Genomic DNA, 71,252 nt, shown 5'->3' with positions numbered 1-71,252 from the left:
GTTAAAATTGGTGTTTGTGCATATGTGTCCCTTCCCGAATTTATTCTTTTGTGCATTAACGAAGAATTCTTTGAAGTTAAAATTATAGATGATGAGGGATTGCGTCCTTCGAAGATGTTTGCGGGTGTATTTTCTATGGGGAGGAACAAGATGGAGATGGATAATATTACTGGTAAAACTAAGATGGAGCTCAGAAAACATACTGGTAAAGCTGAAGCCTGAAATGAATTCCCGTAACCCTTTTTTCGACCAATATGATCGTTTTTCAAATCGAAAGAGTAATAGTAGGATTGGGAAATTCAAATTTCAAAATGGTGTAACCCCCAAGATCACGAGAAGCTGGATTCCAATTGGTAGGTTTCCGAATTCATCGCAAGGGTTTTCTAAACAATTTTGGAAGGAGAAGATTGTTCCTATTGTGAATTCAAATTCTGAGAAAGAGAATTTAAAGGCGCATGGTTCTAGAAACTTGCCGAAGAATGGTGAGCACGTTACGACTCCATTGTACCCTCCCTTAGGAAGTTCGGGAATACCAAAATTTATGGATAAAAGAAAAGGTGGTGTAAAGTTAAATGTGGCAGCATTTACGCTTCCTAAAATTGACTTTCCGATTCTTGATGGAGATTGCACTGCTAACATGGCAATCTTTTATCAAATTCAAGGGGAAAAACTATGTTTCTCTCTATCTTCCCTTTGGAAAGACATAGAGTTCAAAAGGCAGCAGCTTTTTATCTATCATACCTGATGATTTTTTTCTGCCTCACCTTCTTGAAGAAGATTTAGCTGTGGTGCTTTCAGCAGAAGGTCTCAGTTGTTTTTTTTGAAGTGATTCTCAAACAAAAGATGTATCCTCTCTTGTTTTGTCTTGTTGTGGCTAAGGGTTTGGGAAAGAAGTCTAAGTCTCGATTTGACTCACTTTTGATTGATCCGCTTGCCACTGTAACCATTGAAGATGAATCTATGCATGTAAATCTCCCTCTCTTAGCAGAAGAACCCTCTGTGGGTGCAATGGCAGAAGGTAGAGAGGGGGGAATAGTGATGGTTGTTGAGTCGGAGATGCCTGTCCATCTGAATATCATCTAGCAGGAGCAGGTCCCTTTACTGATACATGCACCTTATGAGGGACATGCTTAAATCACAAAGTCTGTGTCCTGTGATGATTCTTCTTTGGTTGGAAAAATGGTGAAAGATATGGGCATGGATGATGTGCCCCTGTGCGTGCTTATGGAATATATCAAGGAACGCCTACAAACAGGGATTGCGGCTCAGGTTGGAAAGGCTGCACCGACTAGTGGCTCACAACCTAAGCCTAAATCAGACTCTGCTGCTAAGACTCCTGCTAAAGCTACTAGGGGTAGTAAGAAGAAGAAGGTTGTTGTTCAGGGAACTCGATCTTCAGATAAGCTTCAAGCTAGAGGAATTACCAAAGCAGGCCCTTCGAGGCAGTCGATTATTATTCGTGAATCTTCGGTGGTGGAAGTGGACTCCACTTCTAACTCTTCTCTGAGTGATGATAACCGAGATGCGACATTGCTGATGGAGGACATGCTATTTGACTTTGGTCCTGATGGACCAGGTTCATCCTCTAACCCTTTTCCTTCCTACTTCTAATGAATTTCATTTCATGGAATGTAAGGGGTTTAGGTCACCCCAACAGGAAAAGGGATGTTTTATTCTTGGTGGCTAAATTTAAACCTGTGGTTTTAGTTTTGCAAGAAACAAACTCCCCAGCCCCAATGTTTCAAGGGTTCGGGAGATTTGGGGATCTGGTGCCGTTGACTTTCACGGTATTGATGCATGTGGTGCTTCTGGTGGATTGTGGGTCCTTTGGGACCCCACGGTTTTCAAGAATTTTGATGTTATTGTAAATGAGCATTTTTTGTTGTTGGGTTTTAGTGGACCTAAAGCTGGTTTTAACTGGGGTTTTGTGAATGTATATGGGCCCACTGTTTTGCATTGGAAGAAGATTTCTTCTGAGTTGAATTCTGTTATTTAATCTTTTTCTTATCATGTGGTGGTTGGTGGGGATTTTAACTTAATTCGCTGGCTAAGTGAATATTTGCCTGGGATCCCTATTAATACCTCGATGAGGTTGTTTAATAGGTTTATTGAGGATAATTCCTTTATGGATCCCCCAATTTTGAGTGCTAAATTGACATGGTCAAATAATAGTCTGGTTAATCTGTCTATGTCTAAATTATATAGATTTCTCATCTTAATGGAATGGTTGGAAAATTTTCCCCTTTCCACAGTCAGGACTTTGACTAAGTTGTCATCTGACCATTGTCCTATAATGCTTAATACAGGACTTTCAAAGGGGGGACCAAAACCTTTCAGGCTAGAAGTAGGTTGGTTGGAGGAGAAGGACATAATGGAATTGATTAGAACTACTTGGGTTAATATTGTGGTGGAAGGTACTCTGGATTTTCAATTGCATAGAAAGTTAGTTAATATCAAGCATAAAGTGATTGCCTGGAAGAGAGAAAACCAGTTTGATATTAAAGCCAAAATTGATGGGGTGTTATCATACTTTGAAGCGTTAGATCTCAGTGTACAAGAGATTGGTGTTATCTCTGAGCAGAAGGCCCTTGAAGGTTCTCTAAAATGTAAAGAGTTAGAGGAGTTACGAAGATTAGAGGAGATTTATTGGAGGTAAAGCTCCAAATCTAAATGGCCCTAAAGAAGGTGACCTGAACACCAAATTTTATCATGCAATTGCCAGTGCACTCAGAAGGCAGAATGATCTTTCTAATCTATCTATACCTGGGGTGGATTCTGAGAATGCGAATGCATTGGAAGGTGCAGTGATAAGTCATTTTAAAAAGGCCTTTACTAAAGAAGTTAAATTCATGTCATCTCTGAATAGAGTGCCTTTCAGAGTTTTGTCATTGGAGATGAAAACTTAATTGGAAATGGAGGTTTCTATTGAGGAGCTACATAAGGCTGTTTTTGCATGACCAAGAGATAAGGCCCTGGGACATGATGGTTTTTCTCTTGTTTTCTTCCATAGAGTTTAGAATGTGTTCAAAGGAGAGTTACTGGAATTTATGAGAAGTTTTATGCATATGGTTCAAATCTTTAAAGGAATTAATTCTACTTTTCTGACTCTAATTCCAAAAAAGGCCACCATTTTGGGCCTCTCAAATATCAGACTAAACAGTTTATTGACTAGTCTTTATAAAATTATTGCAAAAGTTTTGGCAGAAAGACTAAAAGCAGTTCTCCCTCTACTCATCTCTAGTACACAGTCAACTTTTATTCAGGACCGCCAAATCACATATAGTGTACTGGTTGCGCAATAATGTATCCATTCCAAAGTTTTAAGTAAGAAGTCGGGTATCCTTCTAAAACTGGATATGGAGAAAGCCTATGATCGTGTAGAATGGGGAATTCTACTTGAATTTCTGAGGGCAATGGGGTTTGGTGATAAATGGCGGAGTTGGATCATGGGATGTTTGTCTTCTGCGCATTTTTCTGTTTATTTAAGAGCAGTCTTATTGGCTTCTTCAGTGCATCCAGAGGTTTAGGTCAAGGAGACCCTCTGTCTCCATTCTTATTCACTATTTATGCTGAGTGTTTCAGCCTTATGCTTAGCAGTGTGGAAAGTTTGAGATATTTTATAGGTTTCAAGGTTACTAACTCTGGTATCGTTATTTCACATTTACAGTATGCGGATGATACTTAATCTTTTGTGATGCAGAGCCTCTCAGGTTTCTAATATTGCCAGATTTCTAGAAATCTGTGAAGTTACTTTAGACCTTAAAGTCAATTTTTACAAGTCTTCTATAGTTGGGATAAATTGTGTGGAGGGCATGATAACAGAGTTGGCTCATTTGATGGGGAGTAAAGTTGGTTTTTTTCCCATTACGTATCTGGGTCTCCCAATTTCTGATTCGAGGCTTACTATTGCAGCTTTTGAAAGAGTGCAAGGTAAAATTGCTTTTTGAAAATACAAATATTTATCTTTGGGTGGAAGGGTAACATTATTAAAAGCTTGCTTATCTAACCTACCGATTTACCAAATGTCTTTGATTAATATGCCTGCCTTGGTTGTGAAGAAATTGGAAAAAATGATACGTGATTTTTTTTGGGGCTCTACTACTGAGAGAAGAAAGTTTCATTTATTAAAATGGGATAAGGTTTGTACCCCCAAGAAAGAAGGTGGCCTGGGCATCAGAAAGACTAGATTGGTAAACCAGGCTTTAATGCATAAGTGGTAGTGGCGTAGTATTCATTTCAAAGATCATCTTTGGTATAAAGTCCTTTTGGCTAAATATGGGATAGATAGATGTAATGTGTAGAAGAGGTAAAATGGTCTCGCATGTTTGGAAGGTTATTTATAATTGCAGACCTATGGTGTCAGGTTACTTTAGATGAAACTTAAGTGATGGTAGGAAAGTATCTTTTTGGCACCATAAATAGTTGGGAGACTACCCATTGAAGGCAGCCTTTCCTGACTTATTTCGGATAGTAACCCAACCTGATCTGAATGTCAGTGAGGCAGTAGATTGAAGGGGTTATCTGGTTTCATAGAATGTGTCCCTAGCGTATAGTCGTTTGAGTAATGCAGTTTTCTCGCAATAGTGTGCGTTGATGGAGATGTTGGACAAAGTATATATTTCTCCTAATGTTGTGGATGAGATGATCTGGGAGATCGAGAATGAAGGGCTTTTCTCTGTTAAATCATGCTACAATCTGTTCTTCCATGATCGTTGGAGGTGGTCTTGCCCCCAGATTGCTAAGATATAGAAATGACCTATCCCACATAAGGTTCAGGTTTTTATTTGGTTGGCAGTTTTGAACAAGGTTCTGACTATTGATAATTTGATCTAAAGAGAAAAATTTTACCAAACGTCTGTCTTCTTTGTAAAGTGGATGAAGAAATTAGTGCTCACTTGTTTATTCATTGTCCTCTTATGGCAAGAATTTGGGCTTGGCTTTTTGGAGTTCTAAGAATTATCTTGGTATTTCCTTCTTCGGTTGCTCGTATAGTTTCACAACTTTCTATTTCTCATATACCAAAGACTGGGAAAGTTATTTAGAAAATAGCAAAAGGTGTTATCCATTGGGAAGTATGGAAAAAGAGTAATAGAAGGACATTTGAGGAGAAGTCTTTGCCTCTTGATATATTATTAAATAATATCAAACTTTCAATTTTGGCTTGGGTATCTGTTCACATAGATTGATGTGATGACTAATCTTAGTAGTCTTTTTTGCTTGGGAGACCTAGCAATAGACCTAGAAGTATCTGGACGACGCCTCTTTCTGACTGCCTAAAGTTAAATTTTGATAGTAGCTCTTTGGGAAACCCGGGTGTTGCTGGGATTGGTGGTGTTTTGGTGATTCCTTGGGCAATACTATTTTTTCATATGCTGGTCCGATTGGAGTTAAAAAAGCTAATTTTGTAGAGTTAAGTGCTTTATTGTTTGGGGTGAAAATTTTAGTTGATAGAAATCTTGAGAAATTTTGTTGGATTGAAGGGGATTCTTTAAGTGTTATTAAATGGTGTAACAATCAACAAAAGGTCCCCTGGGAGCTCCGTGCCATTTGGTTACAAGTTATGGACTTGGTTGAAACCCTCTCAGTTTCCTTTGTTCATGTGTATCATGAATCTAATTCGTTGGCAAACACTTTGGCTAAGGGTGGTCTTTCATTACCGTTTATTGTATTGCGAATGATGTAATCTCTTTCCCTAGTCAGCAATAAAAATTTTGAAGTTTTATCAAAAAAAAAAAATCAAACCCTAAAAATAGTATAAATTATAACACATTATCTAGGTCATCCATTTCTCCCTAAGAATAGGTGTTCATGGAGCTGCAACTAGTTAGTATTGGAAATTAATTTAGAGCCATAATGGACATTTCTGACACCCAAAGTGCTTTCCAGACAAGGATTTGATGGGGGCTTTACTTTGTTTTCATTAAGCTTAGGCTTTATAGAAACTACGTCCTTATTATAAAGCAAAAGAAAATAAGTTACATTTTGTTTTCTTCATTCATATGGGGCGGCATTTTCTTCATAAATAAGGTTCTAAGTGCACATGTGGTTTGTGTGAAATAGTTTTTGCGTAGTAGATTAATTTCCTAGGAAATAAATTTCTTAGGTTTAGATTTCACATGCTTTTTTTTCTCGTGTTTGGTAATTACTGTCTAGATTTCTTATGAAATTGTTTTCTTTCATTTGGTAAACTATTTGGGAATCTACCATCCTGGAATCTAGAATGTAAGTTATTTTTAACTTTTATTTGTTATTACAAATGTTGTTGAGAAGGCAATGATAATTATCGAATGAATATGATATATTGAAAATTATTCCATATAATACGGCTAACAAATTAGTTAATCATTAGATCCAAGCATATTTTAACTGGTTATTCTTTCTTTCCCTCCCTCTGAGGGCATGAAACGTTGATTAGGTATTGATATCACTATTATATGAATTATCAATCTTAAACTGGTATCACTCTCTCAAGATCTTAGATCTTAAACTAATCTCTTTGCCTCTTTCTAGATCTTCAAATAGTCTCTCTCCCTCCCGCATTAACTTCATATGAACCCCACTTAGCACAAGTCCATTAGATTTTAGTACAATATTAGACTAAGTTTGCATCGTAAAGCATGAGAGGACACATAGAGGGTGAGAGCGCGTTATAATACCAATGAAGCATACCAGACATTTACTCTTTAGGGCAAAACACTTGATGCTTTTTTCTATATGAAATTTCAGGATCCATCTAGAAGATTATTATCAAAGAAAAAAACTTGGATTTTGAGCTTTTGAACATCTAGATCGTTACCTCTAAAAATTGGATGGTGCCAATGCAATGTTAGGTTACCATTCTTTTTAGGCACATAGAGAGTGAGAGTTAATTTTCTTTTTTGCCTTTGCGGTTGATTGCCAGTTCTCAAGATCACATCTCCAAAATTTGGGATATATAAAAGAATTTCTCAATGTAAATTTGGCCTAAGGGAGTAGATAGATAGTATATAAAGATCTCCCTAAAACCCATTCTTTCTCTCTCTAGAAACCTAAATTATCTTTCTCTCTCTCAAAATCCAATCTCTCTCTCTAAAACCCATTCCCTCTCTCTAGAAACCCAATCTCTCTCTCTTTAAAAAATTATTCTCTCTAGAAACTCAATCTCTCATTCTCTTTCTAAACACTCATTCTCTCTTTCCTCTCTAAAAACCATTCTCTCTCTTTCTAAAAACTCTTTCTTTTTCTATCTAGAAACCGAATTTCTCTCTCTTTCTAAAAATCAATTCTCTCTTTCTGTCCATAAAAACCCAACCTCTATTTCTCTATCTAAAAATCCATTCTCTCTAGAATCTCAATCTCTTTCTCTAAAAAACTCATTCTCTCTCTAGAAACTCAAGCTCTCTTTCTCTCTAGAAACCCAATCTCTTTTCCTCTTTCTAAAAATTTATACTCTCTTTACACTCGTTCTCTCTCTAAAAACACAATCTCTTTCTAAAAACCCATTCTCTCTCTAAAAACCCATTCTCTCTCTAAAAACTTATTTTCTCTCTAGAAACCACATCTCTTGATCTCTAAAAACCTATTTTCTCTCTCTAAAAATCCAATCTCTTGCTCTCTAAAAATCCATTCTCCCTCTACAAACGCAATCTATTTTACTCGCTCTAAAAATCCAATATCTCTCATACCTATTCTCTCTCTAGAAACATAATCTCTCTTTCTCTCTCTAAAAACTCATTCTCTCTAAAATCCAATTTCACTTTCTAAAAAGTCAATCTCTCTTTCTCTCTCTAGAAACCGAATCTCTCTTTCTCTCTCTAAAGCCCCCTCACTCTAGAAACCCAATATCTTATTTTCTCTAAAAATCCAATCTCTATCTAGAAACCCAATATCTCTCTCTCTAAAAGCTCAATTTCTTTTTCTCTCTAGAAACCCAATATTTTAAAAAAAAATTCTAAAAAATATTTACCATATTTGTTTTTTTTGGCGAGTGAAAAAAAAACCAAAAAAAAACGCCTTCTTAATGGGCCAAACGGGGTTTTCTTGGTAGATTTTATTGGGCCGGGCCAACGTTTTTTGGGCTCTACAAGACCCGACCCGGCTCGGTTGGCGACCCTACTGCACCCCCACCCCCAATTATTTTGAAAGAAACTAGAATTATTTGGTCATGATTCCAACCAAATATTAGAAATTAGTTATTTTCTAAAAAAATAATTTTTAAGAAATCATTTTTATGCGAACCAAACGTGCCCTACATGTTGACACAAATCCCTACATATAGACACAAATGCCTTGCGGTAAAGCCATGTAATAGTCTATTCAAAGTGGCTCTTATTTATGAATGGTTGGGGTGGGGTGGCGTAGGGGTAGGGAAAAGGGAAAAAGGGAACAAGGGAGTGGTACATAACAAGGAAAGGAAAAAGAAAAAAAAAGGGATATTGAAACCCAAAAAATGGGTGTGAAGTTGGATGTACATGAAGCTTGAAAGGAGAAGAAGGCCGTTGTAATAACCGCGACATGGCATACATAGGTAAATAATTGTAAAAATGAGAGCCCAAAATTGAATATATGTGGCTTCAATTTCAAGCTTTTGATTTTCTTGTTTTGAAAATAAGATGAAGCTTTTGAGTTTCCGGAGGACTGAAGCCTAGGTTGACAAATATATTCCTGCAAAATAAATAGAGGAAAATGTCAATGGTTTTCCTCAAAATTGCAAGGCATTTCTCCCTGGTCCTTGGGGCATGAACTTTTTTCTAACAAAGGGAAATTTAAAACTAAATCAACTGAATTTTTTCCCTTTGTTAGAAATTATAATAGGGTGTGGTTTGTATAAGGTCTAGGCCCTAAACAATCAAAGTAAATAACGTGCACCTTCAAACAATATCGAAAGATGTTGTTTCAGTACTGGAAATCTTTGACCGATGTCCTTAAAATTTGTTTTCATCTCTAATTATAAACTTTAATGCTTAAAAAATATTATAGATCAAGCAGATCTATGAACACTTAAAAATCTTAAAATCAACGGCCCAAAAAATACATTACAAGATGCACTATTTTCAAGACTTGAAATCTATTTTTTATAATGTCCATGCAACTTAAGATCAAGATGGTAGATTTGAGAACTTTTAGGCATCAAAACAACCTCTTCTAGTAAATTTTTTAATATGCTTTAATTTGATTGTTTAGAGCCTCACCCTTATATAAACCTTTTCTATTATAATATGTATGAGGAAAGCAACAAGTGACACAAAGGCTGTAAAGAAGTGCTTGTGGAGTATGGAATGTATCTGTGTGGTAAATCACATAGGGATCCGAATTCTCATTCCCTATTCTGACACTGAAGCTTAGCTGTGCTGAGGTGAATGTCCTTTGTCTTGTTTTTTTCTTTGAGATGGTGACAAAAATACCATGTATCAATAGATAGGGATAGTACATAGCCACAGACAAATAGAATATCGCAAGGAATGGATGGTGTATTTCCCCTCGACATTCGTACACCGAAAATTTAATGGGAAATTTGAGACTTTGGACCTGAATGAACCATGCAACATCTTACTTATTTCTTTTGATTTAATTTCAAAAACCCCTAAAAGACATGTTTATAATAGTTGGTAAGTATATTTGTGACTCGATAAAATGGGCAAAATGTTAAATAGTTGGTATTTCAGGTGTGGTTGGATAAATTTTCAAAAATATAATTTGCAAAACCTCAATTCTGCTCATATATGTATTTGCACTATAAATTTATGAACAAAATAAATTCCGTTTTTTACTGGTTAACGTTTCAATGCAGAATATCCTATTAAAAGAATCCAAGGAAAGTGCCTTGTTGTAAAGCCTTCAATTTATGTTTATTTAATGCATCTCTAAGCTGTAGGTAAGAAAAGCCCATGTTCTGGTTCAGTAGTTTACCATCTGTTGAAACTTTTGGCTTATTTTATGTGAACCAATTGGCTTAGGTTTGTTGACCAAGGGGACAACAAGAGGTATCACATAGAGAGAGAAGGGAGAGAGGCTTGGATGGAAGGATAATGACAAGATGGTAGATGAAATCCAGGGAAATATGCAATGGAAAAGGTTTCTATATTTTCTCTACTGTGTAGAAGTTTTATATTTTTTCTCCATCCGTTCGTCCAATTTAGATCAAATAAGTTATTAATTGTTTGATCTAGATCTAACACTTTGGGGTATTTTATTTTTAATTTTATTTTACAAATTATATGAATATGAAATTTGGTACATGACATCATCTCAATGGGGCACACCTAAAAACAATATAAAAAAATATTTCAATAAAATAAAATAACCTTAATACTCTTGCAACTTTTGGGCGTATTGTTATTATTTTATTTTGTTGAGAATATTTTTTTTATATTTTTTTAGGTGCGAGTTTAAGAGAGGAGTGGATGCCCAAATTTTGGTTTCAAAATGAGTGTAGAGGTGTGACATTATAATTGGATCCATCTTAACTGTTCATTCAAATCTGATGGCTATATAAGGGGAAGCATATAAAGCTTGCCCACATGAAATATGATTCTATGAAACTAAAAGAATATTTAGTGAGATGACAAAATTGAATTTTTATAATATGGATGCAGTTGCTATAAGGTCTAGGCTTTATGGCAACAAAGTAAAGCCCTCACTCTCGAATCGTTGTCCGGAAAGCACTTTGGGCATTAGAAGTCCCTATTATGGCTCTAAAATCAATTTCTAACACCGATTATGAAATTTGAAGCTAAAAAAATAGCACTGATCTCACGGATTAGTGAACACTTATTTTTAGGGCAAAATGAACGACTTAGGTAATATATACAATATATACTAGTTTTAGGGCTTAAAATCGTAATTTTGTTTTTCACAACCACATCAATTTGAAGGCTTTTTAATGTCAATACTGCTATTTTCGATGAGTTTTTTGACGAGGCTTTACTTATTTTGATAGGGTTACAGCCCTAACAAAACATTTTCCTCATAATAATAGCTAAATCATATTAAATAATATCTAAGTCAGAAATTTAACAGTAATTATTTTCTATTTTAAAATTTGGGCAATTTATCAAAATACTCATTAAAGTATTTAACATGTTGCCAATTTACGACTATTCCAATTCAAACAATGTGTTTTTCTATAGGTATTTTGAAAATAAATCAAAATATATGACCAAACTATTAAATTTGGGATTGCATACAATAAAATCATTTACGCTATTATAAGGCGATCATAATCATTCTTAGTTCTTATATATCATATTGAATGCCTTGAGGTTTGTCACAAAGTTTGAGAATTATTTTTAAACTTCGAGTCTAGTCAATGACACACTTACAATCACCTGTTTTAAATTTTGACAGACAATAATATTGTGATTGCCTTATACTAAAAATAATCACTATCTTTCTATACCTTTATTTGAAATTCATCTCCCAGGGTAATTTGATAAATTTCCTCAAACTACACAAAGGCATAATAATGGCACGTAAAGCATTAAGGGTGATTATGGTAATTTGAAAACTTCCAGCGGCGACAACTTGCTCTAGCTTTGACAATTTACGGCTGGATTTTTGGGTCAACTACTTAAAGCACAATAAATATAGACAAAATTACAAAATAAAACCCGAATAGATTTTCTAATGCAAAACTCTTTTGCTCACTTTTTACTTCAAATTCAACTTTTTTAGCAAATACCTACAAGTCCAAAGAGTCATATTTTTTAGCAAATACCCACAAGTCCAAAGAGTCATATTTTTTAACAAAAATGTCCATAATGTCGGATCGCCCTCATTTTGTGCTGGCCACATATGTCCCTAGTGCCGGATTACCCCTATTTTATTTCAGACCGCATACTTTTTCAGAAGCCCAAAGTGCCGGACCGACTCATTTTATGTTGGACCGCATGTTTTTCATAGGGTATTTTGGTCTTCATTTTATTTTTTCCGACTTGGGGATATTTGCTAAGAAAGATAAATTTGAGGTAAAAAGTGAAAAAAAGTTTGGTTGAGGGTAAATTGTATAAAAATCTATTCTTGGGAGTTATTTGCAATTTTGCGATAAATATATTGAAAGACGGGTGAGGTTTGTATAAAGTGTCAACCTTATGCTGTTGACATAAGGTGCCCCTCAAAATTATTGCCAAAAATATAGTTTCGATGTTGCAAAGCCTTGTGTGATGATATGAAAATATATTGTTGCCCCTAATTATGAAATTTAAAATTTCAGAAATGGTGATGATCATGCAAATCTATGCAGATTTGAAAATCTTAAAAATAGACGGTCCATATAATGTGTTAGAAGATGAACTATTTTTAAGACTAGAAATCCTTATTTTTATTATTATTATTATTATTATTATTTTGTCTATGAATCTAGAGGTCGAGATGACCAATTTGAGGGCTTTCCAGCATAAAAACAACATTATCTAATGAGTTTTTTAGATGCATCTTACTCATATAGTATAAAGTTGACAACTTATATAAACTATTTCGTTGAGAGAAACAGGAAAACATCCATCAATTGCATGCACCATCAACCTTCAAAAAGTTGTAATAAAGACTCAACATGCCCAATCCGAAAGATGATGCATCCGAAAGAAATAACTTGAAATACCACCTATCAACATTAATGTTATTAAGTAACCCTATTCACTCTTTTCGTAATTTTTCCAGCACAGGGTTTTTGTACTGGAGCCAATGGAATTAATTACTTTAAAGTTTGTTTTTGGACCGGTCATCACTGTTGCTTATTTGCTTGGTTTTATGGAAATTGTTGAAATTGCAATATTTTTTGAGCTACAAAATCATGACATAAATACCTATACTTAGAATGTATTTTAGATTTTGAATTCATTTTTAATAGGGAAACTAATTGCATGAGAGATAAACTATTTAACATTTTACCTATATTATTTGATTTATTTTTTAAAATATTCAACAAAAGACATGTGATAATGAGTTAGAATAGTTGCAAACATGTAAAATGTTAAATGTTGCATCTCTCATGGGTATTTGTGATAATGGTGCGGTTTGCATAAGATTCCAACTTTAAAAAGTAAGGTGCACCACCAAATTTTATCATAAAATGTATTTTTGTTGTAAAAACTTCTTAGGATAGCTTCAGAATCTATTTTCATCTCTAATTATAAAATTTTATACTAAAAAATGGTTCAAATCAAGTAGACCGATAAACACATAAAAATATTGAAATTTGACGGTTTAGACAATGTGTTGGAATATGAACTATTTATTGTATTCAAAATCATTTTTTATGTATATTCATGTATCTCGATGTTGAGGTGATCACTTAAAGGGTTTTCCAATTTCAAAATACAATTTCAAAATGGCCTTTTACGGTGGATTTTTTAGGTGTACTTTAATTCTATATTTTAAGATTTGCAAGGAAATTTTCCTCTCTAATTTGGAGTTTTAAAAGGGCACAACATTTCAATACAAAGAGGCCACAATCATCACTTTGAAATTGGGTGGTTGAAGATGTGTCATTATTTGAGAACAAAGTTCCAAATAAAATTTTTCAAATGTTCTGACATACTCTCATGTAATGGATTTCACATCCAACTATCAAAAGTGAATGTGACATATTTGTACTAAAAATCAATGGTCTCGTATACAATCCCTTTTGTTTAAACTTTTTTTTGGCCAAGTGACATATTGATTATTAAAAAGAAGAAGCAACATGTATAAAAAAAGTTCTTTGTTCTTTTATAATTCGAAGTTAAGTAAGCATGAAGCTCATGTTATTCATGCTTTATGCAATGTTGTCAGATTCGCTTCAGAGTCTTTTTCGGTTTTGTGCTTCTACCAATTTAGGGGAATGCTTCAGACCTTTTTTTTTTTTTTAAAAAAAAAAAAAATAAATAAATTAGATATTTATAATATATTAAAATAATAAAAAAATTAAAATTAAAATTTCAAATCATAATTTTTTTTTTTGGCTTCCGCTGAAGAGGACAAAGCTGATTGAAATGGCAGCAATAGGCTTTGCTTCATTTTGATTTAGGCCTAAAATCCGAAGGCTCAACCGAAGCAAAGCGACTTTGACAACTATGCTCTATAACCTTCTTCATAGTATAAAAATATATGGGTTTTGTTAGGCTATGCCACTTAGTTTTATACCCTTAAAGTCTTCAATATTTTTGTACACTTAAATACTCTTATTCTATAGTGTAGTAATTTTTTGTTTAAGGGTATTTTAAGTAATTAATAAAAATAAAATAAAAATTGTTAATAAAAATAAAAATATTTATTAACTATTGTGGATAATGACATCACTCTCAAGCTGCATTAATTATTATTTAACTATTAATAGAATGCTACTATTTTTTTATAAAAATATCCATTCTACTCTTCTAAATGATAAAAAATAAATTTTTCCATATTACAATTTAAAAGTATTTAAATGTAAAATAAAGTTAAAAGCTCTAAGAATATAACTTATCAAAACCTCATATTATATATAATAAGACGAATTATTTCTTGTCCCCGATCCTTGGGAAACAAAAAGAGGGAGGAGTAAGTGGCAATCGTTTCGTTTAAAAAACTCAAGGGTAAAACCGTCATCGATCAAAAGCGACCTGACACCTCACACCCTACGACCAATTCCTTTTACAATGACGGAGGAGAGCAGAACGGGTATTTTCTGAATAATTCAGGGCGCTCCTTCCCCTATGCTAAAAGCTGATCCCCCAGCCGGCGTTTCTAATATCCTTACCCCGTGAAATCACAGCCCTCCACGTGGCAAGATCCCAGCGGGTCCCCACCACTGGGCCCCACAATCCGAGCCGTTAAAAGCCCCCCTTCCGATCAGCAAAAAATTCGGAAGCCGCTCCACGCCAATCGATAGCCGGTTCCTCCTCTCTCTGAGCCCCGGATTTTATCTCCCCCTTCTACATAATCGGCGATTTTTAGGCCCACTCCTCCATAAAAACTCGCTTCTCCTTTGCTCTCTTTCTACGCTCTGTAAAGGATCTTTTATATGTTATTGGCGGTTGATTGATTCTCTTTGGAGAGAGAGAGAGAGAGTTTTGAGGTATTTTCGGTTCATTTTCTTGGGATCTGTTTTTCTTGTGATATTTGTGTTTTCTAGGGTTTTTTTGGATTGGAATGTGGGTTAGTGGTGGTGTGGATTTTGGTTTTTTTTTTTAATGGTTTTGGTTTATTTTTTGGGACTCGATTTTGATCTTAGCTTTTTTCTCTTTTGTAACAGGGTGTTGGTTTGATCACTATGTCGGGGCCGCTTGATCGATTTGCCAGGCCATGTGATTATCGTTATTCAATATTAATATTCGTATTTGATTTAATGGTTAAAAGGGGACTGGATTTTTTTTTTTCTGGGATTTTCAAATTTTTCCTGATATTCTTCCCAAATTGTTGTTGTTTTTAATTTGATTTACTAATTGTAACAACGAAACTTAGCTGGTTTCTCATAATATATCATCATCTTATGTGTGTTTGATTATTGCGGTGATGATTGTAGGTTTCTTTCTCGCCATCTCTTTTTTTGTTCAATTTCTAGAAGTTATTGTGATATTTGGAGGGATAAGTGATTATTTATTTCAAAGTGCTTCGTCTTAATAAAAAATATTCTTCAATATTGTGTGGGTTTGGATTTTGCACTGATGATTGTAGCTTTCTTTACTTTTAAATCTTTTGTACCTTTTATGTGGGTAATTTGGATGGCGAATCCGTGATTTAGGATTTCTTTTCTATTTGTGTGAGTTTTATGTTTACTGTAAGATGATGATTGTTCTTAGATTTCTATTTTCTTCCCCAGTTTATCAGTTATCAGCTGGACAAAGAAGTGCACTGGAATTAATTATGAAATTACTTTTTATTTTTTGTATTGGTCTGCATGTCATTTCAACCATATTCTGATAATTTTTGTTTTGCAAGTTTGTATACATCTGGTAGACACCTTCCTATGTCACATTAGGGTTTCCCCTTGGGTTTTCGCTTTGGGAATTTCTTGGTCATATGTCAGAGTATTGTTCTAAGATCTAAGTTAATTTGGTATGGTTCAGTTTCATAAATATATGGATTTTTGTGTTCTACAAGTTTTACTCTGCGTGGACGACTAGGAAGGACAACTGAGAATTTTGGCACTGCACTTGTGTTTCACATTTGTGGTTGTGTAGTGAAGATGTTCAATATGTCTTCAATGTCCATTGAAGAGTTCAATTGTTGTTATCATCATAGGCATTTCCTTGACCAAACACACTACCTTTTGGCCTTTATTTCCATTTCGAGATTCTGCTGTTTTCTCTTGAGAAATTTATGTAATGTTGACTTTATCAAAAGCATAATAAGTTAGATGGGACTCTTGTCATAATAGTTTGATCTTTTTATATTCTAATGAGATAATTCAGTTTTTTAAGATAATTTTTCTTTGTAATGTAGAGCCCGTAATGTATGTACATGGTAGTTCACAAAGTACCAGATTGCAATGTCTTTTGCTCCTTTGAGTTTGCATGTGTCCAACCATTGACTATTTTTTGGAATCTAAGGTTACATTTTCATGCTTATGTTGACAGTTTGCTTGCTGTGCACAACTATGTATGAGTTAGTGAAAAAAAACAACTATGTAGGAGTTTCAGATTTCTGATGATGTATGGTACTATGGTTCTAACTATTGGTGTGGAATGACTTTCATTGGCATGTATATTTGACAGGCTTTGAGGGCTTCTCCAGCCATGATGAGAAAAGAGAAAGGAAATCAGATTTTGAGAATTCAGAAGATGAGAGGAGGACAAGAATTGGGTCTTTGAAAAAGAAAGCAATCAATGCATCGACAAAATTTAGACACTCTTTGAAGAAGAAGGGTCGGAGAAAGAGTGACAGTAGAGTCCTCTCTGTTTCAATTGAAGATGTGCGGGATGTTGAGGAGCTGCAGGCCGTTGATGCTTTCCGCCAAACGTTGTTATTGGATGAATTGCTTCCCTCAAGACATGATGATTATCACATAATGTTGAGGTTTGTTGTTTTTATCTTCCTTTTCATTTTCCATTTGTTGGAAAAAGACAAAAAGTTACTTCTCAAAATGTAACAAGAGAGAAAATAAGCAAAATGAAAAATTCAATTTGGTTAGAGACAACTGCTTTGACCTCTAGTGCCGAACACTGCACACTTATGTTACTCACTTTTGTACTGAAAATTGATTTTCTGATGATCAACTTTGAATCCAGTTATAATTAAATGATAAGGTGAATGCATAAACCTTCATTCAATTCCTCAAGCAAATAAAAAAGAAAGTCTTCATTAGAGAAAAGTTTTCAACCCCTTGTGATGTAAACAAGCCTTCATAAACGCTGATATATTCTTCTAAGTTATGTTGTTTAGAGATATTTACCCTAATTGCAGTCCTAGGTAGTTGGCTAGAATCAGCTTTCCCAAGAAATGTGTTAAATAGTCACACACTTTCTTTCTCTTTTCTAAAAGAAAATATTTCTTGTTCTGTAACAAGGCAGGATACTTAACAAAAAAAGGAAAAAAAAGAAAGAAAAAAGTTCCATAAGCATTTCTGGTAACTATGTGCCAACTCCTAAGTCTTGGTGTGCTAATCAAATAAAGTAGCCACCAGTGAAAAAACTCATTATGCCAAACTTTACTTGCTGAGAACGCTGGATTCCTTTCATTGCAAAGGGCGTTGTAGATTTTGGCTTGAAGATACTGGATGATTCACTACCCTGTCAAACATTTTCTTATTTTCTCCTTTCCTATTAAAATATGGAAATCATCTTATACAGTGCCCCTAAAAATGGGCCATTTCTTGTACAACCTTTCTATTTTTTTCATATCAGGAAGCATTGTATTTTGAATTTAATTTTCACAGACCCCCTTTCGTACACTTCATTCCCTTTTCACTTGTTGTTCTCCCATAGTATGCCCTTGTGGAAGTTCTATTTCCACCTATGTCCAAAACAAGGCCCTAATTCAGTCTCTTTCTTTCAAATGAGGTTGAGTTCTATTTCTCTTTCTTGTAAATAGAGGATAGAGATGAGGTCTGTTTGCAGCTGGGAAAAAGCTGCTACTATCTCTCAAGAAAACATGGTATCTCAAGAAACTAATCTCACAATATTGGGCCCATGAAATTTATCCACCAATCGGAGCACACAATTTCTCACAAAATCAGACCTATAAAGAAGACCAAATTTAGGGAGTGAAGAACATTAAGAAAGAAGAAGTCAAGAGGTTGTGAAAGACAGAAGACCTCTTTTCTTTGTAGAGCTTAAAAAGCAAGTGACGACCATCGTGTTTGAAGAGTTGTAGCTCAATAATGGCAGAAAATACAAGTAAAAGTTGCAGTAATAATTGCCTTAAAATGGAGAGCCAAGCACCAAAAGAGAGTCAGGCTGATATTCAATAGAAACAGGGATGCAATTCTCTTTCTTTTTCTTGTTGATGGATTCATTTCTCTTTCAGAAGAGAGAAACGAAGAGAAGAAAAATGGCAGACTGATTTCAACACAAAAACAGGACAGAAATCCAAAGAGGACGACTAGAAAACTCAGCTGCAGATGTTTCTTCTTAATTTGCTGATACTTTTGCTGGATAAACAGATAAGCAATGGGAATTTCACCAAAACTGATTGCCTTCTGAATATCTGGTGATTGTTGAAGATTAAAACAATCAAAGGGGCTCAGTGTGTTCATCTCCATTGGCCAGAGCTTAGACTGATTTTCAACACAAAAAAAAGGGCACAAACTCGGAGAGAAGGACTAAAAAATTCAGCTGTAGATGTTTCTTCTTAATTTGCTAATATTTTTGCTGGAGAAACAGATAAGCAATGAGAATTTCCACCAAAACCGATTGCCTTCTGAATTTCCGGTAATTGTTGAAGATTAGAACAATCAAAGGGGCTCTGTGTGTTAATCTGCATTGGCCATAGGTTAGATAGAAATTCTAACTCAACTAAAAAGAATTTCCCAGAAATAAAACCCTGGAAAAATGAATGGAAATTTTTTGCAGTTAACTCCCCAATGGCTTAGAGTGGGAAATTGAAAGAAGTATTTTTGAGGGAGAAAGAAGATGTGAGTGAAGCAATATTTCACAGTTGAGTCCCAAGAAAAAGAGATTCTCTCCTTTTTGGACTTTTGAGACACACTTCTCGGAAAGGAACACGATAGGAAAGTTGCAGAGAGAGAATAAAGAGAGGAAGAGGAATTTTCAAGGACATGAATTAGAGCGAAAGGCGTTTAGACTGGTTTCAGAGGATGTTGGTACAAATAAGCTTTCATGGGGGTATGATTTGGGAGAATGACAAGAGAAAGGGGGATGAGGTCTATAGAATGGGTTCCATGAAAATTAAATCCAGCACAGAGTGCCACTTGATATGAAAAAAATGGGAAGGTTTTGTATAAAATGCTCCAATTTTTTGGTGTTGTATATTATAATCTCCCCTTACATATTTTTCATCGTGCTCCAAACCACTTCATTCTATTCTCAAATAAATTTGACTGGCAAATTCCTATAGAATTTCATGACATGATACTTCTTGATTTGAGATTTTTCATCATCTTTTTTTTAGTGCTACAAATACAATCTTAGAAGGGATATCTATTTACTCAAAAAAGTTATTCAATTCTCTGCCATACTTTTGTGGACTTTATAAGGCATCATGATCAAATATTGTCATGTTTAGATATTTATGTGGGATCCAGACACATTATTCCATCAAATTGTCCATCTCTGAATGTGGGCATACATATGCTTATGGCTATCGATTTTTTGCTTCTGTCATCCATTATCTTGTTGCATAATTGTGCTACCATGTGCATACAAGAAATTGAAGTCTTTTCATTACTTTCAAATTCATGAGCCTCACAAATCAATTCTGCACCCCATCTCATATTTGTTAATTCTCATGAACAATTTTTGTGACACTTGGAAGCTATTTGATCATTAATCAAGAGGTTAAATGATTAAGATACTTCCGTCTGGGCATTTGATCTTATGTTTGACTTTGGTGGATTATCAAATACCAATATGACCAAGAAAAAAGTCAATTAAGTTCTTAGTACAAGGAAGGCATGATGCAACACCAAGTGTACACAAGGATAGATTTTGGGGAAGTATGGTCTGCTATTTGTTTTGATTGTGTGAGTTCCTTTCATTGCTTGACCTTTAGGGTGTGTTAGGGTTGATGTAGAGAAGGTATGGTCCAAATATAATATTTGTTTTGAATGCAAGAAGTTTCTCATTGTCTACGGTTTCTGTTTGATTGAGCAAATCCATCTTGGCTGTGCTGCGTTGTTTGATGAGAAGTATACATCAAAAACTGGCAAAGTATACTGGTTTGGCTATATTAAGGAGTAATGTAGTAATGGAAGTTCTATTTAGTAGATGTATTTTATTCTTTCATTATTTTAACTATTAGTCTATACGCCACAGCTAACTTTCTGTGTAACTATGTCATTGCAGATTCTTGAAAGCAAGGAAATTCGATATTGAAAAAACAAAGACCATGTGGTCCGAAATGCTTCAATGGAGGAAGGAATTTGGTGCAGACACGATTTTAGAGGTACTATCAGATGTGAAACAAGGATTTGAAAATCTCGCCTAAACATTCTCCTTTTATTTTTTTGCTTCAACATTGTTGGTTAGCATTGAACTTTTAATATTTGTTAGGATGGTCATATGGGGTTGCTGTGGAGAGAGGGTGGTTTACGGTTTTTAAATTTTCAATAATTAAATTTTTATTAAAGCATCAATAAGAAGTGTACATCAAGTTGCGCAAATAGTGCATATATACGGATTCTTTTACACTACTTCCCCCTACCAAGGAAACTCTTTACCTACTAATTTATAAGGGCATTGGTATCAGTATTGGTGGCTTGAAAACATGATGTCATGTTTTTAATGCTGGTGATCTCCTATATAGTACTTGATTTCTTAATGGGGACATTCAATTAATAACCCTTCCTCATTAAGGGTCTTCAAAAAATCTTTTTATATATATATATATATATATATATATATATATATATATATATATATGGGATAATCTAAACTTCACAGCCTTGCAAATTTAAACTTCACAGCCTTGCAAATTTAAACTTTACAACCTTGCAAATTACAAAGGTTAAAGATAGAGAGAGTTGTGAAGGGTGGATTTACTAATTTTGTAGTTTATTTTTTTAAAAAAGTTATTTTTGGTTATATCTTCATCATTAAGTAAGGGCAATTTTGTAAATATTACTACAAGACAATGGGTATTTTTGTCATCTCCATAAAAGGTAAAGTTGAAATTTTTACTAAAAGACAAAGGGACTCTACTTAAATATTACTTCAAGACAAGGGGTACTTTTGTCATCTCCATAAAAGGTAAAGTTGAAATTTTTACTAAAAGACAAGGGGACTCTACAAATAAAATTCCAAGACATTAACTTCCAAAATGGCATTGTATTTTTGTAAAAATTTCAAATTTTCCTTTGCTTGATAGTTAAGTTACCTATTAAACTAATTTTTAAAACAAAAAGTGATGATCTTTTTTATATATACACCCATCACAAGCCCTTCTAACTTTAACCTTTGTATTTTGAGTGGTGGTTAACTCTAGACAAACCCTATATATATATATATATATCTATATATATAGATATATATATAGAAAGTATTAGTATTAGAAAACAGACAATCTATTGTCAAATAAATAAACAAAAGAGAGAATAGTTTTGAGGTACACCCGACTGTTATCGTATCAACCGACTGTGATCTTGACAATTTTTATTTGACTTGCGTATTTTCTTTGTTTTACTCATTGGTGCATTACCGATTATAATGAAACCATGATTCAGGAACATTCATCATTTGTCAGCTATGTGTATATTGTGTGATCAATGGTAGGAAGAAATGTGAGACATCAGCATCAGAATTAAGTTGGTTAAATAAGAAGATTGCCAACATTCCTATCAATATAATGTCGTAAGAAGGGTCAGTGTTACATTATAGCATATACCAAAACTGCCACCTTTTTGGAGGGAGACTTTCCTATTTCACCCCTCCATCAAAACTGCCACCTTTGGGAGTGGTTCTGTTCAGGTATTCATCTTCCACGACATGCTGTTCATTCATAGAGGCTTGGAAAATAAAGAGACTTGCAGGTTCTTTGTGGGGAAGAAGGGCAAAAATGTCATAATGAAGCTTCTTCTGTGGCCAAGCATTCCACAGTTTTGAAGACATCGGTGGCTGTTCATGCAAAAGCTGTTTCCTGAGAAATAAATTACTCCTGAGCCTTCTCTGTCTCTCTCGTCTCTGCATATCAAACAGAAAAACCCATCTCATTACAGCAGGTGACCTCTGATAATGGCTTACTGTGTCCAAGGCGTACATAGCCTGAACGAGAATGCTGCTAAAATCTCCAAATTCAGTTTTAGAAGGACCAGATCTCTCCAAATTTTGTCAGGAAATGGCTCACTCTCATTGTTTCTCAATGCAGTCTTCACTAAAATATACATAGGTGGGTGTGATGCCCATACATTTGCAGCAAGATGCTGGACCATGGGGCTTTCTTAGTGCACCATTTCTCAGATGGGCAGGCACCCATTGGCCCCCAGGACTTCTCCAAACAAAATAGAGCAGCTTTTGCCCTCTCTCTCTCTCTCTCTGCAGCAGATCCCTGCTCTTTTCTCTGTTTGCTGGTTATTGGGTTTGGAAGATGGGAGTTCCATTGTGGAAGATGCAGTACGGCATTTGTCTATTCCTCATCACCCGAATGGTTTTGCAGCTGGGGTTACAGAGGCCACTGGTATGGTTCGGTTCTTAATTATTGGGCTCAGGATCAAATCAGATCTAGGATTTGGATAAGGACCATTTGGTCTCTGCTCTTTTCTCTGTTTGCTGGTTATTGGGTTTGGAGGATGGGAGTCCATTGAGGAAGATGCATCATGCCATTCGTCTATTCGTCATCAACCAAATGGTTTTGCAGCTTGGGTTACAGAGGCTGCTGGTATGGTTCGGTTCCCTATGATGGGGATTGCGGTCCATACACCCTGAAATCTGGGATGTTGATCCCAATATGTGGGGGAGCTCGATCCAAGAATCGGGATTGAGTGATAGGTTATACATGACAAAGCTCCATTTGGTTAAAAATTGAGGCCCTTGAGAGCACTTAACTATTTTATTAGTAAAATATATTATGCTAATATACTAAACCGCATTGCTATACAATAATATACTGCTCTACTATATTGTATAATATACTGCTGTACTATATTACAATATTATGCTTTATATTCTACGTTCTGCTATACTGTACAATATGTCTGTCTAAGTTTACAATATATAGCTATGTAATATACACTACACTATATAGTATAGACTACTATAATATACCAGACTACTATATTATACTGCTATGCCATACTGCTATATTATACTACAATGCTTAGAAATTTGGATCTGCTGTAACTAGGGATCTCGATCCCTAATAGGAAGGATCGAGATTCCAAAGTTAAAATCGTTGAGAAGTGAGAGTCCTTTCAGCATAGGAGCAAGATTCTAGTGCAGAAATTGCCCATTGGTCAGAAGATTCTGGTAACTTTGTTCGACCTCACAGTTAGCTTTAGATTGTGCTGCAAAACCTGGAGTAGAAGAGAGGAGAAGAGGGGGGTGCAAAAGAGGGGAGAAAGGGTGCTGGTTTTGGAAAACTGGAATAAATGAAGAGGGAGGGGAACATGGGGCTGGTAAGAAGGGAAAGCAGGTATTCATTTTTTTGGCTGAAACTTTTTCTTGCCTGAAACTTTGGCTTGCTTCCACTGTTTCTTACAAACCAGAAGAGTTGGGGTTTAGAGGGAGAGAGTGGGCCTGGCTAGTAGGTTGGGTGTGGTTAGAGAGAGAGAGAGAGAGAAAGAGAGAGAGAGAGGGAGCATGGTTTGGCATAGAAGAGAGGGAGATCTTCCATGATCTCGGTTTAGGAGTGGGTGGATTTGGCTTTTCTCTTATCAACAGTTTTGACAGGCAAAAGTGAAAGTGCCCCTACTACGAGTTTTGGGACATAAATGTGTTTTTTATGCGCTTTTTGAAACTTTATATATATATATAAAAAAAAGTAGAAACATCGAATATTTCATCTTTAAGGTGGGGTTTCATAAATTTCCATTAATTAAATGATATATAGTTCACAATGCTATAGAATTAAATGATCGGAAATTAAGTTTATAAGCCTAACGACGTTATTAACGAGTGTATTCTACCAAAATTTTACCTAATCTCTCTACCTCTCTCTCTCTCCCGCCCCCCTTGCCCCATTCCGCCAAAAAATAAAAAAACGCACACCCATACACACACCTGACACCCGTTCCTTTGAGTTTCCTCATTCCCTCTCATTCTTTTAGTCCTCCCTCAATATTTTCTTTTGTCTTCTTTCTCTTCCTTTCAATCTTTCCATTTCTATTTCTTTTAACTTTCCTCTGTCTATTACATTCTAAGATATTTTGTACTGTCCTATTTTTTTAGATTGTCCCTCTTATTCAAAATTACCAAGTCGTTCCACCCCTCCAGTCAGCAAGTGAACTCACCTGTGTCCAGAATTATGTGTCCTGAATTAGATGTACTGTGTTCAGAAATTTCAGCTTCATTAACATTTATTTGGCCAATGTATTGAATAGTAATCCTCATAATACAAAAGTAAACCAAAATAAACATATTGTATTATTTTTAAAACATAATGTACTAATTTATTCTCTGTAGCATCTTCACCTTTTGCAATGTCTCTTGCTAAGTGTTCATTCCTGGAGTTTCTAGCAGCATCCTAGAGTTCATTGACTGTTCTAAATTTTCTTTATGTATTCTTGGCATAGATTTAGTTTTAATTGTTATCTCCTGGTAATTGCTGCCATTCTTCGATCAGGATTTTGAATTTAAGGAAGTGGAGGAGGTTGTAAAGTACTACCCCCAGGGTCATCATGGTGTGGACAAGGAGGGAAGACCTGTTTATATTGAAAGATTGGGAAAAGTTGATCCTAACAAACTCATGCAAGTGACAACCATGGAAAGGTACATAATGTACCATGTACAAGAGTTTGAGAAGAACTTTGCCATAAAATTTCCAGCTTGTTCCATTGCTGCAAAACGGCACATCGACTCGAGTACAACGATTCTAGATGTACATGGTGTGGTGAGTATCCTATGCACGTACTTACTTCATACCAATTTTCATCCAAAAATAATTTAAAAAAATATGTAATTTTTTGTATTGGGGAAAAGGAGCCATCTTACAAGATCCTTGATGAAAATGGTTTCCAACTTTTGGCCAATTTTAAAGTATAAGAGCCAATATATGGGTGTCCCTTGTATGCTTCTTTTGATTTTGACGAAAACCGAAATCAGTTCTGGAGAAAATTTTTTTTACATGCTTTCATCTATCTGTCGTGTCATTAACTGAATGACAACATCTTGCATTGTTTGTTTAGGGTTTTAAGAATTTTAACAAGGCTGCTCGTGATCTCATCATGCGGCTGCAGAAGATTGATGGTGATAACTACCCTGAGGTATTTTGTTTCTTCACTACCAGGACAGCATTTTTAGTAAGATCTTTTGTGCCTCTTCCACTATTAAATTGCACATTCTGTTGATGCAGACTTTGTGTAGAATGTTCATCATCAATGCCGGCTCTGGATTCAGACTGCTATGGAACACCATAAAGTCTTTCCTTGATCCCAAAACATCCTCAAAGATTCATGTACTCTCCCTCCCTTGCTCTCTCTCTCTCTCTCTCTCTCTAAAAGAGTGTGTGAGTCAGTATCCCTAGGCACTTCATATATCTTGTTTTGTTGCATGCCAACACTCATATACCTGCTATAGATACATGTACCTTATATACATGCTATAGATACATGTACCTTACATGTCAATCATTTTTTCATGTGTACAGTAGGTTGACACTTCCATCTGAGGTGTCGACATTGCATAAATGACATGTCCACTTTTTCAAGTTAAAAAAAAAAACCTCCCCCACCCTAACCCCCCCCTGTGAGCCCCTGCACCCTGCACCAACCCCCCTGGATTTGTGCTTGGGTTACTGGATGAGATAAAATCCCATTACTACCACACAAGCTGCCAACCATTGCTGTTATATATATACATATATTTTATAAGAATACATAGAGTTCTTTTTTTCCTTCGAACTTTGCTCAAAGAGGCCAAGATGAGTTTTGATCCTTTGGCAAATTGACATCCAATAAGGCAATCTTCCACACTTGCCCATGGACCATTGCTATTATATTGAATTTTTTTTTTGGTAGGAATAGATCTAGCTTCACTTTTTTATTAAAAGAACTTCACCCACAGGCAAAGAGGCCAAGAGTGGTTCAATCCTTGGACAAATTGATATCTAATAAGCCAATTTACTGCACTGGCTCATGGACGGTCATGTTAGTTAAACAAGTGACTATTTATATAACAATGAAGTAGCACATTTCATAATCATAAAACAAGTAGCAAATATCTAGACTTTTACACTCATTAGAACTTTTGGGATTTGAACTCAACCTCTAAACTCTCATCCTCTCCATGCTTGATGGTTCTACCACCTACGCCACACAACAATTATAACTAATTTTAATATATAGCTGGTGAAATACTGGAATTTTTGGTCTACGTACTGCACACCCCAACATGTACTGGCAACTGACCTGTGTCGGTGTCCATGCAATACTGGTGTAATTGTGTATTCAGCTGTCTAGGTTGCTTGTGTGTGTGTGTGTGCGCGTGTGTTCATGCATGTGTACACAGGTGCTCAAGACAAAAGCATGGAATCCTAAAATGCCATGCATGCATTTGCTTGTACATGTGAGCATGCCTAAACACAGTCTTCTAAAGGAGTCAGCCATCATAGTTCTGCTTCTGCAAGAAAGAGATCAACATAGTTTTTGAGTTTTGAAATTGCATGCACATGCATGTAGCCATGCATATATATTTATGTCAATGATTGGTTATTAAGTTTTAGATGTGCTGACCTTTTTCCAGGTTCTTGGGAACAAGTACCAGAGTAAGTTGCTTGAGATAATCGATGCCAGGTAATTATCCAATTGTATCTCTATTCTCTAGATTTGTGGATCATGGATTTATGTTATGTTCCAGTGTAAGATGATGCTGAACAACTCATAATGCTTGGATTTTCTTCTGTATTTGCCAGTGAACTGCCGGAGTTCTTGGGTGGTACTTGTACTTGTGCAGATCAAGGAGGTTGCATGAGGTCTGATAAAGGTCCATGGAGAGATCCAACCATATTGAAGGTTTGTTTGCCTTATCATAACACTATAATGGATGCTACAATGGTTTATAATGGCATTTTTTATAATTTGGAAATAACTGGTTTTCTTGGGGCCAAATGGAAGGTTTAACATTTTTTTTCCAGTCTGACCTATTGGATCGTTTGTTTTTCTTTAGTTTTTTGGTTGAAACTTGTAGCAGTTACATGACTTGTCTCTTTCTTACTTGGACCAAATAGATTTTATTAAGGTCCTAAAGACAGTTTAGTCTGAGTGATAGTTGTAGAGCTTTAAAAGCAGTGGGTTTAGATCAATTTGTTGTATAGTGGTGATATGAATTCATTTGTTTTGCAAATTGGTTAATTAATTGCATTTGTTTTTCACAGCTGGTTCAAAATGGTCAATATAGATGTGCCAGGCAAATTGTGACTGTTTCAAACAGTGATGGAAAAACCATTGCTTATGCTAGGCCATATTACCCGACGGTTAGTCTTTAATCTTTATCATTTTATGCGATGTTTTAGAACCCAGACATGTGCTGGGACTTGTTAGGGTCCTGAGTTCAAGTCAGGCAGATTGACTTAGCTGAGATTCATCAAGAGTTGACCAAGTCTATGGCATTTCCACAGGCTTGCCAGGGTCCCTAAATGAGTCAACTTAGGCGAGTCCCAAGTCAACTTGTCACGCTTTAAAACACTCACCTTTAGTAATCATGTATAAAACTAGTTTTATCAAGCTAACTGATTATCATCCCAAGTCAACTTGTCAAGCTCTAAAACACTGATCTTAAGCAATCATGTATAAAACTAGTTTTATCAAGGCAACTGATTATCATGATCCCACTTCCAGTCTATAATTAGGTAACTATTATTGGTCTTGATCTACCAGATAAAGGGGGGTGATACGTCTACTGCTGAGTCAGGGTCAGAAGCTGAAGACATTGCTTCACCAAAAGCTATGAGGAGCTACACGTCATCACACCTTCGATTGACTCCAGTTCGTGAAGAAGTAAGTCTTAATAGTTTTTCTTTTTTTTCTACTTATGATTTGATCGGTAATCTTGAGACTTAGCAATCTTAGAACTCTCTCTGCTGCAATCTATGGCGTGAGATTGGGTCATATTATCTTAAATGTCTCTCTCTCTCTCTCTCTCTCTGTCTCTGTCTCTCTCTGTTATTATGTTTGGGATTTCGTAGGGATTTGTGACAATCACCCGCAATGGTGACGTATGCAGTCATTCACCAAAAGCAGTTTTAATGGACACTTTGATACTGAAAACCCAATACAAGATGACAAATATGTGTGTTTATGTGTATATACACCAAAAGATTTCCTACTCCCATGGGAATATACCATCCATTCACACCCCTCTTAATGACAAAAAATACCCTTACTAAAAAAAAACTCTACATGCAAAACAAGGGTATATAAATGTCCAAATTTTGTTGAGTATAATGATAAATTACTCCATAGTGTGAGCACCCTAACATAACCCTCTTTGTACTGTAGAAGGTGCACAGTATGTGGGGTAGGGTTTGTATAAGGTTGCCTCCTCATACTGGAGATAGCAGACCTTTAAATTTTCTTAGAGAAGTTGTTCCCGTGTCGGAAACCTTATGGTGGCTTAAAATCTATTTTGATCCCTAGTTATAAATTTAAAATTTCAAAACTGGTATTGATCGAGCAAATCAATAAGCACTTGAAAATCTTGAAAGTAGATGGTCCAGATAACTTGTTACAAAGTGCATTACTTTTTGGACTTGAAATTCTTTTATTCATTATGTCCATACATCTCGAGGTCGAAATGATCATTTGGAGGGTTCTCTGATGCCGGGACACTCTTTTAAAGATTTTTGATGTGCACCTTACTGCAATAATATAAGGTTGCAACCTTATATATAGATATATATATATTTATATATAGGAAATGCTAGCGTAGGCTAGTGGGCCTACAACTACATTTGAGATATGACAGACACGACCTCATTTTGCATTTGAATTTGAATTTTTTTTTTCTATAAATCCAAATCACTTGAAATTTCTGGCGTGTGTTCTTAAATAATAAGAGAATCCAATAAAAATATCAAAAAACTATTTCATGAGAAATAAATTAACCAAAATACCCCCAAAACTTTTTAGGGTATTTTGGTCAAATTTATATATTGTGAATGATTTTTTAATTTTTTATTATTAGATGCGCCTTGATGAGAAGAACACACACCTAAAATTTCACGTGATTTGGATTTGTAGAAAAAAATTAAAATTTAAATACAAAATGAGGTCTTGTCCATCATATTGAATCTAGGCCATTGGGCTCATATGTAGCTGTAAGTCCACTGGCTTACATTAGCATTTCCCTATATAGATATATATATATATATATATATATATATATATATATATATATATATATATATATATATATTTATTTATTTATTTAAAAATAATTCACAAAAAATAAATCGACTAAAATACCCCTGAAAAGTTTTGGAGGTATTTTGGTCAATATATTTTTACGAATTATTTTTTTTTTATATTTTCATTAGATTCTCCTATTTTTAAATAATACATGCTTAACATTTCAAGTAATTTGGATTTGTAGAAAAAAATTAAAATTAAAATACAAAATGCTATGAACTACTGGATCGGCTCAGATTCCATCTGGGCTATATATATATATATATATATATATATATATATATATATATATGGGAAATGCTTACAAACGCCTATAGGTGAAGTTCTATAGCACTCCACCTGTAGCCTATCACCATCCAAAATCTATTACAAGGTCATGGCTGTTTGATATTGTTTGAATTTTAATAAATTTTGTATATATCAAATTTATCTGAATTCTTAGTCGTATTTACATCTAACAAAACTTGCACCAAAATAAAATATTAAAGAAATAATTGTCCAAAAATAAAATGAAAAAAATACTCATGAAATGTTTGTAGGGATATTTTGGTCAATTTTATAATTTGAATTATTTTTCTATATTTTATTCAGGTGTGCCTCATTGAGTTGCATACACCCACAAAATTTTAAGTTAATAAATGAATTTTATGCCTTTCTAAAACTATAAATTTCAGATCAAAATTTTATTTTAATAATTAATATTTATTACACGTGCAATGCATGTCTAAATTACTAGTTTTATGCAGGTGTTAAGTTGCATACACCTACAAAATTTTAAGTTAATAAGATTTTATAGAAGAATTATTAAAATTTAAATACAATCGGAAATAGTGACTGTGTAATAGATTTTGGACGGTGATGGGCTATAGGTGATGTACTGTATATGCCTTTCTAAGTCTTTTATATATTTGATAACATTCTCACCCCCGGTTATATCAAAAACCACTGAGAGGAGCACCAGAAAAAATTCGAACCTCTTGAAAATCAGTTTTCCTTAAGTTTGATTTGGTTTGGAGCTCCCAAACGCTTCCAAATCCCCTCGATCTATTGCCTATTGAAATGGACATCCCAGATTTCATTTTTAGAGTTGCACTTGGATTTGAGGAATTTTTGGATCTCTATATCCATTAATTTTCATGAAACTGGTTTTGTGTGAGAGAATATAATTTGGAAAAATTATTGGTCCCTCCCACAACTCAAAACTCAAAAGTGGTTTTTGAGGTACACTGGTGACCCGGGTGGAGACTAATAAAAAGGGTAATTAGATGAGCATAAGAAAAAGATCAATTCTTGTTTTTTTCAATGGAATTTTAGTTAGTTTACAATTTACATCTCATGTGTATTCCTCCCCCTTTTTCTCAATGGGATGAAATTAGCCCTTTTTCTCTGTGTAGCTTGAGGAATGATTTACATATACTGAAACTATTTTAAAGCTTTAGGAAGACCTGAATTAGAAGAAAGACTGAGGAAGATTTTAAATTTTCTATTGACATGAAGATAAACTCTATTAAATATCCAAAAAGGTAAAATATGTAAAGGATATTCTGATAAATGATTTTGGAATATTTGAATTAAAAGAAAGTAGAGTTAGAAAGAAATTAAATTAAACAAAATTTAATATGGAAATAGAAATTTTAAATGAAAACCCTGTAGCTGAATTATAATAGAAAGTCCAATTAAGGAGCACCAGATGCATACCAAAGACTTATGGATTTATTACTATAAATGGTACGGTGCTGGCACATGGTGTCATTGTCCAAGTGTCAGTATGTGTTGTTGCATCTTGCATGAGACATGCTAGGCATATTCCCTCCACTAAAATTCACTTTTTTGTAGTACTTCTGTTATGTAGGGGCGATTTGTACAAATTATCATGAAGGGATTGTTATTTGATGATCGAAATGTAGGGCACCAACTATTGATTTTCTTCCTACTGCTGTATTGTTGAATGCTTGTTTTTATGGTTTATTTTCATCATTATTCATTAGCAAATAGTAGAATAGTACCCCTCCAAAATGAATTGCAAGAAAGAAATAGAGTATGCCAAAAACTCTTGAAGGATTACATCATAAGAGGTGAATGTTAAGAAGTCGTATCTAGAGAGAGAGAGGCAAATCGAATTCGATGGATGGATCAGCTTCGCTGAAGTAGTTGTTCACCTTGAGAAGCCCAAAAAGTAAGAAGGTAAAATACTTAGATTTTTAGTAATCATTGGCATACAAATTGGGTATGTTTTGCTATATGTTATCAAAAGTGGAATTTAAATCCACAAGCCTCAGTGGTCACGAGTAGGTCTTGTAAGATTTTGGAATTTGATGTTACTTTGCCTTGGTGAACCAAATATGAGTAGTTTTACACTACATGACTGGTGAATTATTTTGGGTTCAATCCTTGAGCTTGAAACATTTACCGTTGTACTGCAAACATCTTCTCATCATGTTCTTTGCCCAAATTTGGAAGTCTTTAAAGATAAAGGCGGGCTTAGGAGTACAGAAATAGAGCTTCTTTCCATTATCTGAATCCATTGAACACCCAAATGAGCTAGACTATCTCCAGGTAGTTCCAAAAGTGCATTTTGAAAAGCAAGACTTGGAAACCTAGATCATCGTCATCAGCGCTTTTTCCAACTATTTGAGGTCAGCTAGAATCCCTGTCCGCCATTCTACTCTATCAAGGGCCATATCCTCAGTGAGGCCATCATTATTATAGTCTTTTCTTAATTAATTGGGTCGGCTACACAAATTCTGGTCTGCCCATTTTGCTCTATTAAAGGCCATACCTAGTGAGGCCATAGGTTTCCATATCTTTGAAAGAATGGTCTAATACGATAATTCTTTGTGAATTACATCAGGAGTCTCCCTCTATCATCCCCATAGACTTTATGGTCCAGCTGGTAGTTCCCGGGCTTCCATTCGAGTCAAATAAGTAGATGGTGTAGAATTGAGTTTTGAATCCTCTAAAATCCATTATCAATTCTCACAGGTGTTATATTTTTTTGAGTAATTGTCTTGTGGTGGGCCTCATCACCACCTCTGTTATGGTGGTGACCTCTCCTGCCCACCCTTGGATATGTGAAAACGGGAGATCCTCACCGTTAATTGATAGGTGGGTAGGCCCTGCCCACACTTGCCCAATGATCTGATGGTGGCTAGAAGCCTCATACCTATGACACAATGGAGCGAATCATCTCTTGAGTATGCCCTTCTTTGTGATAGTTTAATTGCCAGATGTTCTTTTTTCTGAAATGTGTTACATTGTTTACTTAGAGGGAAATATTTTGGTACAAAGTGAAACCCGTCAGTACAAAAGAGCTAACCATTTTATGCTGTAAAAGGACCCCTCACTGTTTTAAGAAATAAGGTACTCTTAGAGGTATTTTAAAAGGGTGCGGTTTGTATAGAGCTTAGGCTCTAAACAATCAAATTAGAGCCTGCCTTCAAATAGTGTCAAGAAATGAGGTTTCAATATTGGAGATCTTTTTGATAGCCTTAAAATATATTTTCATCTTTATTTATAAAGTTTAAGGCTTAAAAAATAATGTAAATCAGCAGATCTATGAAAACTTGAAAATCTTGAAAATTGACGGTCCAAAAATGTATTACAAAATACACTATTTCCAAAACTATGCACAATTATGAATATACAGAGCAATACGGATTTCTTTTGTGAAAGTGGCTGATACACTAATGAGTTATGATAAGTTGTTTGCCAAAACTTTTTCCTGTTCTTATAGGTGAAAGAAAAAAAATTGCATGGCACAAATGCAGTTTTAAAAAAAATATATTTGTTTGAAGCTATTAGTTTTGTCCAATTTCAAATATCATGGTACGGCTTGCACTCCAGTAGATCAGCAAATGAAGCTCCAAAACCTAAGATACATTGTTGTGACTCAAGGTCATATTAATTTGAAACCCAAGCCATGTTCCGAGTTTGGACACCTCCATGCAGTTTGTTATTGGTGCATATAACGAACTAGCAAATGTCATGGGTGTTGCGCGATGCTCTAAATCAGGAATTCGTGTTTAAGTTGTGTTTCTTTCATGTTTAATTTTATTTCATAAATTCCAATCATTTTTTTAATTTCGTTCTAATACATACTTATTTTATTGAGGAAAGAGTATCTTGTTATTTTGATTGGAATTATTTAAATTAACCCAATTGTCCATCTAGATTTTATTAGTTTTATCTTTTCTTTTTTGAATATGTAGTTTTATCTTTTCTTTTGAACTTCATTTTCCGGTTTGTTGAGCAGGTTTTAGTCCAAACATGGAGTAGCCTAAAAAAAATAAAGATGTGAACTCATAATTATTTTTTATTGGTTGTTTATTCATAATCGACAATAGTTCTTTAATAATAGGGAAATGAATCTGTAAATATTGTAGTGAAATAGTGTCAAGCCTTTAACACGTGCATTCACATACAAACACAACATTCCCTTTTAGTTCTACCTTGTTGGGTTTTCCAATCATGGTTGAATGGATTCTTACCTTAACATTGCAAATCAATTTGCATTAGATTATGTAGGAATTGTGTGCTAATTTTTTAGTGAATATGGGCATTAGTCAATCTTCTTCTTTTGTTAAGTCATTATAATTTCTCATTCTCATTTTTTTAATGTGAATTTACAGGCTAAAATAGGTATCAAGGCAAACTATGTTGACGGAAATCCTGAATATGACGAATATGTACCCATGGTGGACAAAGCTGTAGATGCTGGTTGGAAAAAGGAGGTTTCTTACCCAAAGTTAGCCATTCCCAAAGGTATACACTTCTGTTCCTTGTTTTTTTTATGTTTTCCTTGGTAATACAACAAATTTACAAAATCATAGTGATATAGAAACACCAAGGAAAATGTCATCGAAAGATACTATGTTTCAGTTTGGATCATGAGAACCATATAGGAACATACATGTTCTATCCTAAAGGACACTAAGCCTGGATACAAGTAATGGATGCGCCGCCTCGACTTTCCCTCGATCTTTTCTCCACCCAGGACCATGTACCATGCTTGGCATGTGTATAGCATTGGGTATTTGTATCCAACATCCACAGTCTATACTTATCCCCTAAAGCTGGACTTAACTCTTCCTCAAAAACAGGAGCGTCCAAAAAAGAATGCAACTCATCTCTCACGGGCATTCTGAACCAAAATACTCACTACCCAACCTTTTTCTTTGGACAAAAGACCTCTGCACAGATGGTATCTATAATACATTATTGAGGCAGAGTTAAGGGATGGACACGTGTCGCGAAAATAAGAAGGGAAACTAATTTTATAGAGGTTGTAGGAGACATTCTCACCTTTAAGGGAAGAGAGAAAAAAAAAGAGAGAAAAGAAGGAACGTAATTTTATAGAGGTTGTAAGAGACATTCCCACCTTTAAGGAAAGAGATTTTATGGAGGTTGTAGGACACATTCCCACTTTTAAGGGAAGAGGGAAGAGAGAAATAAGAAGGAACCTAATTTTATAGAGGTTGTAAGAGACATTTCTATTTTTAAGAGGAGAGAGAGTACACCTCTTTGTAGTATAGATGCTTTTTTATCCTAGAGAGATAGGAAGATAATAACTAGAGAGAGAAACTGTGTAGGGAAGAGAATTTTATTACCAATTAACAAATTTTTAGATTCTCCTTTTTCATTACCACTTCAATTGATTTTTGTTGGCCTGAAAGTTGTTTACAATGAATTGAACTTCTGTAATGTTTAAATACTAAAATTTGTTATTCTTAAGTCATAAAATATTGAATAAATTGTTTGATTTAGTACAAAAACAGCAAAGTTGTACTTCCAATTCCTTTTTTATTTCTAAACAATTGTATTTGTCCACTTTTCTTTGTAATTACAATTTTCAAATTATCGTGAAAATCATTTTGTGCTTTTATGCTTCTTAACTTATCTATTATAATTTTTATGTTTTACAAATAAATTATAAAATATTTAATTTAAGCTTATCTTTTTTAATCTTCTTAATTTTAAATTTGTAATGATGCATGCTAAAAAATAATATTTCTGAGTTTTTTAAAAAAATTATATTGTATTTTTAAATTTTGAAAATAATTATGTTGTCTTGACCATGGAAAATGGGAACCAACTCTTTTATTTTTAAAATAGCTTATGACTTAAACAGTTTACAGTTTTTTTAAAAAAGCTTATGACTAATTTTTAGTTTTTTAAAGAAATTTTAAAAATCATAAAAATAAATACAATTTTTTCACAATATATTATTTTTTTATCAGCACTTCTAAGTAAGGAAAATTTTTTATATAGAGCCGAGGCTCTAAACAATCATATTAGAGCCCACCTCAAAATTTTCACTAGAAGAGGTTGTTTTGATTCCCAAATACCTTCAAATTGATCATCTTGACATAAAAAAATGCATGGACATGCCAAAAAATAGATATCAAGTTTTGAAATAGTGCATCTTGTAACGCTTTTTTTTTTACTCTCAATTTTTCAAGATTTTTAAATTTTCATAGATTTGCTCTTACTACCTTATTTTTGAAGCTTTAAATTTTATGATTAAAGATGAAAGTATATTTTAAAGCTATCAGATTTCCAGTATTGAAACCATATTTCTCGACACTATTTGAAGGCTTTGATTGTTTAGAGCCTTGGCTATATACAAACTGCACCCTTTAAGTAAGGAAAAAATTTATATAGAGCCGAGGCTCTAAACAATCAAATTAGAGCCCACCTTAAAAATTTCACTAGAAGAGGTTGTTTTGATATCCAAATATCCTGACAAATCATCTCAACATCAAGATGCATGGACATGAGAAAAAAATAGATTTCAAGTTTTGGAAATAGTGAATCTTGTAACGCATTTTTGGACCATCAATTCAAGATTTTATAAGTTTTCATAGATCTGTTTGATCTACACTATTTTTTAAGTTTTAAATTTTATCATTAAAGATGAAAATATATTTGAAGGATTATCACAAAAATTTTCAGTATTGAAACCACATTTCTCGACACCATTTGAAGGTGCGCTTTATTTTGATTGTTTGGAGCCTTGGCTCTATACAAACCACACCCTTTAAGTAATAGCTTTAATTTCAATTTCTATAAAAGTAAGTTTGTTTTTGGATTTCTATGCTTTCTAAAATTACAGTAAAATTTAATTTTTATTATAAATTTTAAAGCATTTGAAATTAAATGCCTTCTTATATTATGATTCGATTATACTTTTTTTAGGCCTTTTACTATGGATATTAAAAAATTTAAGTAGTTTGTGATCCTCACAACTCTAAAATTTTGACATAATTCTATATAGGATGTAAAATAATGATATTTTTATTCCAACTACAATGAGATAAGTACATTAAATTTTTATAAGTAGGATGCACATTAGCATCCATCTCTCTCTCAAGGGTTGTCCTTTGCCCTTTGCATATGACATGCTATCCCTGCCAAGGATATTCAAAATTCCGAAAAATTTCAGAACATGTTTGTGAATCACGCATACATTTATTCCCAGTGTCATTCTTCTAAAATTTCTTTGAAGTGTCCAGGCATGCCACCTGAGTTTGATGAATGCAAGGCCCCAATGAGCATCAGCTCCCGTATGTTTGCGAGCATCATTGCTTTCCTCGTGACCCTATTTGCTCTCTTCTGCTCCTTCACACATGGGTTGCTGCTCTCAACCAAAGAGAAGCTGCCTCTGCCACTAGCACTGGAAGGTAGTGGCAGACCTGAACAACACGAGTACTATGATCCCGTGTTCAGTCCAGAGCCTGAGCCCACCACTGAGGAATTGAGGAGCCATCCGTCCCCTATGCCTGAGTTCACGCAGAGGGACCTTTTGTCCAATGTTCTAAAGAGGTTGGGAGAGTTGGAGGAGAAGGTGGACACTTTGAGGGACAAGCCATCTCAGATGCCCTGTGAGAAGGAGGAGCTCCTCAATGCTGCCGTCTGCCGTGTTGATGCATTGGAGGCTGAGCTCATTGCCACTAAGAAGGTAATGACTCTATCTCTCTCTCACTCTCTCTCTCAAAACTGAATTTATAGTGCCTGAACCCAAAATTTTACTTTTTGATGAGCAGGCATTGCATGAAGCTTTGATGAAACAAGAAGAGTTGCTTGCATACATCGATAGTCAACAAGAAGCTAAATTCCGGGTTAGTATATTGACATCCACGGTACATCTTTTGAGAGGTATACCTACTGTGCACATGCTGTGCATGGTAGAACCGTGCAAGGTTAGGCTGTCAACTGTTCATCCTCAGTGGTGGGTGGTGTAGATGAACCATGCACAGTCTTGTTGTATAATGAGCCTTTTTTCCTGAGAATGATTTGGGATTTTATTTTTTTCTTTTTGGAGCCTTCAAATAAGAAATTTCTGATTCCAACTTTGGTTTCTTTCTGCAGAAGAGGAGGTTCTGCTGGTGAGAGAATTGAGGTTGTTAATTCTGTTTCTATACCCCGACCAACTTTCACTTGTAATTTGTGCATCTTGGAAATAAATCAGTTTGAGAAATGTAATTTTTTACATAGAAATTTCAATGTGATTACTCACGGAAAAGGGATCTTCACAAAATTTGTGCTCGGTTTGTTACTCACATTTTTGCTTGTTCTTTTGGATTTGATGTGGAATATCAAAGATTTTATTTATTTGTTTATTTATATTGTGTGGGTTAGAGGGTTGCATGGAATTTTGGCTATGGCATTTGATTCAAAAAGGCCATGAATATATATAGGAAAATTGTTTTATGCGATCAACAAAGTTTAAATCATTCATCTTAAAGATGGAAAATTGTAGGTGTTCCATCTAAAAAAAATGGAAACTAATGGTCTGCATGCTATCTTACTAAAATTATTATTTCTAGGTTTCAAATTTTTTTATATTTATTTTATTCATGGTATCCTTAAAAAATAAATCTTAAAATCATCTCAAAAATAGATTTATTAAGAGGCCTACATTTCTAAGTTGGCACCAGTTCAATCGATTAATCATAATTTCTCCAAATGCATAATTGACAAATCGTTGCTCAGATCTAAAATGGCCAGTCCCGATAAAATACGGCGTATTTAGATGACATCCAAAAGAGAGCGAGAGATGTTGCCGCAATGTAAGGAGGTAATTTAAGAGTGGCAACGGGTTGGGCCTGGGCCAGCCATTCCTAGCCTTTACCCAGTCCTTGTCCCAGTAGGGGTGGGCCATCCCTAGCCCTTACCCAGGCGGCCAACCGGTCCATTACCAGCAGTAATTATTAGGAAAGATAAGTCAAGTAGCTGGCCCAGGCTACTTTCCAGAAGGTGCTAGTTCTAATTTCCAGAAGGATCACTTTTGGTAAAGTTAATGAAAACTGGTAGGAGCCCCCCTAAAAAAAGGGGATGAATTGTGAGAGGGATTTGTACGTGCAAGAAATGTGTGGGGAGTTTGGGCGCGTGAGGGGGTGGGGGAAGGTGGTGGTAGTGAGAGAGAGAGGGTATTGGCGGAAACACAATGCAATCAAAAGATTTGGCGAAAACAATCCATGTCTCTCTAAACCCACATGAACACACCACATAACAATAAAATAGCTTGACAACATAAAAGAAAAGAGGAAGAAGTTAATTTCAATGAAGATCTTTGATTAATTACAATGTTACAAAGAGGGTCGCCAGCATCATGACTGGGACAAGCTTTATTTCCAAGCCTGTTTTTAAGCTTCTGTTGTCCCACTATTCACCAGCAAAACGGGTTCTGCAAAATTGCAAATAGTTAAAAAGAATCAAATTTCAAATATAAATAAATAATGAACTACTGTTCACGGGTTGTCATTGTTCCCAACTGTCGCACAGCCTAAAACATAACAAATTAATATGAACTCAGGATGCAAGACGAGCGTGCTTTACTAAATCATCTTGAAACCAGTTAAAGAATCCTATTCCTAAATGTGAAGTGAGGTAAATTCCATGGAGTGAAAATGTCCAATAGAAAATCAGCCTTCACCTTTTGGAGAAGGGAAAACCCAAGATGGATACTTGGTATTGATAGCTAAGTAGTTCTACATAACTTCCGAAGTTTAGTTTTAGAGACTTTATCAGAGTGCTTGCTAACTCATAAATATTCAAAACAACCTTCCCAAATCATCGGGTGGTCTTTCGAAAACATACCCTGAGCTTCTTCTTCTTCTTCTTCTCAAGGTATGCAAGCAGCTCTTCCTGGCGCACCAGAGAATCATGTAGGGCCTGTACAGCAATAGATGTACTCACCAGAATAAGAAAATCAATCTTCGCTCACCAAAAAGGTCAAAATAATAAGAGGGGGGAGGAGAAAAGGAGGGGTGGGGGAGGGGGATGTAAAAGAGAAATGCTCCAAAAACCAAACAATTATGTAGGTCTCAAAAGAATTTCAAGTACAACCAGCAAAGTAACACATAATTTAGTGAGGGAACAGGTTAGCCAATGTACATGGGATCATATCCAGTGGCCACAAAGGGCACTCTTCAAAGATAATCAGCAGGAAATGTCCCATTGTAGATTTGCATTCCCACTCTGGACTGACTCACATGATCCTGTTGTTTCATTTGCTTTTTATAGTATTATTAGACTAAATTAGATTATACCCAGCTGGAGACATATACCCAATATTAATTAGAATTCGATGAACTCAATAGAAGGAATGATGGGGTTAGCATAGAACTTCCAATTAATGTCCAGTTTTAGAAAAGCCTCATATAAGAGCCAATTACAACATTTTACAAGGGAACTCTTCAAAGATAATCAACAGGAAATGTCCCATTGTAGATTTGCATTCCCAGTATAGCACAACTCGTATGGTTATCTTGTTTCCTTTGATTTTTATGTTTTCACTAGACAAACAATAGAGCTGGGACATACGCCACTATTATTTGATAAACACAATATCGGGAAAGACTGAGTTAGCATAGAACCTCCAATTAATTTCCAGTTTCAGAAAAGCTACTTCTATGAGCCTATTACTACTACATTTTACGTTGTGTATGTGTGACATAAAATCCTGCGACAGTGATTGGGTAAAAGGACCAGCATAGTTGGAATAGGCAAGGAAAACATTTGTAACATAACCATTGATATGCAGGGCCGACAAAAGTTCTGCAATTTTCATTTTTAAACTACTTGCATTTTCGGGTTCTCTTTTGCAAAAAGTGGCATTTCATTACTTTCCCGAAGAAAGAAACAGAATTTCAATATTGAGAATCTTGTCATTTTTGTTTGTACTTCATAATAATTAAAACTAATATGTAGGGTATTCAATTATCCAAAGTGATATTGCATAGTTGATGATCTTAATTATTTCTTTTCCTAATGTAATATTGTGCAATTTATTATTATCTTTTGCTAGTAATAGTTAAAAGAATGAGTTCATATCAGTATCAAACAAAATATACCAAGCATTCAGAGATCTTAATCATTCACCTTCTTGGTAGCCATGAGCTCTGCCTCAAGAGCATCCACACGACTAATAGCCGCATTTAGCTGTTCCTCCTTCTCAGGGGGCATCTCCAAGGGTTTTGAGCTCAGAGTGATCACCTTCTCCTCCAAATCACTAAGGCGCTTTGCTACCAATGCATAGTCTCCTCCCTCAAAAGTAGAGATCGCCATAGGCAAGCCACAATGGAGCGGATCTTTGACCATGGCACTGCCAATGCAATGGACAGGGCTGTCAGTGAAATAGAGGGATGGATCCATAATTTTCTTTGGCATGTTACGAGATACACGGAAGATAGCAACAATGCCCATGAGGAGTGCCATGAATCCAGAGAAGACGCCCAACCCTTCGGAAGCCTTGTAAGCCCCAGTTAGTGAGAGTATCCCTGAAAAAAAAGAGTTGCACACACATTATCAAAAAAAAAAATCCAATGGATAAGCACATGAACAAAGTATGAATCCTTTGTTTTGCACATAATTCATCTAGTAGTTCAGTTTATTAATTTTAAATTGATTGTTTCAGAAGGCACTATGGGTGACTTGGTATATCTTCACCTTGCCACTGCACATGACATGGCATGCCTAGTAATTTCAACAATATCACGTAAAACACAGCATGGCATACCTTTCGAGACTAAAAGTTTTTCGTCTTGTGCAAGTGCAACATTCTTCCAAGTAGCGTCAACAGCCTTATCAACCATTGGAATGTAATCATCATAATCATAGGGGCTAGGGAAGTTTCCTCTCCCAATTTGAGCCTGTTTGTCCCAAATTAAATGTCAGAAAATAGACGGGACAGAGAGAGAGAGAGAGGCTAAATTAGTATCACCAATGGGAAAAGATCATGTGAGTCTCCCTGAACATCTTTAGAATTTCTCTCTAATTTAGAAGTTTATATATAATGTCACAAGATGTGATATCAAGAGGATCATGGGAAAAATCTGCATCTGTTGAGACTAAGAAGGTATGAAAACCTGCCTCTTCATGAACAGGTGACAGCTGTGGGTGCTCAATAAAGTCCCTTGGATTTATCGGAGGCCTCATGTCTTCTGCTTCCAATACAGACTCTGGAGAGCAGACATCTCCACCCTTTCAAGTACAATAAATATTAGTAAGCGTGCTCGAGAAGATTATTTGGAATTCACAAAAATGCCCCCCACCCCCTGCTCTCTCTCTCTCTCTCTCTCTCTCTCTCTCTCCAGTGTCCATGTAAGCAAAAGCAAGATATTTGAAAGAAAGATAATCAAACCTTTGGATACTCTACGTCAGTATGAGAAATAGTCTTCTCTTCAGTGCCCGAAAAGGTGACAATTTTCCTGGAGCACTTTGCCTCACCATTGTGGACCATCTGTCCAATGGAGTAATGGGTACAAATTATTCTATTTGTTAGCATAAGTCACATAAAAGGTATGCATTAGGAAAGATGTGATAATAAAAGGGAAATCAAATGACCTTCAATATTTCAGGATCTTGCCATGGACCCTTGTCTGATCTAAGACAACCTCCGTGATCAGCACAAGTACAGCTACCACCCAGGAATTCCGGCAATTCACTGAAAAGACCAATAAAATCAGGAAATCTACCAGAAGGCTTGAGGAGATTTTAGAAAGAAGGGTTAAAATCTCATGGAACTTGGCTAGGAATGACCAAAAGTTACACAAATAAGGAAGTTCCACACATGCTGAATTGATAACAGCATGATTCACTCTATAACTTAAACAAATAATTGTGCAGCCACTGACACATAGAGGAATCTCTAGATCTACTCTACTGTTTCAAAAAAAGAAGGTTACTTGGGTAACATTTCCAATTATCCTCACTGGGATTAAGTTAATATTGTACCTGGCATCGATTACCTCAAGCAACTTGCTCTGATATTTATTTCCAAGAACCTGAGAGATAAAATACAGGGAGAAAGAGTCATTTTTCTCTAGCAATAAAAAATGAACTCCTAAGAAATGATAAAATTAATAACTTTCATGCATACATGAATCTTTGCGGTAGTTTTAGGATCAAGGAAAGTCTTTATAGTGTTCCACAGCAGTCTAAAACCAGCACCAGCATTAATGATGAACATGCGGCACAAGGTCTGCAATACACCAAACAAACCAAACATAATCTCTGTAGCCTATCTTACCAATAAATTTAAGCATAAACATGTATTTATTTGTGAAGAAGAATGTACTTCAGGATAGTTATCTCCATCAATCTTCTGGAGCCGCACAATGAGGTCCCTTGCAGCCTTGTTAAAGTTTTTCAAACCCTGAAACAAAAGGAGACAATTTAAGCAATCAAAAGAAAAAGACCCAAATTACAATCAATTAATTTTAAAGAAAAAGAAAAATTCAAAAACCCCATTTAAGTCCACATACCACGCCCTGGACATCCAAAATGGTGGTGCTCGAGTCAATGTGCTTCTTGGCAGCAATAGAACAAGCTGGGAACTTGATGGCAAAGGTCTTCTCAAACTCCTGCACATGGTATTTCACATACCGCTCCAGGGTTGTGGCTTCCATTAGTTTGTTGGGGTCAACCTTGCCTAGTCTCTCTATATAAACAGGTCTCCCATCTTTGTCTACCCCATGATGTCCTTGCGGGTAGTGTTGCAATACTTCATCGATTTCTTTAAACTCGAAATCCTATTAAAAGAATACAGAGACAACCAATTATCTAGTATAAAAGGCAAGATATAAGTTAGTATATTCCACTCAAACCAAAGATGCAACACAAATTAACACCGCATGAGCAAAATATTTAACCCAATTTGGTTACGCTACTTGATATATAAGGGTCTCAAATTGAATGTAGAATGTTATATTTAATGAAATAGGAGAGAAATAAAATCACAGATGTTTATTATACATCTTCTTGTGACACAAATGAGATCAGTTAATATATCATATTTCGCAAAATCATGGGTAACATATGTTGCACTAACTCTTAGCATGGTGTCAAAGGGTACATGTGTATCCAAAATTAGATAGTCACAGCACAGTCTCACATCAAGAGTGTCAAAGGGTACATGTGTATCAAAAATTTGATAGTCATAGCACAGTCTCATATCAATTAAACAGTTTCAAGCTATCGTATTTAAGCAGCCAACATATTGCAACCCAAAAATGCATATAACTAGCATAAACTAAATGAAAAGGTCATAGCATAAACCAAGAGAGGTCGAAACCAAGGTGGAAGCCAAACATAATCAATGAAAAAAATAACAATCCATGAGAAATTGGAAATGCACAAGGGCATATAGCATAACAGATTATTCAATACATTACCTCCATAATTGTGTCTGCACCGAATTCCTTCCTCCATTGGAGCATATCAGCCCACATCTGCTTTGCTTTCTCAATATCAAATTTCCTTGCTTTCAAGAATCTGCATCATATAAGCAACAACATTTTACAATGCAATAAACCCTAAGTACACATGGTTACTAAAAACAAAACATACATAAAAATGAAGTCAAAGATGAATGTTGATGCAAGGACGGCACAAGTAGAAGCATGTGCGTACACATGCAAGTACATGCACGTATGCCAGGTAGATAGATACATACCCATGTTACAAAGCATAATGTAGAGTGTAGCAGAAAGGATAGGATCCTGTTTATAGCAAGGATCATAAATTGAATATATTAGCCATTATTTTTCTTGTCTTTGGGCTTTGTATTTATTCCTTTTTTTTTTCCTAGGCCCTCTTGGGGTTTATGATAAAAGGTTTGTTATTCAAAAAATTACAAGTCTCTAAATTGTTGATTTCTTCCAACAAACGCTTGGATTAACTTCAAAGCTTGACACTCTCCAAATAACTAAGGAACATATCACTATCATATGTTCAAGGGTGAAGATGAATTTCCATTGCATGCAAGATCCCATAAAAGCAAAAATTGTGCATGCATGCTGCTTTTATTCACTTATTTTGCAACTAATAAGAATAAATAGGTTTGAAGGAGTTACATAGACTAAAGTGATCATTATGAGAAAAAAACATTCAAATAGGATGCCAGCGGCTAAGAGAACAATAAACAGCATAATACAAAATTTTCAGACAGGAACTAATATAGAGTTGGATTGAGTGCTCGAATTGAATTTGGGGATGTGTTGGTCTAGAGGACCTTTTTATCAGAAATTTCAGGAGTTGTTTAGAATAGAAATGATAGGATTCCCTATTTCATGTCCTTTTGCACTCAGAGAAACTGGTTGGCAGGAAAGAGGGGGTGGCTGGTGAAAGTGGTTGGTGGATGGAAAGGCTGTAAAGTGGTCGTTCTATCTGCACTCCAAGAAGGTAGTGGATAGAATGGTTTGAGATGGAGTCAGAGCTTCAAGGTATATTCCCTTTTGAGATCATATCCTTGAGATGAGTCCTGTGTTAAAGTGGCAAGAAATGTTGAAAAACTCAGATTAGGCCACCTAGGCAGCCGAGTGTCCAGGCCGCCTAAGCTGGGCAGAAGCCTAGTTCCATAGGCTGCCCATCCAGGAAAGTGGGATTCTAGGCCCCATAAATGGTGTTTGCGGGGCTGGGTTGGAAACCAAATCCCCCAAATTGATCTTAACACGTCAGAAACCATTTTTCAGAAATCCAAATAGAAAACAATGTCTTAAGTCCTTGATTTGAATCATTAGTTGCCAAACCTTGAGAAAAAATAATAAAACACAAAGTAAAAAATTTCAATAAAGAGACAAATTTAAGACCACTAAATTAGAAAAAAAAAATCCATTTGGAAGGTATAAAGGCAACAATGGTGAATACTCAATGTATGCAAAACACCAGAGCAAGGATATTCTCTGTCTTCTTTCTTAATTGAGGGATTAGAAAGGGTGGATGCTTGAACTCAGAAAAGCCCCTAAAACCATATCAGTGCTGTGCACTTTCCGGAAAGAGTATATTTGGAATAACTACAAGAATGAAATCCTCCATCCCAAAATACACACAAATACAAGGGTCATGTCCATTAACAAATGACATTTACGAATATGGCCTTTAGGAAAATGGGCTAGCAAAAAAACCTATCAGGAAGCCAATGAAGAACTAAATAATGCTTGTCAGCTATGTACTCCAGACCACCATGATCAGCTCCATTGCAATTGCACCACCCACTAAAATAGTTGAAATAAATACGAAGAAGATAGAACACAAGAGGAAAAGGAAGAATCTTACAAATATCATGGAAGCAAGAGAAGAAACAAACTTACCTCAGCATCATATGATAGTCATCATGCCTCGAAGGAAGTAATTCCTCCAAAATAAGAGCTTGACGAAAGGCATCAACAGCCTGTAACTCCTCAGCATCACGAACGTCTTCAATAGCGACAGATATAACTCTGCTCTCACTCCTACGCCTGCTCCTCTTTGTCAATGAATGTCTGAATTTTGTAGATGCACTGATTGCTTTCTTTTTAAGAGACCCAATTCTGGTCCTTCTCTCATCTTCTGAGTTCTCGACATCTGATCGTCTTTCTCTTCTCTCATCATTAAGAGAAGAAGCCTCAAGACCTGTATCAATACCAATGCAATATAGCATCTGACCATTCTTCCGAAAGAGTATAGCAAAGAACATATCTCTTAGTAAGATTAAACAATTTGACCCAAGCTAACATTCAATGAACTTACAAAAACATATCCTTGTCCCTCAAAAGTAAACAAAGTCTGACAGTTTTCAAATTAACCATCTGACTAAAAGAAATTCCAGATAAACTTAATTATTGCTATAATTAAAACAATCAATAATCATCCACATGAACAGGTTAATTTTGATTATACCATCAATAAAAGTCCTAGTTAATGCATTTCTTCCTCTCTTTCTCTAAGATCAATGGCACTAACATGGGTAATCATCAATTCATAGAGAAGGAAAAATTCAATAATTAAACTACGGGGTGGAAAGCAATCATTTGAGGCAGCCAACTTGCATACCTATACCACAGCAAGTTTCTCATTTTCTTTTAATTAGGAGTAATTTGAGGATTGAAATTCAAGCAAATTTTCCTCACTTCCATCACAAAGTTTGACATATTTATGTCCTTTATTATTAATATGTTTTTAATACAAATGTGTTCTCAAACTTGCTTGTTGATTCCATATACATGAACCTTCTCATCCAAAACAAAGAACACAATCTTCTCAAAAGATATGAGATAGTTTGACACCTTAGATGAGAAAAACTCCTGCAAACTCACAAGAACTTAAATAAATATATTTGGAGAAAAAGCCATTATAAGTTGTACCACTGATCATTTCCTGCAGGCTATTGGTTTTCTTATCATAAGCATTTAAATTTGCAATCATATTTCAAGTCCATCATATTTAAATGATATTTAAATGCATAAAAGAGAATTTAGAACTTTCAAAATAAAAACATGATGATCTCATTGAAAAATCAAATTGAATGGTTAAAAAAGGAAAAGCATTTTTACATTCTTTTCTTTTTTTTTTGTTTATACAAATGACATTTTGACTACATTGGACATAGAGTATTTAGTAGAGTCCTTTCAGAATGCATTTATGAATATCTCAAGTTTTTTAAACTCCCCAGCAAAAACAAATAAGAAAGGGAAAAGCATATCAAAGGAGGTCAACTGACTTTGGTCATGATGTTTTCATATGCTCGTATTCTAGTTTCAATTGAAAAGTAAATTCATCACCCTTTAGTCATGATAAATAGAAGTATTCTCCCTATCATATATAACAATATTCAGGTAACAATAAATGGACATCCATTGAATGAAGCAAATAACCTTACCAGGTCTTGCTAATTTATCAAGAGGTCCAGACAACAGGATTTCACTCATGATGTGTTCGACAGAGCTCGCTCTTGAAATACAACAAGGGGCAGGAGTCTTATGAACTCATCAATGACAAAAGCAAACCCTTCAAACACCTGCATATCAATTAAGGGTCACATCTGGGAAAACTATAAACCCACTTATAAACTAAGAACCAAAAAAAAACAAAAGAGAGAGAGAAACACACCCATGAATGTAAAATGCTCATTTATATGCTATCTTCACAGATATTAACTGATTAAAAGGTCACTCATGCAATTAACCCATTTAAAATAAATGAACTTGTCAACTAGTTGCAATTAGGCATGATTCACAATAATTAATATTTCAACCACATAGAATGAAAGTTTACACTTTAAGAGACGATTTTACAAAGGGTGTGGTTTGTAGAAGGCCGAGGCTCTAAACAATCAAATTAGACCCCACCTTCAAATAGTGTCGAGAAATGTGGTTTCAATATTGGAAATCTTTGTGATAGCCTTAAAATATATTTTCATATTGAATTATAAAATTTGAAGCTTCAAAATAGTGTAGATCGAGCAGATCTATGAAAACTTGAAAATTGACGGTCCAAAAATGCGTTACAAGATACATGATTTCCAAAACTTGAAATCCATTTTTTTCTCATGTCCATGCATTTTGATGTCGAGATGATCAATTTGAGGATATTCAAGCATCAAAACAACTTCTTCTAGTGAAATTTTTGAGGTAGGCTCTAATTTGATTGTTTAGAGCCTCGGCTCTATGTAAGCTTTTTCCTTTTATAAAATACCTACCGTAAGATCTATTTTATATTGTGATTTATTGGATATCAATCCTCTTTTCTTAGATGAGATGTCCCACCGCAAGGTGGAGAACTTGCTTTTAAAAATATTTTACGATCTTTGACTAAGTAAATACCCATACTAGATATATCATGTTAATCACTTCTTGCTAACATAATTCACTAATAAAAAATTGAATATTTCCTCTCATGTAGTGTCCCCAAATGATATATTAACTCTTAGATCTCACCTATTAAGTTCAAATTCCAAGTGGGACAATCCAATACGCATGTAAAAAAGATCTAGAAATTATGCTCGTGCATAGTTGCTATTGTGCATCAATGCATTCCAAAAAGAGAAAATCCAATACAAATGGAACATAAACCATGTTGGCAGCCAAGAAAATGCAGATAATGAAAATTTTCCAAATAATAGCAATGTAAAAAGATTTAATTATCACAAATATCCAATATATATCTAAATAATAAAGAACATGTACTATAATTAATATGCTTTGAATAAAATCATCATTGTTAAAGCCTTCTCTCAACTAATTGGTGTCAGCTACATGAATCCTGGTCCGCTATTCTGCTCTACATGTCACTTACGAGGAACACCCTAACGTAAGCACATATTGCATATTCCGGATTCAAATAACTAACATAAAAGACAACCAATGAATCCAATATAAAATGATGTAAAAAAACAAAAAATCCAATATAAACCATCAAGACTATAAGTAACTAACACTTAAATAAAAAAGACATATTAGTTGTCACTTCACTATCAATAAAGCAACATAAAAGCATAACCAGAACTGAAGCAAACCCAGTTACATCTTAACCAATGCTACCAATGGATATGAGGCATGATGGGTGGTTAAGATGCAGCAGTTGGAAAAATTTTTGGGTGCATCCTGCTCATAAAATACAGCCTACAATTTATCCATACAAAAGAGTTACATTGAGTAATCCAAACTTCATCCAATTCTCTATGAAATCTCATTAAATCATTTCTTGATTCCATATAATTAATAATCTAATATCCGATCCTCAACAACAACAACAACAACAACAACAACAACAACAACAACAACAACAACAACAACAACAACAACAACAATAATAATAATAATAATAACAACAATAGAAATAATAATAAGAGAGCGGTTTATAAAAGGTGTACACCTTCAATAATCAATGTAAGGCATACCTTAAAACTTTACCACAAGATTCAACTTTTGGTGCCAAAAACCTGACAATGCCCTGAGAATCTATTTCTATGCCTAATTATAAAATTTAAAGTTCCAAAAATGGTGTAGATCAAGCAGACCTATAAACATTTGAAAATCTTGAAAATGGACGGTTCAAATAATGTGCTTCAAGATGCACCACTTTTAGGACTTGAAAGCCCTTTTTTCATATCGAAACATCTCAAGGTTGAGATGATCAATTTGAGGGTTTTCCAGTGTCGGAGCAACCTTTCCAACATGTTCTGCGGTGCACCTTACTTCTCAAGAATAAGGCCAACACCTTATATAAACTTTTTCCTAATAATAACATGGAGAATAAAGACAATTATATTTAGATGCACAAAAGTAATGATCGATAATGATCAGGGAGAACTTTGCAAAGTCTCTAAATCATATTGTATACTGTGTATGATGCCAAAAGAACAAAACATTCCTAGTCAATTTCAGAAAGTTCAATGATAAAACCAAAAATTAGAAACCTGCAAACAAAGAATTGAAAATTGAGATGGGTCTATGGTTCTAATAAATTGAGCAAGCTAACGCAACAAATTTCAATTTCCGGAAAAATATAAGAAAAATGATTAAAGTGTTATACAAAAGGCTAAGAATTCGATTCCGAAGTCTAAGCATCGAGAGGATGGAACCTGCGTGCCATTGGGCCCCAACACTCAAACGTATGCAAATTTATTCCACATTTTCACAAACAAATGCAAATGCAAGGAGAAGCCCAATATACGAAATTCGTGTCCCATAAAACACAAAACAATATAAGAGCAATCCTTACTCTTTAGAGGTAGTTCAGAATTAAGATTCAAATAACAAGTAACACTTACATAAAGGAAAAACAAACAAAATTCACGATATATGCTGTTTTCATGATTCAGAGTACTCATATTAGTATCAATCCCGAATAAGAGATGAATAACATGAAATTCACAAGTAGGAAAATCATGAAAAATAATAGAGAGAGAGGGAGAAATCATTCACAAGAAATAGATAAATAACATTACAATTCACAATTAAAAAGAATAAGGTTCATAGGAGCTACAGATGGATAGGGGCAGAAGATCGTTCAAAATTCAAATGATGAATTAAAATTCACAGATGAATTAAAATTCACAGATGAATTACATGTAATTGCATGCCAAAAAGATTGCAGAGATAGAGAGAGAAAGGGAGAGAGAGGGAGGGAGGGAGGGAGGGAGGGAGGGAGGGAGAGGAATACCTCAGAGAGAAATGAGGGAGATGGAAGGCCAATTGTGTGTAAATAACAATAATAACAAAAAGCAATAAGGGTGTAAATTGGGGCCATGAGAGAGAGAGGTTCTTCGTTTTGCAACGGCCCTAAGGCCACGGACAGTGAGGCTTCCACGATGGTGGAAACTGTTGACGCAGTCTCCGTACTAATCGCCATCGCCTCTTTCTCTCTACAGTTTTCTTACAAAGCTCGAAATCCTAGCTACCTGTTATTAGCACATGCATACGAAATGCCCGTCACTCCATCCAATACAAAAAACGGTCACATACCTGAGATACACATTGTTTCATGCGGGGCGTCATTTCTACAATATGCGGTCCAGAGGTATAAATGTCTACCTTACAGACATGCGGTCCAGAGGTATAAATGTCTACCTTACCGACATGTAAATAGGTCGTCTGTCTAAAAAGAATTATAATTAACCATCTAAATGTTTTTTTTAATATAATAATTATTTTTAGTTTTAAAATTTTTTTTTTTTTTATATTCATGATATTCATGTTAAAAATGAGTATATTATCTAAAAATTAAAATCAAATTATATTTAAAATAGATATTTGGCCACATGCTAACAGCGTTCATAAACTAATAATAAAATACAATAGAAACTTAAAAAACGCCCTCCTTTAGAGTCACATTCAATAAATTTGGACTGCGAATTCTGAAACATGAATCTCTCACTCTCTCTCATCCTTTATAGTTACATTCAATAAATGTGGACTGCGAATTCTGAAACCTGAATCTCGCACTCTCTGTCATCTCCTTGGTGTTTTAATTTACAGTTAATTAGCTATCTTCTCTTTCTCCCTCCTTCGATATTTCAGTCAACTAATTTAGTTGGCAGCACGTCGTTTGAAATTAAAGGACGAAACATGAAAAGAAGAGTGAGAATCTTTTGCTCCTTATGGAACGCAGTATAATTTTTTTTAAATTACTAGGGCTGTCAGCCGGCTGGCCAGCCCCACCCTAGCCAATCCTGATCCCTATACCCGAAAAGGGCTAAAGAGGCCATAGGGCGAGGCCAAATGGAAAAAGATGAAAAAATAAAAGAAAAATATAAAGGATAAAATGGTCAGGCCGGACGGGTCTAGACAGCCTAGCCTCTGGCTCGGCTGAGGCCCTAATTTTTTGGGCCAGGTTGGGCCACTCGGCCCATTGCCACCCCTAATGAATGTTTATGAATATTTATAGAATTTCAAATTTAGAGGTGTGACCTACTTAATCTAATTGACTTAATAAAAAAAGGAATTTTTAATACAAATCCTAGAAGTGCATGAAAAAATTCACACCTTAAAATTGCATAATAACGGTCTAATTTTTATGAGTTAGACGTGGGAGTCTGATACCAATGCTCAAATGAATGAGCTACAGCTCAATGATCGGTGCACGTCAATGCCCCGTCCAAATCGATTTTCGGCGGTCCCTTTATGGATCTATAACCTAGCGGCCCATTTGGTTATGTAGAAATGGGTTTATCTGAAATGCGTTTACATGGATAATGGGCATTTCTGCAGTTGGAATGGATAACGGGCGTTTCTGCAGTTGGGATGCGGTTAAGAGATGAGATTTTAATCTTTGCATGGGTAACGGTATCCATGTTTTGAGGCAACTTAGAGATGTGTATTCCACCAAAATAATAATAAAATTATTATTATTATGAAAAATGTTATATAGGGTTGTAACCTTAAAGCAATGGTTTAAAAACTGGATCGGTGACCCGGATCGGGCTTTTCAAAAACCGATCCGGATCGGCGAATCGGCGGTCCGGATCGGAATCGGGTGAATCGGTCAGAATAAAGCTTCAAAAAAATCCGAAAAAATTATTAAAATTCATTATAAATATTGTTTTTTAGGAATTCAATAAAAAATGAGGGTACTCCATTAAGAATTTTCATGTTTTTGGATGAATATGCGAATATTGATATGTTCTTTCCCTGCATGAACCGTCATTCAACATTTAATTTACATCACACAAAAGGATAAACATAGAATTATCATGGAATAAGTATATCAACATACATGGACTACAATAAAGCATAAAATTAATAACATACGATCTAAAAATAAAATGATAGACGACGTTGTTGTTCTTCTTGGTCACGCTGGTGCCATTGATTGAATTCGTTTGACAATTCATTGATTCGATCTAAAAACAAATCATCGATATTAGCGGGCGTCTGACTATTCCCAAATCCCTGAGTGTTAGTGTTTTGTTGTGTTCCCAGTCCAAAATCCCCGAAGCTTGTCCATCCTTCATGCTCACCTGCACTGTCGTGCTCATCCCTACACTGTTGCTGTTGGGACTCGATATGTGAATAATATGGCTGGGATAGACCCCCTTCCCACTCTCCCTCATTTGGTGCAATATCATCGACATATTGTGGATACATTGGCTGGCTGCTTCCTCTTTCATGCCGCTCATCAGTTTCTTCAATATCTTCATCACCGATAGCCTCAAGGAACGCTCTCTTGTGCAACACTGGCTCCTCCTCTTCGACTACCCATCGGTCTGCTGTGTCTATGACAAATATTGTGTCTAAGTCTATCGGCCCATAGTCTTCAAGCTTCCTTCTTATTTGTCGCTCTCTGAGGTTTAAATTATAATGAACGTAGACTAGTTTATGAAGCTTCTCAGAAGCGAGTCGATTCCTTCTAGTAGTGTGCAACCATTGGAACGTACTCCAGTTGCGCTCACAGCCAGTAGCAGAACATGTTTGGGAGAGCACCTTGATTGCTATCCTCTTTAGGTGAGGTGCATCAGTACCATATATCTCCCACCATTCAGCTGGATTAAAATGTAAAAAGCATTATAAGGGCAAGAACAATTCATAAGATTAAATATATGAATAAACAAAATATTAGCGAGGGGATAACCTGGATCCATCATAGTTCGAGAATTTCTGGCAAGTCTAGTTCCGAAGGATCCTATAGCATCCCTATACATAGCAAGCTAAAACAAATATATTACGTTTTAGTGCATTATTCCTCACAAATATAACAACTCAATGAAGTTCTTACCCAAACATTAAATAATACCTATTGTATTGCTGCTACTTGGTTTCGATGGCTTCTCTCCAACCTTGCAATAATGTATCTGACCCCTTCCATAATCTTGTGGGGTTGTTCAGGTGTCAAATAGAAAAATTTTGGGTTGAAGTAGTAACCTAAAAAATATATAGGTAGAAAAATGTCATTTACAATTTCATAAAAAAATGATTTAAACTGAAACATTGTAACGATATAAACATATATTTACCAGCATAATGAATTGGACGTCCGAATTTGGTGTTCCACCTCTTTTCTATAATCTCGATCACTTTGCTAGCAAAATTACACTTCTCCCCAATAGCTGATTTCGCCCTCTCAATACCTTCATAAATGATACCCATGGTAGCTTTCTTATCAGCATCCACCATTCTTAACACCGTGACCAAAGGGGCAGTGGCCTCTACAACACTGGAACATCGAGACCAGAACAGCCTATTTGAGATTATGTTATCCACTTTTACACCGGTACTGGACTTCGAGAGGCGGTCATTTAACCACTCTTCACAAGTAAACAATCTCTTTAATGCACCTTCAGATTGTCGAATGGAGTCCACAGCTAAGTAATCGGTCGCAAAGCGGGTTATGGCAGGCCTGATTATCTCTTTTTTCTTAGAGTGTTCTCTAAACAGAAATAATATTTTCGAGTGGTTGTATATAAATCTCGACACCAACCTTGCTTCATCTAGAGTCTCCTTCACAATTTTGATCTCACCGATTTCCTCTAACATAAGATCGATGCTGTGCGCAGCACACGGGGTCCATACTAGATGCTTCCTCTTATCCATCAACTTGCTGCCCGCAGAAACACATGCACGCGCATTGTCCGTAATAAACTGGACTACATGCTTATCCCCCACCTCCTCCACTATCTGATCATATAGTCGTACGTAGAAGTTTGCATCCTTCTTCGTCCCTGATACGTCTTTGCTAGACAAAAAAGCTGTACCTTTTGGGGAATAGGCCAAGAAGTTTAAAAACTCCTTTTTGCTAACTTTATTCAACCAACCATCACTCATGAGAGTAATTCCTGTCCTTGGCCAACTCTGTTTATATTCTTCAATCCACTTTTTAACTTCCTCTACCTCTTCGTCTAATATTGGCCCACTGAGCTCATATGCCGTCGGGGGTTTTACCTCGGGCCCGGCTCTCTGGATTGCACTAACCATAGGTGGAAAATATGGGCTATTGGCTGCATCAAAGGGAATCCCTTTATCGTAGAACCATTTACCAACATATCTCCCTAACATGTTTCTTGTACCTTTAACCATGCCTTTTAAGGTCATCTGTTGTGACTTAGGCTTTGAGAGAAATGGGTCTTTACGACCATGACCTGCAATACTGGCACTCCTAGGTAACTTAGAAACAATTTCTTCAACAACTGATTCTTCTTGATACATATTTCCACCAACCTCTCCATACATATTTGAGCTGGGCCCGCCATACATGCTCGAGCTGGACCCGCCATGCATATCTGAACTAGGCCCACCATGCATATCGGAGCTAGGCCCACCATGCATGTCTGAGCTAGACCCACCAGGCATTCTAAACCCACATTCCCTCTGATATTGTTCATATAAACTCAATCTTGTGGCCATGTCCAGCTCATTATTATATTGCTCTTTTAGGTCATAATTATATTGCTCTTCTGTATCATTCCTGCTTGATAGTGTATATAAACTAGCTATCTCCTCATTCATCCTATGTTTGGCAATTTTTTTACCTTTGCTAGCATTAAGAATTGCCACCATCTATTTTTTTACATTACTAGGGACACTAGTGCATGCAGAAACTTCTCCCTTAACCCCTGCCAAATGTTGCTTGAACCTATGTACCCCACTACTTATCACTCTTTGACAGTAATTACAAATAATTTTGTCTTTCTTGTTGGGATCAAGTCTGACCCCATGTTGCCATGCAGGGTCTTCTGTAGATCTTGACATGATTCAACTGTTTTAAGATGTAAAAAGTTTAAATTAACCTGACAGTTCAAAAAGAAAAATAATCACAATATGTAGTGATAATATGTTGCGGTAGTTCATGTAGTCATATTCGTTGTTATTTGTTATTGCTAAATACCTTTTTTGACAATAATATTTCGTACATATCAATTACAAACATTTAGAATAATACAAAATGCAAGCTCCAAACATGGCTACAACTCAATTATCAAGAACATACATTTTTTGCATTAAAAAATTAATAATAAAAACAATTCTTCAAAGAGCCGGCTAACATCAGCCATTCCAACTTAAAAATCCATGAACAACAGATAAAAGAAATACAGTTTTGTATTGAAAATATAATAACATGCATTTTTTTGCATAAATAATCCATCAACATACAATTTTTTCAACAAAAACTTTAACAATAAAAATTTAAAATATGGTTTAATACCTCATGATAATTAAAACCTTGTCACGATTTTCACATCTTTTCGGAAAATCATCAATTTTCAAAAAATTCGATCATGAAAAAAAAAAAAAAAAAATTACAGCAAACTCAAACAATAAAAATTAAAAATTAGGTTTAAATGTTTAATACATCATGATAATCAAAACTTTATCACGATTTTCACATCTTTTCGAAAAATCATCATTTTTCAAAAAATTCGATCATGGATAAAAAGAAATAAAAAAAAAAAAGTACAGCAAATTTTCAAAAAATTCGATCATGGATTAAAAAAAAATTAACAAATTTTCAAAAAGTTCGATAATGGATTAAAAAAAAAAATTCATAAATTTTCTAAAAATTCGATCATGGATTACAAAAAATTCGATCATGGATTACATAAAATTCGATCATGGATTACATAAAATTCGATCATGGATTACATAAAATTTGATCATGGATTACAAAAAAAAAAAAAAACATAAAAAAACAAAAAATTTGATCGTGGATTACAAGAACAAAAAAAAACAATTCCATCATGGATTACAAAAAATTCAATCATGGGTTACAAAAAAAAAGAAAACACAAAAAATTCGATCATGGATTACAAGTAAAAAAAACAAACATTTTGATCATGGATTACAAAAAAGTTGATCATGGATTACAGAAAATTCTATCATGGATTACAAAAAATTCTATCATGGATTACATAAAATTCGATCATGGATTACAAAAAAGTCGATCATGGATTACAGAAAATTCTATCATGGATTACAAAAAATTCGTTCATGGATTACATAAAATTCGATCATGCATTACAAAAAAAAAAAACAAAAAAAAACAAAAAAAAACAAAAAATTCTATCGTGGATTACTAAAAAAGAAAAAAACAATTACATCATGGATAACAAAAAATTCAATCATAGATTACAAAAAACTCTATCATGGGTTACATAAAAAACAAAAAACAAAAAATTCGATCATGGATTACAAAAAAAAACAAACATTTCGATCATGGATTACAAAACATTCGATCATGGATTACAAAAAATTCTATCATGGGTTACAAAAATAAAAAATAAAAAATAAAATTCGATCATGGATTACAAGAAAAAAAAACAAATATTTTGATCATGGATTACAAAAAATTCGATCATAGATAACAAAAAATTCTATCATGGGCTACAAAAAAAAAAAAAAAAAAAAAAAAAAAAATTTGTTCTTCACAGAGTCGTTTTACATAAGCGATTTTAACTCAAAAATTCACCTCCAAGTGAATAAATTACATCCAATTGACTATATTTTCTGATAAACAACAATATAAGGAATCAAAAACCTAAATTTTTAACACATTATTTCTAATATATCATGAAAACAAAATCAAAAGGCGGAAAAAAAAAAAAAAACAGCGGAATTTTTTTCCGCAGACATCTCACTGTTCATATCAAATTTCTTGCTGTAATTGATCAGATTACGTAAAATTGAAAATTTTAAATCATACTAGACACAATAAAGATTAAAAACCCTAATTATTGAACTCATTTTGTTCAAAATATGCCATGAAATAAATCAAATGGCGGAAAAACAAAAAAACCCAAAGTTCTTACCTGTTTTTGTGAACCGAAGCCTTCAATCTCCAAAAAAGTCTGTTTTTCTCAACGATTATCACAAATTAGTAACAAAATCTTTTGATTCACAGCTTTAAGATCAATATGCCTACAAATTTTGAAAGATTCATGCCCTATTTGGCATGAAATTTCAGAAATGGCGGAAACCCTAAACCCCGAATTTTTCTTGATCCAAAAACAACCAATTTTTCCACCATTAAATCGTTAAAAAAGCTTAATAAAGCTGTTTACAGCCTGAAAAACAGATCACGTGCCGAAAAAAACAAAAAAAATGATCAAAAAATGACAAATTTGAAAAAAATCCGTGAAGAACACTGTGCAACCCGTGTTCTTCACGGACTCGCCGATTCCGCACAGTGAATCGGCTAGTCACTATGCGGAATCGTCCGGTTCTCTCTAGAACCGGACGATTCCCGGTTTTTGAACCGATCCGGTCCCTTTTTCGTGAATTTCGAGTCGAACCGGGCGAGTCCGGTTCGACTCGGCGATTTTTTAAACGCTGCCTTAAATTGTAGAATTAAAGATACACCTCAAAAATCCAACAGAAAATGTTGTTTAAATGTTGAAAAACCCTCTAATTAATCATCTCGATATCGAGAAGTATGAATATGAAAACAAAAATAAAACATTTTGAGTCCCAAAATAGTATATCTTGCAACACATGATTTAGACCTTCCATTTTTCAAGATTTTCATAAGTTTATAAATATATTTGATTTTAACCATTATTGGAGTTTAAAATTTATAACTAGAGATCGAAATAAATATCCAGATAATCCTAAGAGTGTTTTACTCCAAAATTACATGTTATGATAAATTTTCAAGATTTTCATAAGTTTATAAGTCTATTTGATTTTAACCATTATTGGAGTTTAAAATTTTATAACTAGAGATGGAAATAAGTATCCAGATAATCCTAAGAATGTTTTACTCCAAAATTACATGTTATGATAAATTTTGGATGTGCACCTTAATTGGATTGTTTAATATTGCAACCTTATACAAACCACACCTTTTTATTATTATAATTATTATTACCAAAAGTCTTATGATGCATTTATGCTCCCACCTGGTACCGTACGGGCCCTAAGATCTACACTTATCTGAAATCTGACCCAATGCTAGATTGCACAAACTGGACTTGGAAACTAGCCAAGGGCCTCTATTGGGCTCTGCCATTCTATGAGCGTCTTCTTCTTTGCGTATGGCGTTGCTGCTCCCTTTAACAGCATCCACTAATTCAGAACTTAATTTGAAAGCCATATTTTGACCTAAGAGCAAAAAAAAAAAAAAGCTCGCAATGGATTTAGGATAATCAAGCTCGAATTGATATCTTCCACCACGTCAAGGTGACACTTTACGTTAGAGTTATATCCCTTCCTTGCACCTATCGAGAAATAGAATTGACTAATCCTAAGATAAAGGTTTGGGTTGGTTCGATGGTTCTTTATGCATTAGTTGTTTTTTATCCCTCTGATCCCGTTTTTTGTCCAATGTGGAGACAAGGTATGTTCGAGTAACCGAGAAACAGGCCGGTTCACCTGGCCTGATTAGGTAGGTCCTGACCGGGCAAAAAAGTGTTAAAAAAATTACAAACAAAATCTTAAAAATATAAAAAGTATATTTAAAGCATAATCAAACAAAACATGTCCAAATGAATTTGAAAAATAGTGAAAACAATGGATTTTTAAATAATCGATTTGTACCCAAGATATTTTAGAAATAATCCAAAAACCAAAAGGAAAAACATAAAAAATAAGTGCTCATGGCCAAAACACTTTCCAATCTTTACCAAAATGATAAAAAACATTAAAAAAACATATTACAAACAAATCTTTTATTTTTTAAGGTTTTATATTTTTTATTATTATTACATTTTAAAATACCCAGACGGACCACATAAACGGGTAGAAACCGGCTCGGCCAGTGGCCGGTTTCGAGTTGGACCGGCTGATTTGTCAAACATTGATCTAACCCTTTGTTCTTCCTTTCTCTCCAAGAGATGTGTGTGTGTGTGGAAAACTCTTAAAATCGCCTACAGGTGATTTTGAATACTGTTTCGCCCCACAACAGACATGTTGTATTCGTGGCGTTTTATGGAACGGAGCCGCAACATTCGGCACGTGGTCTATGACAATTCCGCATGTTTTTTTACCGCCACAAATATGCTATATCCATGACAGGGGTACTGCCATGGACATGCTAAGTCCGTGACGGTTTTTAATCCTCGCCGTCTGAAGAAATCAGATGGCACCGAGCTTATGGGCAAAAGCACTATTCATTTTCTCCTATAGGCATTGTGTAGTGGCTTCTTATATTTATATATGAGGTTAGCCCATTAGCTAACAACTACAGTGTAAGCCCAATGGCACATATTGAATATGTGTCGATCCAATGGTCACAATTGTATTTTCTATTTTAATTTTAATTTTTAAAAATCTAAATCACTTGAAATTTTGAGAATTTATTCTTTAAAAATAGAATAATCTAATAAAAAAAATTTACATAAAATAAATTAATCATAATAGCCTTAAAACTTTTAGGGGTATTTTAATCAATTTATTTCTTGTAAATTAGTTTTTAAAATATTTTTATTCAGGTGTAGTTTGACGAGAAAAATGGATGCCTCAAATTTAATGTGATTTAGATTTATAAAAAAAAATATATTAAAATTATATTACGAAATTAGTCACTGTTAGATCAGCTCCGATTTACTTTGGGCTGTTGGGCTTACAATATTCCATCAGCCCATAGGCTAACATGATATATATATATATATATATATATATATATATATATACAGCCCATAGGCTAACATGATATATATATATATATATATATATATATATATATATATATATATATATATATATATATATATATATATATATATATATATATATATATATATATATATATATATATATATATATATAGCGAGAGAGAGAGAGAGAGTGAGAGAGCAATGATCCAATGTAACGGTTGTATTCTAGTATAATGTAACAGTTGTATTATAGTATAATGCAATGACGTTTTTAGAAAACCGTGTTTGTGGTATTTGTATGACCCAAAATTTTTCACACACACTCTCTTTATCTCAATAATCAATCATCCCTTAAAAAAAAGTTCAATTTGAACCTTAGATATGGTTAAAATGAGTATCCTTCAAAAATGAATCTAGACCATTCATTTTATGAATTTCAAGATATTAGTCTTTATAAACTCAAAATCAGTTTTTTCTTTTCTAAAATTGTTCATCTAATGATAATAAAGCCATCCAAAAAAATTGGAAATGAAAAAATCCTTCTATGGCCTAGATCTAAGCATCTCACCAAAATGAACGTCCTATGTTAATTGGGCTAAAAAAATATTTTCTAGGTTGTGTTTTCCATTTTTTCTTTTTTTGTGATTGTTCATTAGAATGAAAAGAGTGTATATTTCAAAATGCAGATCAAATAAATAGCTATAAGATAGTTTTTATGAATACAATCTCCAAATTTCAAGTCATTCCGATTTGTAAAAAAAAAGGAAAAATAAAAAACTACCAGACAATCGTGACTGCTCGATGAACTTTAGACGGTGATGGGGGTAGGCGAAAATCACTGTTCATTTTTGCTTATAGGCGTCGCGTAGTGTTTTCCTATATATATATATATATATATATATATATATATATATGGGAAAAGATCATATCAGCCCAAGGGTGTACTGCTACAGTAAACACCAACGGCCTAGATTGAATCTGGGCCGAATCCGAATGTCTAGTAGTGTTTGAATTTTAATTTTTTTTCTACAAATCAAATTGATCTAAAATTTTTAATGTATGTAAATAAAAAATAGATGAATCTTTTAAAAATATAAAAATAATATCTTACATGAAAATAATTGACCAAAATACCCCTATAAAAATTCAGGGGTATTTTGATCAATTTGTTTTATGAATTTTTTTTTATATATATTTTTATTAGGTGTGCTTTGATGAGAAGAATATACGCCTCAAATTTCAAGTTATTTGGATTTATAGAAAAAAAATTAAAATTTAAATATGAAAAGAGGTCGTGACCATTAGATCGGCCCAGATTCAATCTGGGCTATTGACGTTTACTATAGCGGTCAGCTAGTGGGCATACAGAATTCACTCCTTATATGGGTTTGTCTAGTATTAACAACCCCTCAAAATACAAAGGCTAAAGTTAAAAGGGGTTGTGATTGGTGTATATATAAAAAAGATCATTACTTTGCGTTTAAAATATTATTTTAATGAGTAACTTAACCATTAAGCAATATCAAATTTGAATTTTTTTACAAAAATACAATGCCATATATATATATATATATATATATATATATATATATATATATATATATATATATATATATATATATATATATATAATCCTATAGGACCCTCTCCTATCCATGTATGTGTGTAGGACCCCAAAGGATCACCATTAAATTTGGCACGGATCTATAGAAAAATCAAGTCCTACAACTATGCGATAACTTTTTTAGATATTCGTTCCAACTTTAATGGTGATCCTTTTAGGTCCTACACACATGGGTGGGGGAGGGTCCTATAGGATCATTACTATATATATATTATACTCAACAAATTTTAGATGCTTATATAAGAAGGGTATTTTTGGTTATTAGTAGAGGTGTGGCGTCATCTACACAGGATTAGACATCACTCACATGGTGCACATTAGCAGATATTTAATGCTTCATATGGATGACATCATACCCCATGTGGATGATGTCATACAACTCTTAATGACAAAAAATAGCTTTACTAAAAAAAAAGCTTCATGTACAAAACAATGGAGTATAAGTGTCTAAATTTTGTTGAGTAAACTGTTAAACTACTTCATAGTATGTGCACCCTAACATAACCCATATATATACATATATATGGAAAAAGCTAGGATTAGCCCACTAGCTCAAATGAATGAGCCCAACAATCTGGGTCGATTTGACGATTACATATGTCCGGTAGTGTTTGAATTTTTTTTTTTTTTATACAAATCCGAATCAATTGAAATTTTAGATGTGTATTTATAAAAAATAGTTGAATCTTCAATATATATCAAAAAAATAGTTTACATGAAATAAATTGTTCAAAATACCTCCAAAAAGTTTTGAGGTATATTTTGGTCATTTTATTTTTCACGAATAATTTTTTTATATTTTTATTAGATGGGCTTTGATGAGAAGAACACACACACAAAATTTTAAGATATTTGGATTTGTAGAAAATAAAATAAAATTCAAGTACTACTGGACATCCGTGATCGTCAGATCGGCCCAGATTCAATCTAGGCTGTTGGGCTCATACGTTCATATGAGCTAGTGGGCTAATCCCAGCTTATATATATATATATATATATATATATATATATATATAGGGAAAAGATCATGTTAGCCCATGGGCTGACTGCTCCAGTAAATGCCCACGGCCCAGATTAAATTTGGGCCAATCTGATGGTTACGATCTCATTTCGTATTTGAATTTTCATTTTTTTTTCATAAATCAAAATAATTTGAAATTTGGGGTATCTATTCATCAAAAATATTAGAAACTAATAAAAATATAAAGAAATAATTTGTAAAATATAAATTGATCAAAATACCCCTGAAACATTTTTGGGGTATTTTGGTTAATTTATATTTTGTGAATTATTATTTTTTTATATTTTTATTAGGTGATCCTTGATGAGAAGAATGAATGCTCCAAATTTCAAATGATTTGGATTTTTAGAAAAAAACTTACAATTAAAATACGAAATGAGGTTGTGACCGTCAGATCGGTTCATATTCAATCTGGGCCATGGGCGTTTCTTGTAGCAGTCTGACCGTGGGCATATGGAATCCACTCCATATATAGGAAAACACTACAAAATGCCTATAGGTGTAAGTTCTACAGTACTTTACCTACTCCTCATCACTGTCAAAAGTTCATCACTCGGTCACTGTTGTCTGGTAGTATTTAAATTTTAATTATTATTTTATAAATCAGATTTATTATATATATATATATATATATATATATAAAATTTGGGTTTAGCCCACTAGCTCATATGAACATATTAGACCAACGACCCAGATTAAATCTGGGCCGATCTGATTATCATGGATGTCAGGTAGTGTTTGAATTTTTTTTATTTTTTTACAAATTCAAATCACTTAAAATTTTAGATGTGTATTTATCAAAAATAGGTGAATCTTCGAAAAATATCAAAAAAATATTTTACATGAAATAAATTGACCAAAATACCCCCAAAAAGATTTAGGGGTATTTTGGTCATTTTTTACGAATAATTTTTTAATATTTTTATTAGATTCTCTTTGATGAAAAGAATACACACCTAAAATTTCAAGTAATTTTAATTTGTAGAAAAATAAATAAAAATCAAACACTACCAGACATCTGTGATCATCAAATCGACCCAGATTCAATCTGGGCCATTGGGCTAATATGTTCATATGAGTTAGTGGGCTAACCCCAGATTTTTCCATATATATATGTTATTCTAGTATACATCATACTAATTGTGATTTTAAAATACTCTGCTCCAGCATTCTTAACAGCATGTTACCCTTATATATTTTAAAATTACACTGATTTCCTTATTCAAATCATATTTTTGGAAGGCATTAGTGGCAATTATAGATGATACTCAAATTTAAAAATAAAAATCCCAAATTTAAAATATATTTCAAGCCCACGTTTAAAATTCAAACTCAAATTTAAATCTCAAAGCACTACTCTCTCTCTCCAAGGAAAGATCAGCATGTGTCTCTCATTCTCTCTCAAACAAAGATCGTGCCCTACTCTCTCTCTCTCTAAACAAGTTTAGATTAGCATGAGAGTCTTATTCTCTCTCAAACCAAGATCCTACTCTACTCTCTCTAAATATCTTTGAATTAGTGTGGATTCTCATTCTCTCTTAACCAAGATCCTGCCTCACCTTTTCAGCATAAAATGGACTTGTTGAAAAAATAGCGGCATGTTTGACTGAATTGATCATTAAAAAAAAAACACTAAAACTCTTTTGAAATGATCAAATAGATTTTAGGAACATTAACCAACGAATTATGAACAAGAGCACCTTAAATATGATATTTTCATGCACAAATTTAATTAAAATACAGAATTCTTGTTTGCTATAAAAATAGCAAATAATTGATCATAGCTTGAAGGTAATTTACTCCAAAAAAGCCAATTTTGTGATAAAGAGAGAGAAAGAGAAAGTGAGAGAGAGATTAGGGGTTTAAGAGAGGGATTTAGTTGAGCACCGTGAGAGAGGATTTTGGGGGTTTACTGAGAGAAAGAAAGATTTTGGGGTCTCACGGAGGGAGAGAGAGAGAGATTCGGTTGAGAAGATTTAGGGGCTTCATTTTGAGAGATTTTGGGGGGTTTAGTGAGAGAAAGAGACTTTGAGGCTTCACGAGGGTGGGGAGAGAGAGAGAAAGAGTGTGTGTTGCAGGTCTTTGGGGGCAGAGAGGGAGCGAGAGAAGGGGAGAGTGGGGGTTCCAAAGCAAGAGAGACACATCTACTATTCAATTTACATCCCATGCCCTTTTTTAATAGGATGAATGGAATAAATTTAAGATGCATTTGATAAGTTTCTATGCAGTTTCCCTGAGATTTTTGCTGCTGACTTTCTTAGAATTTGGGAGAATGTGAAAATTGGTAGTTTGAAAGCTGGGAACCTTGTTTGATAAACAGTAGTGTTGTTACTTTCTTCTATTTGGCAATGTCGATGCTGGAAAAGCATGAAACTGCTTGTTTTAACTGTCCATTAGGTATTTCCACGATTTGGTACATGTAATGTATATTTATGAATAACTTTTTTTCGCTACTACCTATCTAATGCATTTCTTACAATGTATGGTCAATATTGAAACTTAATCTCATATCTATGTAATTTAAGAAATACCTTCAATAAAAAGCCAGTATATAACAATATCAAATGTTCACCACGAAGGTCTTATGAAAGATAGATGAGAGAGAGAGAGAGATAGTGAAGACAACTTATAGCACACCAACATTATTAATTCACTAATGATTGCGGCGTCTTCGGTATGCAGTCCACATTTGCGCGACAATTTCATCTCTCAATTGTACCCCAAAGTTATAGTCAGCTCTACTTTGGGAATTTAGTTGCTCAATTTATCCCTTGCTTCATCCTCTTCACTTTTTCTTTCTTTTTCATGTCTTGCATGCATCTCCACATCTAGTCTCACTTGCTTAAGAATTCGATCCTTAAAAGATATTTTGGTCAAAGAGCTTTGTGCTCTCGTCAATCTGATGTAGTTGTGCAAAATACAGGTGACATTTACAATCTTGACCTGTGTTGCAGTTCGGTATTGAACTTGGGAACTTAAGATGGGAAATCTCATTTTCCAAATTTCGAATGTGTGCTCCACAACATTCTTAATGATGAATGTCGATAATTATATAACTCATGTGACTTCCTTCGATTTCTCCTTATCTGGGTCTCGCTACGGTGGTACCTTGCCCCACGATGTGGGGTAATGAATCCACATGTAGTGGGGTAACCTGTATCTACAAAGTAATATTTTCCTATACCAAATATGGACAACATATCAGTGTCTATCATTCACAACTTATAGTAACGAATACTAAACAGTATTACCTTGAGGCACTGTTAATTGATGTCTATCCATCTCAATTGCACAATGTAAAATTCTAAAGTCCATTGTCGAACCTTCCCAACCTGCTAGTACATATGTGAAACACATGTCAAAGTTAACTGCAACAAAAACATTCTGAGATAGCTCCCCCTTCCAATTACGGTATCGTTTTTGTAGGGAAATGGGAACCAAAGCACGAATGTGGGTCCCATCCAACGCACCAACACGTTCCTAAAAGAATACATTCACTTGTAAGCAATTGTAATGAATGCCGTCATCATTTTTTAAATATTAGATGCCAATGTTCACCTTGAAAAATAGGAAGAATGTGTTCTTTCTGTTTGCGTCGTGTATTTAACATGAGGCAGACACGATAAAATATGGGGCCAATCCCAATATTGCATTTAGGACTTTGTTAAAGTAATAGTTAATAGTCTGCCTAGAATGTTGAAATTGAATATGCATCACTCTATTACACTCATATGTACATGAATATAACAACTTGTTCCTCTACCATCATGTACTATGAATTATGAAGTAGATATCCTTCTTTTAAAATTCCTCACAAGTTTAGGAAGGAATTTGTATCCATCTGTAACAAATTGAAATAATTAATCTCATGGGACTCAAGTAAGTACGAAACAAATATAGCACCGGTGAAATAATTAGTGTGAACAGTGAAATAATTAGTGTGAAGTACATTCCTTGGTATCACAAATTGGTAGTAATACTAGACACAACTCAAGGCAGCTACACATGCAACATAATATAATCTATCAAAAGTCTATCCTGCATTCAAATCCATAAGGGGATTACAAGTCGAACATAAATATTCACTGATAGAATGATTATAAAATCAATCACATAAACATCCACATTAACTATAAAAAATAAATCATATAAACATTCACATTAACTACAAAAAATGAATCACATAAACATCAACATTAACAACAAAAAATAATCACATAAACATCCATATTAACCACAAAAAATGAATCATACAAACATCCACATTAACCACAAAAAATGAATCACACAAACGTCCACATTAACCACAAAAAATGAATCACATAAACATTTGCATTAACCACAAAAAATAACTTACATAAACATTCACATTAATCAACAAAACAGAGAAAGTTACAGTCGTCCATATAATCTACCAAATTCAAGAGGAAAATATAAACCAAACATTTTCCACACAAAAATTATGAAAGGCATTTTAAAGTTTCCTCCCTAATATGACAGGGATTCAAGAGTCAGAATTTAAAAACCTAGCAACCTATTAAACTAATCATGGGGGACATACTAAGGATCGATGGATAGAAAATTTCGAGCCTTCATAGGATCTGCAAACAAGTCCGCAACATTGATGTAGAAAAGTGGATCCATGCCCTCATTCTTATAAACATTAGCCACCGCTTCCATGCATTGTGTCTGGAAGAGGATTAAATGACCCAACATCTAATCTATTGAAGATAATATTGAGCTAACAGCATCAGCCAATTCATGACCAACCAAAATGGCCTCTTGCTTTTGAGAGGACCTCGTTTCTCTTGAAGATTGACCTCCATTCATATTCTTTTTAGAACTTGAGACACTCCTTGTATTCCGACCAGTGGAAGCAAAAGCTTCTGCCTCCCCTAGCTCTTCCTCCCCTAGCTCTTCCTCCCCTGTCTCTTCCTCTTCAGGCATCAAATTCAATTCATCATCATCATTCTGGGGCTCATCAAACCTTGCATTTGAGACTCATGCTGACCACCATCTAATGAATAACTTCTATTTTCTTGTGCAATCCCGTCCCCAAATTCTAGGTCCATGTTGTTCATAGGAGGGAAGGTCTTACTCTGATACTTTGATGCCCACCGGTGTCACTGTGAACAACAACAATGCACAATGAGCATAAACACCTATATTACCAACTAATTGTTAAAAAATGAAATGATTATTGATTTAGATTTACCCCAACATATTTCTCCCACACAGGCCATGACGCAGTGACCATCCTCCTATCCTCATTCCAACTGAATCCAGATTCCAAAAGCAGTCTCTTGATTTCAGACTACTGGGTCTTTAAAGTCTTCAATCTATGTTTTTTATCCTTAGTTGTTGAAATCCTTGTCCATACTGTTGATACATTTGATGTACTATTATTGCCCATGCTTCTTTAACAAACTACCCATTTGCTCTAATACCCTTTTTTACACAGTCGGTCATGATTTCAAGAAGTGATTCATCTTGTAGTGTTGTCCGTTAGTAATTTCTTCCAGCATTATTGAAACTCATTTTTATATGATTAGCAAGAATTAATTATACCAAATACTCGAATATCAACATCCATTCAATAAGTATACCAATATCCATTCACTGAATTTAGGAACATCAACCCTTAGTACACTGGTAGACATACATACCAAAATCCATTGACTAATACTCTAAATACATATGGACCACATAAAGACAGCAATGAATTTCCTCCAAAAAACTATTGTCTAAATAAATAAGACAGCAATGAATTTCCTCCAAAAAACTATTGTTTAAATAAATAAACAAACGCTTTTAAAAAGTATTGATACAAACATAAATATGTTTGTTATAGATAAATAAAATAGATATTGTTGATCAGGCCTCAATGCATCAACAATTGGATATTGAAACCCTTTCATCTGGATTAACCATGACTTGCTCTTGCAAATGTGGGGGTTGCATCCTTTGTTGCGTGTTATGATGCCTCAAGTTTGCATTGTAGTTCATCCCTTCAATGTAAAAATCATGCCACTGGAAAAAAGTACATGATAGACGCCTAAAGTAGACTCTACCAAGGTTCGTTTGGGAACTTGATGTACTCGTATTGCATGGTAAGTGACAACGATGATAGGTACGGCACGGATAATTGTGGAAGTGGATGACATTTTAGTCACTGAATGCAAAAATATTTGTTTTGCGGATAAGCAAACACAAAAGGATTTGGAACTCATCAACATTCATTAAATAAACATACGAATATCCATTAACTGAACATATTAAAATCCATTATTAGTACACAAGTAGACATTAACATATCAAAACTCATTCACGATAGAGCTAATCTATAAGTAAGTAGAAACAAGATAAGTTCAGGTTTCTAGTGACCCACTAGCAAGAAAAGCCATGTTAGACCCCAAAAGTATAAGGAACGAGCAAGAGACATTAATAGAGAATATGAAGAACTAAATTGCCAATGACAAGTCAACATGCCACAATGGAATATGATAGTGATCGATGTTCAACTTTTGCCAATGGTAGCAATCATGTGGAGAAATTAGTATTGCATTGAAAAACACTCATCAATGAAACTTTCCCAATGGAATATGATGGCGATCCATATTGCAGAAAATCACTTTATAAATAGTGTCAGTAATACCGCTTTATACAAAAGTTTTGGCTATATACATGTTCAATAGTTAAGACATCCTACTTCCCACATATCACCCACCATTTGGTAGTAGACTCTCTATGAGCTTGAACTACAATAAGTTTAAGTGCGTTTATTGATATTTCAATTTGTGCATCCAAATTTTGTCTAGCAAACACGCATATTGTCAAAATCCATTCAATTTACTTATTAATTCTCAATACTTCTGATTCCAAAATTCTTACATAATTCATGGGGTTTATGTTATTTGGTTTTTGTATTCTTTTTTTCCTTTTTTGAACATTCAGACACAACTTTCCATTAAAGTCAAAAAAGGTTTACAAAATATATAAGAGAAATAGAAAACCAAAATTTAGCGAAAATTAACAACCAAAGAAGCATGGTTGACACCACCCTTAGCTAGACAATCTGCTTTCTCATTGGCTTCTCTATAACAATGGCGAATCTCAACATTCGGTTGAACAATGAGTTTCTACAAATAACAATAGAATAAAACCCAATTTTATATATATGAAATCCTACTGCATAATACAACCTCCTAAATAAGCTTTTATCAATAAATAAAAAATAAAAACAGTAAAAGAACACTTATAATATTAACTCATAAAACCAAATGAAAATTAGTTCAATGACAAAGCACAAAAACAACATCATCAACATTAGCAACAATGATAAATTAATCAAACACCTAAATCCTAAAAAAGTTTACATAATAGATACATAATCAAATTAATCAAAATCTTGAGCCCTTAATAGTACTCCTCAATAAACATAAAACCCACATTAAAACTTATGTGACAAATTAGAAAAACAAAGCATAAATAAAAAATGAGTTATGTGAATATGGGGATTTTCTTCTATGTGCATAACCACAAAAAAAAAGAAGAGAAAAAGCTCTCGGTAGACTTGGGGCTAATCATGTTAGAGCTTAATCAGAAAAAAGAAGAATCTAAAAAATCTTAGAAATAAAATCTCAATTGATTCTTCTTTATTTATTTTTTTTTCCCCTTTATTTTGACATATTTTATGATCTACAAAATACAGACAAAA

General features: G+C 34.4%; 3 protein-coding genes across 7 annotated transcripts; 1 reads left to right on the top strand and 2 right to left on the bottom strand.

Annotated features, from left to right (window-relative positions):
- The first annotated feature begins 14,797 nt into the window (after nt 1-14,797).
- On the top strand, nt 14,798-38,144 carry LOC18437265 (phosphatidylinositol/phosphatidylcholine transfer protein SFH8). 2 transcript variants are annotated; one of them, XM_011626208.3, is made up of 15 exons: nt 14,798-15,013; nt 15,191-15,242; nt 16,653-16,953; nt 20,400-20,499; nt 24,829-25,095; nt 25,391-25,468; nt 25,558-25,659; nt 26,946-26,995; nt 27,115-27,214; nt 27,577-27,675; nt 28,079-28,198; nt 34,237-34,369; nt 37,120-37,565; nt 37,651-37,725; nt 37,976-38,144. In XM_011626208.3, the coding sequence occupies exons 2-15, from the start codon at nt 15,209-15,211 to the stop codon at nt 37,994-37,996; spliced, it is 1,926 nt and encodes a 641-aa protein (XP_011624510.1). In that variant the 5' UTR covers nt 14,798-15,013; nt 15,191-15,208; the 3' UTR covers nt 37,997-38,144. The 2 variants fall into 2 exon arrangements, with proteins under 2 accessions (XP_011624510.1, XP_088716464.1); XM_088860338.1 differs by lacking the exon at nt 27,577-27,675.
- Nucleotides 38,145-39,039: 895 nt separating this feature from the next.
- LOC18437262 (phosphatidylinositol/phosphatidylcholine transfer protein SFH8) lies at nt 39,040-51,069 on the bottom strand. 4 transcript variants are annotated; one of them, XM_088860341.1, is made up of 15 exons: nt 50,938-51,069; nt 47,748-47,885; nt 46,201-46,501; nt 44,284-44,383; nt 43,375-43,641; nt 43,188-43,265; nt 42,990-43,091; nt 42,845-42,894; nt 42,455-42,554; nt 42,252-42,350; nt 41,981-42,091; nt 41,628-41,760; nt 40,991-41,388; nt 39,707-39,781; nt 39,040-39,293 (listed from the first exon to the last, which is right to left on the bottom strand). In XM_088860341.1, the coding sequence occupies exons 2-15, from the start codon at nt 47,794-47,796 to the stop codon at nt 39,276-39,278; spliced, it is 1,881 nt and encodes a 626-aa protein (XP_088716467.1). In that variant the 5' UTR covers nt 47,797-47,885; nt 50,938-51,069; the 3' UTR covers nt 39,040-39,275. The 4 variants fall into 4 exon arrangements, with proteins under 4 accessions (XP_088716467.1, XP_020524761.1, XP_088716466.1 ...); XM_020669102.2 differs by having other exon boundaries at nt 51,032-51,069; XM_088860340.1 differs by lacking the exon at nt 39,040-39,293 and having other exon boundaries at nt 39,551-39,781.
- Nucleotides 51,070-52,797: 1,728 nt separating this feature from the next.
- LOC148782809 (uncharacterized) lies at nt 52,798-54,855 on the bottom strand. Its single transcript, XM_088862280.1, has 3 exons — nt 54,321-54,855; nt 53,939-54,228; nt 52,798-53,849 (listed from the first exon to the last, which is right to left on the bottom strand). Exons 2-3 carry the CDS (start codon nt 54,006-54,008, stop codon nt 53,122-53,124), a joined length of 798 nt encoding a protein of 265 aa, XP_088718406.1. The 5' UTR covers nt 54,009-54,228; nt 54,321-54,855; the 3' UTR covers nt 52,798-53,121.
- Between the last annotated feature and the right edge of the window lie 16,397 nt (nt 54,856-71,252).

Source organism: Amborella trichopoda, chromosome 3 (genome assembly GCF_054954075.1).
Source record: "Amborella trichopoda isolate Santa Cruz 75 chromosome 3, AtrichopodaSantaCruz75HAP2 v2.0, whole genome shotgun sequence".
NCBI lineage: Eukaryota > Viridiplantae > Streptophyta > Magnoliopsida > Amborellales > Amborellaceae > Amborella > Amborella trichopoda.
Note: the sequence above shows the minus strand (reverse complement) of the source record. Positions and strands in the feature narration are given on the sequence as shown.

Excerpts from the sequence above, each read along its gene's own strand:
- LOC18437265 (XM_011626208.3), top strand. The coding sequence starts at position 15,209 with ATGTCGGGGCCGCTTGATCGATTTGCCAGGCCAT. Across the intron at positions 27,215-27,576 it reads GAGATCCAACCATATTGAAG|CTGGTTCAAAATGGTCAATA; the intron begins GTTTGTTTGCCT and ends TGTTTTTCACAG. Across the intron at positions 34,370-37,119 it reads AAAGTTAGCCATTCCCAAAG|GCATGCCACCTGAGTTTGAT; the intron begins GTATACACTTCT and ends TGAAGTGTCCAG.
- LOC18437262 (XM_088860340.1), bottom strand. The coding sequence starts at position 47,796 with ATGAGTGAAATCCTGTTGTCTGGACCTCTTGATAAATTAGCAAGACCT. Across the intron at positions 43,642-44,283 it reads GTGCAGACACAATTATGGAG|GATTTCGAGTTTAAAGAAAT; the intron begins GTAATGTATTGA and ends TTCTTTTAATAG. Across the intron at positions 39,782-40,990 it reads AGCTCATGGCTACCAAGAAG|GCCCTACATGATTCTCTGGT; the intron begins GTGAATGATTAA and ends ATTGCTGTACAG.
- LOC148782809 (XM_088862280.1), bottom strand. The coding sequence starts at position 54,008 with ATGTATAGGGATGCTATAGGATCCTTCGGAACTAGACTTGCCAGAAAT. Across the intron at positions 53,850-53,938 it reads TCGAACTATGATGGATCCAG|CTGAATGGTGGGAGATATAT; the intron begins GTTATCCCCTCG and ends ATTTTAATCCAG.